Source organism: Fundulus heteroclitus, chromosome 1 (genome assembly GCF_011125445.2).
Source record: "Fundulus heteroclitus isolate FHET01 chromosome 1, MU-UCD_Fhet_4.1, whole genome shotgun sequence".
In the NCBI taxonomy this organism is placed as follows: domain Eukaryota; kingdom Metazoa; phylum Chordata; class Actinopteri; order Cyprinodontiformes; family Fundulidae; genus Fundulus; species Fundulus heteroclitus.
In genome coordinates this window covers 41994125-42065919 of record NC_046361.1, presented here as the reverse complement: position 1 = coordinate 42065919, position 71795 = coordinate 41994125, and the positions used below count along the sequence as shown (strand labels likewise).

The following is a 71795-nucleotide window of genomic DNA, read 5'->3' as shown; positions in this document are numbered from 1 at the left end:
ATGTTATTATTGTATGGGGGGATGGGGGGTTCAGGAGCATGACAGCTGTGGGAAAGAAGCTGTTCCGGTGCCTGGTGGTTCTGGTCCGCAAGCTTCTGTAACACCTCCCAGAGGGAGGGAGGGAGAAGGGTGTGTGTGCAGGGTGAGTGAAGTCCTTGGTGATTTTCCCGGCCCTTTTCAGACACCGCTTCCTATAGATATCCTTGATGGTAGGGAGCGGTGCCCTGGCGATGTGGTGGGCAGTTTTCACCACCCTCTAAAGCGCCTTCCGGTCGGCGACAGAACAGTTCCCGTACCAAACTGTAATACAGTTGGTGAGGATGCTCTCAATTGTGCAGTGGTAGAAGTTCGTGAGGATCTCTGAGGACAGATGATTCTTCCTCAGGGTCCTCATGAAGAACAGGCGCTGATGTGCCTTCTTGATGAGTTTGGAGCAGCTGGTTGTCCAGGTCAGGTCCTCGGAGATGTGGACTCCCAGGAACTTATAGCTGTCCACACGCTCCACCGCTGTCCCTTTGATGTGGATGGGTGGGTGTAGGTCAGCGTTCCTCCTGAAGTCCACAATGGGTTTTTTGGTCTTCTCTGTGTTCAGCTGCAGGTTGTTTTTGTCACACCACTCAGCCAGACGGTCCACCTCCTCCCTGTAGGCGGCCTCATCGTTGTCTCTGATAAGGCCAATCACGGTGGTATCGTCTGCAAACTTGATGATGGCGTTAGAGCCATGGACAGGTCAGTAGTCGTGGGTGAGGAGAGAGTAGAGGAAGGGACTCATCACACAGCCTTGTGGCACTCCGGCCAGCTTGATATTAAATTGAAACAGTCACTGCTTAACCTTCCTCTTCTTCATCAGTAACATGATATTACCTAAATGTGATATTACCTAAATGTGTTTTTTGGTTAATAATTTCATATATGCGGGATAAATGAGAGAAAAAGATCTGCAAAGTTTCAGAGATCTTGAAGTTTTTCCACATTCATGTGTCTCTGGTGGATGAAGCTGGGTTTCTGGTCTTGTGTTTTAAATATGGAAGTAAATACATAAATGTGAGGGTTCTACCAGTGACTCGTGTGGGACAATGACATTGGTTGGACAAAAAAACCTAAATCCTTCAGAATAAAATTGAAGGTTCTCAGGCTGGGCCACAGGTGGAAAATGAACAGAGAAAGGTGACAATAAGAAAAACGTAATTAATTCTCTGTTTCAACCCAGCAAGTGAAAAAAAACATTTTCTTTAAAGTAAAAACATTTTTACTTATTTTCTGCAATTTTTTTTTGGACATGTTAAACATTTCCTTGCATTTACCTTGGTTGCAGATAAATGGTTTCTCCACATCACAGTTGTCATCCTCCCAAATTCCAGAAGCTCCAAAATTTGCTGCCACACAGTTCTCCTTCACCCTGACGTTGTTGGGTTCCCCGGACTTCCAGTACCGGAACGAGGAGGTGCTTCCATCCACCCATTCCCAGGACTTCCTGTAGAGACCAATCCAAACCGCTGCGTTTACTGAAATCAGCTTTTTTACCTTCCGGTTGTCCGTCTCATTTCTGATGGTGACCAGATCTGTGTGATGTTCCCTGCAGTATCTCTGACTATTGGCCCAGGTCATGGAGACGTTGATGCCGACAAAAGTCACTTTCAATCCTTTAAATTGCACCAAATGGAAGTTATATTTCAGCCTATGAACTATACGCTTTGAAACGTTTCAGGCAGGAACCTGGAAACTGGATTCCTCACCGGTCCCATCAGAGCAGACTGGTCTTAAGAGCCATTCACAGGGTGCATCGATCCACTGACTATTCGGCATCATTGCCACACAGTTCTCTTCTGCCTGGTACGTAGTGGGTTGGTCAGACTGCCAGTTCCTGTACTCCCCATCAGAGCCGGACCACTTCCAGTTGTCATACAGTCCGATCCAGGCTCTCTGTAGAGAGTACAGTAAAGCAGCGTCAGCATCACAGATCAGACATTTCCACCTGCTATTTCTTTACGGGTGAATTATCGGGTCCTAAACACAAATCATTACATGATCAGGCCCAAAATCTGGGTGCAATGATTGATTCAGACCCGAACCTTTAAAGATACATAAAGACAGTTACAAAATCTGCTTTCTACCACCTGAAGAACATTTCCTTGATTAAAGGACTGATGTCCCAACAAGATCTAGAGAAACTCATCCTTGTGTTTATCTTTAGTTCTATTGACTACTGCAACACAGATTTGCCCTAAAAAATTTATCAGACAACTGCATCTGATCCAGAATGCTGCTGCTCGTGTTCCCACTAAAACCAGGAAGATAGAGAACATCAGTCCAGTTCTAATGTCCCTCAACCTTCCTGTCCCTGCCATATTGTCTCGTTAGAACTGTTTGTTTGCTGCTCCCACCATTTTTTTGCTCAGTTACTGCAACTAACTACCTGTGCTCTCTTTCATTCTCTAGACCTGAAAACTGAGTTTATTTTTTTAGCTGTTTCTCTGCTGGCGGAAGCCACTAAAAGAGCCAGTCAGCCATTTATTTTTTACTTTTCTCCCACATAGAAAGTTTACCTGGATCAATGCTTCTGTGCTTTCTGTGTCTCTGCTCTGTCTTCTCTAAGCCCCTGTGGGTCGCAGCAATTGATCGTTCACACTGAGCCTGGTTCTGCAGGAGGGTTTCCTCCCTGTTAAAGGAAAGTTTTCCTGACTTGGTAAGAGGAATTGTTGCCACTTCAACAACTCGACGCAACCAGTTGGGGTTCTTTAGATGGAGAGCTTTTTACCAACTGGAATAATAAACTAAGTCTAACTGCATCGTTTTAAAACTAGGATTTACTTACGGTGCATGTCAATGAATCTGTCTGCATGATGTGTTTAATCCCACTTTATTTCTGTAATAAACAGAGTCTGCTTGTCTAGAAAAGGGTCTTGAGACAACATTTGTTTTGACTTAACTTATAATTATTAAATTGAGTTTAGAAGGTGTATAATATTTAATAAGATAAATTCAAAGAAAAGTTGATTTTTTTTTTGGCAAATGTTTAGATGTTTCATTAACCTTCTGTGTACAGAACCTCCAGATGTTTTCAGGTCTTGTCCACCATTCAAAGCATCTCATATTTTGCTCTTCACTGTGTTACACATCTGATAACCTGTGGATGCAGTTAGAGCTGTTCTCAGTGGTTTACTTTTATACTGGGACAATTTTCAGGGGAGTTCGCCACCATAAATGTGTTTGTTTCTGTCTAGAAGTCTCATCCTTCAATTTTGGATATTTTAGTTCTTCAGAGTTTGTTTCCATCAAAACAAAATGCAAAGCAAAAGTAAATTTTTCCCAAGTGAAGGAGAAATACATGGAAGTTTGTGCAGCTGAACGTTTTTTGTGCCTCTCATTCTATTTTCTAGTGAAAGAAAAAATGTAACATACCATCTGCTGCGAGTCCGCCATCTCGTTTAGGATGTTCACGTCATCCATGTTGTGGATGGTTGCCAGGTCTGAGTAATGTTCCCTGCAGAAACTCTGAGCTTCATTCCAGGTCTTTGGTTCATAAACAAAATGGTATTTATGTGCAGGAAGTGAGGAGACGGCACACAGAGCTGCAGACAGAGATCAGCATGATTGAAACTATCAGTTACTTTAGATTGACCTTTAAGATTCACATCTGAATACATGTTGTAAAAGACGTACCAGACGCAGCAGCAAAAAACTGAAAAACGTTCTCCATCTGTCCTTTTCTGTCCTCTTTGCTGGTGAAGAACTGCAGAGAGGAGCAATGTTCACTGCTTACATACCGAATCCAAGCACTATTTGCATTTGATTTAACCGTCATGCCCTGAAGCATTTTCATGTGGAACAAATTCAAAAAATTGATTTACATAGTCAACGTCACTGATCTCAGGTTCTCAGTTTTTTTCTTCACAAATCAGTGACAAGGTCTCATTGCTGCTGAACCACAGAGCCTAATGATAACTTTACCCCATCCATCTCATTTGGCAATGTTTGCATTTTCTAAGATTTTCACAAATTATTTTTAATAACAGTTTTCAATGTAATGAATGACCAACAGCAGCAGAGAGTTAGAAGAACTGCTCAAAAACATCTTTAGACGTAAATACAGATGGCCAACATGTAGATCAGTTCTAAATGACTACTCAGAGTAGCTGGTAAAGAATGTAATTGAAGAAATTATCAAATTGAATAAATTATGGTTTGATGATGACCAATTATCCTTAAATCTAATCAAAAGTAAAAAAAAAAAAAAAATCATGGAATTTGGAAATTGTAGACCAAACATGGAGTTCAAAATACAGATAAACAGGGTTATATTGAGGCTGCTGCCAGCTTCACTACAGAAAATCTCAATGCTGAGACTCAGTATTTAAGGGAAATAGAGCAGAGTATGCTGTGGAGTGCTGTCATGTTTAGAGAAAATTGACTCTGAATCAGGGCAACCACTGAGACAGACAATATGTTAAGGGAGTTTATTGTCAAGGTGCAGTGTAAACAGAGGCAGTGCTGGCGGGCTGGATAGTCACTAGTTCTGCTGGGAATGATGAGGGCACTAGTGAACAACAGAATTGTGGAGGACGCTTAACTCACAGAGGTTGAGGCTTGACTTGACCCAGGGAGGTTGGTGCTAATCCAGTGGCTCTCTCTCTGGTGCAGATGGTATTGGAGGGTGGACAGACAGGTGAGCTCAGGCAGGAGGGCTAAAAGCAGACCGGAGATCAGAGGGTTTCTTAGATTCCTCAGAGGTCCAGGCTTGGAGGTTCTCAGGCTTGAGTCAAGGGTTCTGGGAAGTAAACAGAGACACGGAATTAGGAACTGGCTTGGAGGTTACTCGGAAGACAGTTTGGTCGGTCAAGTACCACGCTGAAAGCGAGAAACAACTGACGCCCTCCTCCTGGTTTCCACTCCTTAAGAAAGGCTCTAATTAGCGGTGATGGGGAGCACCTGAATTCGCTAACCCACGAATTTCAGGATCTAAGAAGACAGCTAAATGTGACTCGACCTACCTCTGCTTCTCCTCCAGCTGCCCAGCCTCCCGCTGGTCCTGTGCTGTCCTCAATACCCGGCATCGGGGTCTCCACCCTTACCCCCCAACCCTTCTTTGGTAAGCTGAGTAAGTCCAGGTTTTTTTATTACAATGCGCCTTAGTGTTCTGTCGTTCCCCTCGGTCCTTCCCAGATGATCCTGGGAAAATCTCTTACATTATCTGTCTCATTAGAGACAAAGCCCTGAGATGGGCAGAGTCCTTCGTTGACGAAACAAACATTCACAGTCTCAACTACACCAACTTCCTAGCTCAATTTAAAAGAACATTCTCCTCCTCCTTGAGCGAGGAGGAGGCGGCCAAAATATTGTGGTCCCTAAAACAGGTCGGTCGGTAGCCCACATAAATTGGAGAGAATCGCGTATAGAGACATTGAGCTCCAGTTGCCTGGCTTCTTGTCTTCAGTCAGCCCTTCCTCGCTCTTCGGTTGGTCCTGTCTCCGCTGGGGTCCCTCCCAACCTGTCTCTGGTTCCACCCGAGTACCATGATCTCCAGCGGGTGTTTAGCAAGGACTCTAAGCCTTCCACCTCATTGCCCCTACTGCTCCATAGATCTCCTCTAGGGCCCCCCCTGCCATCAGCCCGTCTTTGTCCCAGTCAGACAGGTGAAGACGGACCCAGGAGAAGTCAAAGCTGTGGAGGACTGGCCAACACCCAAGGCCCGGGAACAACTCCAATGCTTCCTGAGTTTGCCAATTTGTACCGTGTGTTTATCAAGAACTTTAGTGTCATTGCCTCACCGCTTTCAGGTCTCACCTCCACCAAGAAGACCTTCACCTGGGCACCTGCAGCCAATCGGGCTTTCCGACGCCTCAAGGCAAGGGTCTCACAGGCTTCTATCCTCATGTACCCTGACCCCTCGGTCCAGTTTACCCTGGAGGTCGACGCCTTGAACACAGGAGTTGGGGCTATCCTGTCCCAGTAGTCTCCCTCCGATGGGAAACTCATCCCTGCTTTTCCAGGTGCTGCTCACCCGCAGAGAGAAACTATGACGTGGGAGATTGCAAGCTGTTGGCCATAAAACTGCCTTTGGAGGAGTGGCGCCACTGGTTGGAGGGCACTGAGTTGCCAATCATCATCTGGACGGACCACAAGAACTTTCCACTTCACTATCACCTACCGCCCGGGCTCCAAGAACATCAAGCCAGATGCACTGTCCCGACAATTCTCTGCCACTGTAGACTCCACTGACCCTGAGACTATCATCTCCAAATCCTGATTCGTTGGAGCTATTACCTGGGAACTGGAGAGGCAGGTTCAACAAGCACAGGAGAACGAACCAGATCCTGGAGGCGGTCCTCCCTGAAAACCTAATGTCCCGTAAGCAGTCCGCTCCCAACTAATCTGCTGGGGGCTCTCATCCAGGTTCTCCCACCACCCTGGCTCCAGCTGTACCATCGCTCTTCTACGGCGGTATTTTTGGTGGCTGTCCTTAAACAAAGACGTGTCTGAGTTCGTTTCCAACTGCCCTTCCTGTGCCCGCATTAAATGTTCCAGCAGACCACCTACAGCTTTACTCTAACCCCTACCCTCACCCAGCTGTCCCTGGTCACACATAGCCCTAGATTTCGTCACTCATCTACCTCCATCCAATCACAAGACCGTCATCCTCTCAATCATAGATAGATTCTCCAAGGCATGCCATCTGGTTGCTTTGCCCAAACTCCCATCTGCACACCAGACCGCTCAGACTTTTGTTTTACCACGTGTAAAACAAAAGACACCTGCCCGTCACAAATGCAGAGAAGAGAGAGAGACCAGACCTGCACCCAGACCTGAGACTATGGCAAGTGCAGGGTCAAAGGTCGGCATTCTATCTGCTGTACAAGAGCTCAGAAATGCAGAGAGCATGAGGGAACCCCCACCCGTTGAGTCTGCAGATAGGGGAGGCTATCCATGTGGGGTAGTTGCAGGAGCCAGCTACAGCCTGATGCCACAAGGACATGGAAGCAAGATATTGCCAGGAACCAGAAGATCACAAATTGATGTTCTTATTTATGGTGTCACTTCCTCATTGCATTTTTAATTGGACAACATAGCTCCCCTGAAAAATAAGATGGTTATTAACAGGAAGTTGGCTCCCTGGTTTAATTTAGAACTGTGTTCTTTGAAGCACAATGTTAGAAAACTGGAGAAAATGGCACCCTTCACACCTTGAGGAATCTTACCAAATCTAGAAAAACAGTCTACTGTGGTAAAAAAAAGACCATTAACAGAGTTAGAGGAGCGTATTTCTCATCATTAATAGAGAATAAAAGTAATTTTAGGTTTCTCTTTCATACAGTTGCCAAACTTACCCAGAGTCATAGCTCCATTGATTTGTCCATTCCATCAGTTATCAGCACTAATTACTTTATGGGATTCTTCATGAATAAAATTGATTCCATTAAAAATAAAATATTTGGGATCCTCCCAAAACATGATTACCTCGTCCTCAGTAAGTGAGGCAGCATTGGAGGAATCTTTAGAACCTTTTTTGTGTTTGAACTGTTTAGAAGCAGTAGAGCTTTCTGAGCTATCTAAAATTTTAGCTTAATCTAAACCTTCTACTTGTATGTTCCCAACCAAGTTGTTTAAGGAAGTATTCCCTTCAATCAATGACCCTATTTTGAATGACTAATCTATCCTAGTGAATTAATATGTACCAAAGGCTTTTAAAATAGCTGTTATTAAAAATGTACTTAAGAAACCTTCTCTTGATCAAGATGACTTAATACATTACAGACCTATATCTAATCTTCTTTTCCTACGTTAAATTCTTGAGCGTAGTTGTTAATCAACTATGTGAACATTTACAAAGTAATGACCTACTTGAAGAGTTTAAGTCAGGCTTCAGAGCTCATCATAGCACTGAAACAGCTCTGGTGAAGGTCACTAATGATATTCTCATGGCCTCAGATAATGGACTTGTGTCTGTACTTGTCCTGTTAGATCTCAGTGCTACATTTGATACTGTTGATCACAATATTCTACTAGACTTATAATACTAATCAAGCATCTTTATTTCTTGTATCTCTTTGCCAATGCTTTTCTACACTGCAAATGGCAAATAAACCAAACTGAACTGAATTAGACCTTTTAAAGTTTCTTGAGATGACAAGAGTAGTGAATAAAAATTAATTGAATTGAAGTCCCCACAGATTAACTGGAGAAGGTATTTGACGAGACCAGGAGGTCTATCTCTACTAAAATGGTTTTCTTGCAATTCTTTCTTAATAGAACTCTAAAAGCTACATGAAGTGTAAAGTTATCAATGCTCAGAACAGATTAATAACACTATTTAAAAACATCAATATATGTAAATACAAGCATAGCAGTGGATCTGTGCCTACTGTGGTGTTTTCAGAGTGAGTCCTTCTAGCACTGTTGCCAAGTCTCCTTATTATAACCAACTTTGGGCTTGTTCTTTCCCAAAGAGGCTTTCAAATCTGGTCAGTCATAATTTGCTGACTTTTGAGCTTGTTTTTGAAAATGAGGTTGCTTATTTGGGCTTGGCTTGCTGTCTGAGTGAAACCCCTTAGTTATCTCCCAGTTGAGCTGGGCTCCCCACAAAAAAAGCAAAACACGAGTGGTAGGTCGCTCGTCCTTCCCATTCCCCCGTTTCACGGTTCCTGTGCCCTCCCGATGATAATCAGAATCGGTACAAAATGCACTCACACTGCATAGCATGCAAAACCCCAGCCTTCCTCCCTTAATGAAAGGCGAGACAGCAGGACGATGAGTTGCAGTAAGTGGAGAAAATATGGAAAAAATGTATTAAAGAGTGGGAGAAAGACTGCACACTTAAGGAATGGATCCACCCTCAGATGGGAGATGCTTCAAAGCCATTCTGCAGATTCTGTGAAATACATGCTCACCACACCAATTTAATTCAGCATGTACAAACAGACAAGCACAAAAAACTATTAACCTTTTTCTATGAGGCTAACAAACATGGGGTTCACTGCCTCAAAACATAATGAGTCAAAACAAAGAAAGGAGCTGAAAATAGGCACTTATAGAGTCTGCGACTCATCAGTCAATGCTGTGGACCATGTTGGTGAACTAATTTGATCCACTGACAGTGTGATCAAGCTACACCAAACAAAAGGCACTGCATTAATAAATCCTGTAACTTGTCCCTTTCATGTTTTAAAACCTCCTGAGTGATATTGGAGATGTCCAGTATTATCTTTTAATTGATGAGAGCTCAGGTAACACATCTGTTAAACAACTTGGTCATCCGCTATTCCAGTGCTAAACTAAATAAGACTGTGTCAAACTTTTTGAGAATGGCTAGCTTGGATTAGATATCACTAGATATCAAAAATGCATTGGATTTGGCACAGATGGCAGCGGTGTTATGATGGGGAAGAGAAATTTCTTGCACACACAGCTGCTCCAGCAAAACCCTGATCTTCAGTTTCTCAGGTGAGTATGCCATTAATTACAGCTGTGTGTAAGCAAGGCAGTCGAGACCCTCACTTGGAACCTTGCATACTTGGTTTCTCCTTCACACAACTGGTTTTCATACAGTGCCCATCTTCCCCATGAATATGCAAAGACTTAGTGCCTTATCAATCCTGGAGAAGTTCCTTTAACGCTTACTCAGATGTCAAGTACACAATGTCTTTCTATTCATGAATGCTGTTTATGCATACTTCACCAATGAACTGAAGTTTCACTTTCTGCAAAGCCAAGATCAGCAAAGATGTTATGATGCTGAAATCCAGTACCAGATGTACAATGATGCTGTTTCTGTCATTTCTGCAAGAATTTGACAGGATCAACAGGTTGTTTCAGCAGGATTGAGGTAATCCATTTAAAATGCTGAAACGTTTGCTTCTTTTCTTTTGCTCCCTCATCTCCAGAGTGGTGAGACCTGATAGAATCTCCACGTCAGATGAACGGCTGCTTGAACTTAATTGAACAGACAAATAGTTTTGTTACTTTTGGGTACGATTTGTTTTCACAATTGTGCAGGATGAGGCAAAAAGAGAGAGCAGAGCTGAAAGAAATATGAAAAGCAGGAGCCGAGACTTTTTGCTGGAAGCATGCAAACAGGTTCCAAAGAGACTTCCAGCTAACATCCAGATATGGAAATCTATGACAGCGTTCAGTTCATCTGTGTTCCTGTCACAGAAAACAACAGCTGGCATTGTTGTCACTTCTTTAATGGGCTGACCCATCAAATTTGATTATTAGAGTGTGACATTAATACTGAACTGAACCGAACTACACACACACACACACACACACACACACACACACACACACACACACACACACACACACACACACACACACACACACACACACACACACACACACACACACACACACACACACAGGTGTCAATGGTTGTTTGCTTTCATGTTCATTTGCCTACCTACTATGTTTTCTTCCAGGAAGAAGTTTTCTTCATAATCCTCTGCCTCCTTGTCCTCCAAAGCCATTTTAAGAACTTGCCTAAAGAATCCCTCCGCTCCTCTGATCACCCCTCCAGTCGCTCCTCCCTGGTTCCACTGCCTGGACCCCTCCACCTACCATCTTTCATTCACCTGACTGTCCACTCAAATAAGACTTTTGAAAAGACAACAGGGTATTGCTGTATTGACCTCTGGATATTCTGCCATGACTTTAATCCAGGACACCAATGGAGCTTTTAAGGATTGCATCAGTTGTATTCTCCAGCTATTTATGTTCTTCTTGTATAAACATGCTGAGTTATCCTGATTTGTTGACAGCTGGCATTGTCGTCAATTCTTTACTCTGGAAATCTTGTAGCTTATGCACACAGTATCAGGCTGTTACATACCGTCCAGGGAAAAAAAGGAGGACACTCAGGCTGAGGCCTTTTGGGTTGAAGTGCTCAGTTACAAAGACAGCAGTGGAGAGCAGACTTTCAGAGAACCTGCCCTATTTTCTCTGTCTTTGCTTGCAATGCCATTAAGTAATGCTGGTGTAGAATTAGTGTTCTCATAGATGAACCCAGTCTAGTCCAAACTGAGGAACAGAATGGGTCAGACCACACTCAGCAGCATTCTCCATATAAAATATGGACTGAGGAGGCAAGGTTTGTGCTGCAAAGATTTCATTCCATGCAAGCAGATGGAACAGACCTGGTGGGGAACTAAGGACAAGGAAAGAAGTTTTACCCAAGCCTGTTAGATTTTTTTATGTGACTTTTCTTTTAAACAGCAAGACAGTTTAACCTTTAAATAGTTTTTTTCCAACTGTGTTTATGGTTAGTTTGCTGCTACAAATGCAAAATGCAATTTTCTTTTGATCAGGTGCTAAAAATAGAAGGTATTTGAATATTTCAAGTTATTCAAAAGGTCTATGGTGATGCTAATGGTAATGCCATAACAAATGTATATATATACAGTGTACAAGTGGCACATTTTTCTATCACGAGTAGATCTCTGTACTTCAGAGTCAGAATATCGGGGGTTGCAAGTTGGTTGCAAGTTTTCATAGAGCGGGTTGCTTGTTTCTCTTGGCAAAACTGGCAACACTGCCTTCTAGGTGAACAAAGACATGTACACATGCAGAGTCATGGCAGGTTTGTGCTGACCCATCAAATTTGATTATTAGAGTGTGACATTAATACTGAACTGAACCGAACTACACACACACACACACACACACACACACACACACACACACACACACACACACACACACACACACACACACACACACACACACACACACACACACACACACACAGGTGTCTATGAGGTGTTGTTTGCTTTCATGTTCATTTGCCTACCTACTATGTTTTCTTCCAGGAAGAAGTTTTCTTCATAATCCTCTGCCTCCTTGTTCTCCAAAGCCATTTTAAGAACTTGCCTAAAGAATCCCTCCGCTCCTCTGATCACCCCTCCAGTCGCTCCTCCCTGGTTCCACTGCCTGGACCCCTCCACCTACCATCTTTCATTCACCTGGCTGTCCACTCAAATAAGACTTTGGAAAAGACAACAGGGTATTGCTGTATTGACCTCTGGATATTCTGCCATGACTTTAATCCACCAGTCGAGCTGAACAGACCTTTATGGCTGACATCAGTTGTTATCTCCAGCTTTTTATGTTCTTCTTGTATAAACATGCTGAGTTCTCCTGATTTGTTGACAAATGGGTCGTGGATCCATTCATTGCCTCATTACAGAGCCAGTCACCCATACTATGCAAAGCGGGCTTGTTGCATGAATCCATATAGTAGGACGCCTGGTAGTGTCTGTTAAATGCAGCTTTCTGCATTAAAACCGTAGACTCTCTTTTCTTCTCCTCACAGGGCCTTTTTGCCTCCATAAAGAAACTTTTCAAAGACATTTAGTTTTACCTCCTTTAGCTAGCTTGTGGGTTTAGGTTGTCACGTTACCAAGATGTGTGAAGAATGTCATTGATGGTTGTGATTGAGAGAATCCAGACATTTTCTAAAATTCAAACTCAGATAAAATAAAGATAAAAAGTGTAAATTATCTGTTCTTTCTGTGGGGCCCTGTACAAACTGACCCACAAACCGGTATTGTTCTGCAGTCCAGGGGGTTGGAGAGCACAACTTTATGTTAAAAGCTTTCCTCCTGGTCCAAGAATATTCCAGCTGTTGGATGTTTTTGACCTATTGAATTGGTAAATTCTTCTCCGGAGTCTATTAATGTGAGTACTGCTGATCTGTTTGTCAATAAGTTTATCCAGATTGTTATTACCGTACTTTCAGACCATAAGGCACACTTAAAATCCTTAGATTTTTCTCAAATGTATGGTATCCAGTGCGCCTTGTCTATGATCACCGTTGTGCTTACTGACTGATTTTATGTGGATCAATGTGCTAAAAAATCAGATCCGTCTGTCCGTCTTCTTCCGCTTATCCGGGGGTAGCAGCTTCACTAGGGAGGCCCAGACGTCCCTCTCCCCGGCCACTTGGGCCAGCTCCTCAGGAGGAATCCCAAGGCGTTCCCAGGCCAGCCGGGAGACATAGTCCCTCCAGCGTGTCCCGGGTCCCGGAGAAGGCACTCTACCCTTTTCCGGTTCAAGACCATGGTCTCGGATTTGGAGGCACTGATTTTCATCCCGGCCGCTTCGCAGTCGGCTGCGAACCGCTCCAGTGAGAGCTGTAGATCACGCCCTGATGAAGCCAATCGCACCACGTCATCCGCGAATAGCAGAGACGCGATCCAAAGGCCACCAAAACGGATCCCCTCAACACCTTGGCTGCGCCTAGAAATTCTGTCCATAAAAGTTATGAACAGAATCGGTGACAAAGGGCAACCTTGGTGGAGTCACACTCTCACCGGAAACGAGTCTGACTTCCTGCCGGCAATGCGGACCAGACTCTGACACCGGTCGTACAGAGACCTGACAGCCCTTATTAAAGGGTCCGGTACTCCATACTCCCGGAGTACCCCCCACAGGATCCCCCGGGGGACACGGTCGAATGCCTTCTCCAGATCCACAAAGCACATGTAGACTGGTTGGGCAAACTCCCATGCCCCCTCCAGAATCCTGCTGAGGGTATAGAGCTGGTCCAGTGTTCCACGGCCAGGACCAAAACCACACTGCTCTTCCTGAATCCGAGATTTGACTATCCGACGGACCCTCCTTTCCAGAACCCCTGAATAGACCTTACCAGGGAGGCTTAAGAGTGTGATTCCTCTGTAGTAGGAACACACCCTCCGGTCCCCCTTTTTAAATAGGGGGACCACTACCCCAGTCTGCCAATCCAGGGGAACTGCCCCCGATGTCCACGCAATGTTGCAGAGCCGCGTTAACCAACACAGCCCCAAACCATCCAGAGCCTTAAGGTACTTAGGGCGAATCTCATCCACCCCCGGGGCCTTGCCACCGAGGAGCTTTTTAACAACCTCGGCAACCTCAGCACCAGAGATGGGAGAACCCGACCCAGAGTCATCAGGCTCTGCTTCCGCAATGGGAGACGTGTTGGTGGGATTAACAAGGTCTTCAAAGTATTCAGCCCACCGAAACACGACGTCCCGAGTCAAGGTCAGCAGCACACCACCTCCACTATAAACAGTGTTGGTACCGCACTGCTTCCCCCTCCTGAGACGCCGGATAGTGGACCAGAATCGCTTCGAAGCCGTACGGAAGTCTTTCTCCATGGCCTCTCCGAACTCTTCCCACACCCGAGTTTTTGCCTCGGCGACCAGCCGAGCTGCCTGCCGCTTCGACTGCCGGTACACATCAGCTGCTTCCGGAGTCCCACAGGCCAATAAAGCCCGGTAGGACTTCTTCTTCAGCTTAACGGCTTCCCTCACCGCTGGTGTCCACCAGCGGGTTCGAGGGTTGCCACTGCGACATGCACCGACAACCTTGCGGCCACAGCTCCGACTAGCCGCCTCAACAATAGAGGCGCGGAACATGGTCCATTCAGACTTAATGTCCCCCGCCTCCCTCGGGACGTGTTTAAAGTTCTCCCAGGGTGGGAGTTAAAGCTCCATCTAGTGGGGGACTCTGCCAGACGTTCCCAGCAAACTCTCACAGTACGTTTGGGCCTGCCAGTTCTGACCGGCTTCCTCCCCCGCCATCGGAGCCAACTCACCACCAGGTAGTGGTCGGTGGAGAGCTCCGCCCCTCTCTTCACCCGAGTGTCCAAGACATATAGCCGCAGATCAGATGAAATGACAACAAAGTCAATCATTGAACTGCGACCTAGGGTGTCCTGGTGCCAAGAGCACATATGGACACCCTTATGCTTGAACATGGTGTTTGTGATGGACAATCCATGACGAGCACAGAAGTCCAACAACAAAACACCACACAAGTTCAGATCAGGTGGGCCATTCCTCCCAACCACGCCCCTCCAGGTCCCCATTGCCCACGTGAGCGTTGAAGTCCCCCAGCAGAACGAGGGAGTCCCCAGGAGGGGAACTCTCCAGTACCCCTTCCAAGGACTCCAAAAAGGGTGGGTAATCTGAACTGCTGTTTGGCGCATAAGCGCAAACAACAGTCAGAACCCGTCCCCCAACACGAATGCGGAGGGAGGCCACCCTCTCGTTCACCGGGGAAAACCCCAACGTGCAGGCACCGAGATGGGGGGCAACAAGTATGCCCACCCCAGCTCGGCGCCTCTCACCATTGGCAACTCCAGAGTGGTAGAATGTCCAGCCCCTCTCAAGGAGACAGGTTCCAGAGCCAGAGCGGTGCGTCGAGGTGAGTCCGACTATCTCTAGTCGGAACCTCTCAACCTCGCGCACAAGCTCAGGCTCCTTCCCCACCAGAGAGGTGACATTCCACGTCCCAAGAGCCAGCTTCTGCAGCCGAGGATCGGCTGATAAAAAAATCAGATGAAATGTGTAAATATGACTTTGGTTAGCAACAAAGCTGCTCAGCTCAATGGATATTGGGAGCATTACGGTACACTGTGTCACTACCTGATAGGACCCCTGAGCTGTCTACAAGACTGCCTGACTGTAATGTCTAAAATAGAAGTGATTTCATGTAAGGCAGCCTGGAGAACGCGCTAGCTACAATAAACCTAGTAAGTTAATTCAATATAATTTTTTTTTTTTCATTTTTGCCTTATGTTAGAAACAGGGCAGTGTAGTCCAACTACTCTGTCCTCCCCACAGAGACAAATAGAGAGAGCTGTGGATGTGCAGATGCGCACTGCAAAAAGGGAGCAAAAAGTATGTTGTTTTTTTTTAATTGAGTTAATTTTTTCTTGATTTGAGCAGCTAAATTAGAGTATTTGGCAATGGAATGAGTATTTCTACCCCTAAAATAAGATAATTAGATATCCTGCACATGAAATAATATGATGCTGATGAATTGTTCTTATTTTTAGTGCAAAAATGTTATAGAAAAATATTTAAGGAGCCTTATAATCCGGTGCGCCTTATGGTCCGAAAAATAAGATTAACAGTTTTTCTAGAATATGGGAAAACTGAGGGAGTAATTAAAATCAGCCTGTGGTTTGTGAAAATATGTTTGTTCCAACTTTTATAAAGAGGTAAATTTTGCATTTTCACTTTTTTAGAAAATGCAAAATTTGAAGTTATTTGCAGATTTGCATTAAAAGTGTAGAAATTCCAGGTATTACTCATTTAAAAACCAACATACCATAGAAATCAGTCTGTAGGCATGTTATCTGTACATATTCAAAACGTTTCTATTAATTCTCTCACTGACTTGCTGCGGATTTGAATAAACCTGGTGGAAGGTGAAAAACTTTGCATATCGTGCAGGTTTTTGATGCTAATTATTTACGCATAAAAACACTGAAAGAAATTAAACAAGCTTCATAGGGCAGATTTTGACTAAAGACATCAGAACAAATATCTAGTTCTTGACATGACAAAAGTTTGGTTTCTGGTTTTGCGTAAAATAAATATAGTAAGTTTTTCTTATTTACTGCTTCAACTCAACGTTCAGTCATTTTTGACAAAATGTAAATCATCTGATGATTTACATTTTTACTCTTTGTTGGTTTTTTGAAATGACCAAAACTGTAGTTGAAGCAAGATATCCTCAGCCAGCAGTGATCAGAGTGAAACTACCAAATTACAAGGATGAGGAACCATAAAAATGTTTAGCTTCTGAGTCTTTACATTTATCTCCAAATGTCTCTAGGAAGAATTATTTAATTATTTAACGATGGGACACGGCCCACAACTGAAACATTATTTCACTATGAATATTTTATAACTAATGATTACTGTTGTGAATGTTTTAAAATATGGAAGCTAAATATTTGATTAACTTCGAGGATTGTAGCGCTTGCTCCTGAGTTCAGTGCATTTGTGTAGCATTCTGCTATCTGAGTGGTGCTGCAAAGTCTGGTTGGCAGGTCTAGACATTTGTTTATTGTCAGCAATCAAGTGCTAGCAAGTGCCCTGCCAAGGGCTACAAGAAAGAAGAGTCTGTGGGTGCAAGAAACCCTGAGGTTCAGAGAGAAGCTTGAGGAGTTTGGGTTTGTTAATCCCTAAAGTATGTTCAAGTCTTTCTAGGAGAATATTGTGATCAATTGTATCAAATGCAGCACTGAGATCTAACAGGACAAGTACAGACACAAGTCCATTATATTAAGGCCATCAGAATATCATTAGTGACCTTCACCAGAGCTGTTTCAGTGCTATGATGAGCTCTGAAGCCTGACTGAAACTCCTTCAAATAGGTCATTACTTTGTAAATGTTCACATAGTTGATTAGCAACTACTTTCTCAAGAATTTTAGAAGATTAGATATAGGTCTGTAATTTATTAATAATAAAGTAATAATAGTAATATAGTAATATTATCTTTATTGTCATTGAAACATACATTGAAACATACATTACAACGAAATGTGTTCTCTTCTATTAACCCATCACCCTTGGGGAGCAGTGGGCTGCCATGTGCGGCACCCGGGGAGCAATCGGGGGTTAAGGGTCTTGCTCAGGGACCCAGAGTGCAGGCACTGGGGATCAAACCGGGTACTTGCATCCTTCTCTGAGTGCAAGAGACGGATGCGCTGCTCTAACCACTAGGCCGACACTCCCCGTTATTAAGTCATATTGATCAAGAAGGGGTTTCTTAAGTAATTATGCCGCTCTGGGTGGGAGCGTGTTCAAGTAGCTCCGTAACTTTTTTTGTACGATTTTTTTCTTTTTTCAAAATTTCACATGCTTTTCTTGGAAAATTTGCTTTTTTTGGACAAATGTTTCTTCTTGTATTGGATGCTGCATTGCTGGATTTTTCCTAATATGTTTCTATATTTAGCTCTTTTGTTATGATGCGTAACCATAAACGTCAGATATGTAGACGCCTCGTTGGGCGCGGGTTCATACATCAACATCACTGCCATATTGTATGTGGCAGAAAGAAGTTAAGTTCTGTCATAGTGAACGTCAGAGAAGATCGAGAAGATTTTTTTCAGGAGAATGAAGCCAAAGGAATACAAAAAAAACTCGTAATATTACAAAAATATAAATATTATGAATATAAAGTATATTCTAAGAATAGACTCGCTCTGATACTGTTTATGTTATGTTCCGGGATTCTGGCTGCATGGTGGGAGCTCCTGTGCGCCCTTACCACCGTTTACCACCAGAGGGCGACAGGTTCCGGTTGGAGTGCGGTGCATCATCATCCACAGCGGTTCGCGACCATCTTCATCAGCGGCTCAGATTTAAGGAGTTGGCCGCCAGCCCAGCGTCGCCTGAGTGTTAGCCAATCATGGTATCTCTGAGCCCCCTGAGCCTGTCTCTGTGTTTTCTAGTTGTCTTTGAACTTCCTAGTAATTATCTTTGTTTCTTCCGTTGCCTTTAGGCGATCCCTTGGTGAGATCCTAGTTGATTTCCTGGTTTTTGAACCACCCTCGTGACGCCGTGGAAAGTACCCACAGGTTGCCCGAGTTCTCAGACTCACCTCTCCGTTGTTTGCAATCATCTCCTGGACTCCACGGCTGGCGGCCGTACCACTCCTCCGTTTTTCCACTGCTCCCGAGCCTGCCTGTCCGCCTCCCGCCGCACTCCTCTGTTGTTTCTGGACCCACCAAGGACTAAGACGCCGGACATACATTGTTTCCCCTCCAAGACTCCGTTCCTCTACTTCAAAGTAAGATCAGCCTGTTTTCTCAGTGAAATATCCTTTCTTCCCACAACCCCTGAACTCGCCACTCTGCTCTTTCCTCATAGTGAACCATTGTTGCCGTCACTGTCGTTTCCCCAGGACCAGGCCATCCTGATTCTCACTGATAATTGTGTGATCATTATTAAATCATTTAACACTGATCCTACCTCTCCTGTTTTGTGTTCTGCATGTGGGCTTGCTAAAAGAAAACTGAACCCATCATGACAGAACACTCAGGCCCCCAACTCAGCCCAGCAGACGCAATCCGGAGATCCTTAGCCAAACAACAATCTATATTGCAAACCCATGAAAACGCTTTAAAAGAAGTAAGGAGAATCCAAACTGAAACTAACCAACAACTATCTGAATTAACCCGTTACCTTCGAGGTTCAGCCCCTCAAGCTTCGGCTCCAGCCTCCGACTCAGCTCTAGCTTCAAACCCAGCTCCGGAGATCCAATCCACGTTTTCTGATATCCGTCCACCTACGCCCGAAAGATTTTCAGGTGACCGGAGCAAATGTAATGGTTTTCTTCTTCAATGCTCGATAATGTTTAATCACTCCCCGAGAAGCTTCCCTTATGACAGCTCCAAGATCGCATACGTCCTGTCCTCGTTGTCGGGACAAGCTTTGTTATGGGCCGAAGCTCGTTTCCCAGATCCAGCACGCTATGGCTGTTCATTTGATGATTTTATAAAAGAGTTCAGACAGGTGTTTTGTCAAGATGCTGACCAGTCAGTTAATTCCAGAGAGTTCTGGAATATTAAACAAGGAAATAAAACTGTGGCGGAATTTTCCGTGGATTTCCGCATCAAGGCTGCAGCGACAGGCTGGGAACCAGCCGCACTTAAGAGCGCATATTACAACGCGTTAAATGACAATATTAAGGATGAGCTGGCTACTTTTGAAGAACCTAGGACCCTAGAGGAATTATTCAGTCAGACCATCCGATTGGATCACAGAATCCGGTCCCGAAGGAGAGATGGGGGTCGTAGGAGCCAACCATTCAGACACTTTGGTGGCTCCGCTTCTCCCTCGGCATTTTCTCCGCCCCCAGCCTCTCAGGATCCCGAGCCCATGCAGTTAGGTCGAACTCGCCTGACCCCTGAAGAGCGCCAGCGGCGCATGTCAGCCCGACTTTGCATTTATTGTGGTGCCCCGGGTCATTTTCTGGCCAATTGTCCGGTTCGTTTAAACCTTCCGGTCCGCCAGTAGCGGCGAGGAGGTTGGCGGACCATCCCAGCGAAAGAAACTCTCCTCGCTTACTGTTGCCCGCAACCATATTGATTCAGACCCAGTCATTTTCTTTATCCGCCCTAGTCGACTCTGGTTGCGAGCAAGATTTGATCGACGACTCCCTGGTTAAACAAATGAGAATAGAGACCGAACCACTACCTGTTCCACTGCGAGTTACTGCTTTAGATGGAAAAACGCTGCCACACATCACACATAAAACCAAACCACTCCACCTAATCATTTCTGGTAACCACAGTGAGTTTATTTCATTTTTTGTATTTTCATCAGCCAATTCCCCCATAATTTTAGGTTTCCACTGGTTACAACTTCACAACCCACAAATAAATTGGACTGAAAAACACCTGGAATCCTGGTCCACTTCATGTCACTCATCTTGTCTCTGCTCAGCTGTTCCCCCAGGTCCTCCACCGGCTGAGCCTCAGGAGGCGGACCCGGTCGATCTCTCCACAATCCCCTCTGATTACCACGACCTCGCTCCTGTGTTCAGTAAGTCCAAGGCTCTTTCTCTCCCTCCTCACCGTCCATATGATTGTTCCATAGATCTCCTGCCGGGTGCTCCGTTACCCACCAGTCGCTTATACAACATTTCTCGACCTGAAAGAGAGACTATGGAGAAATATATAAAAGAGTCCTTGGCAGCCGGTATAATCCGCACCTCATCTTCCCCTATGGGAGCTGGATTTTTTTTTTGTTGGGAAGAAAGATGGATCCCTGAGACCCTGCATCGACTATAGAGGGTTAAACAATATTACAGTTAAGAATAAGTATCCCCTGCCATTATTTTCATCGGCCTTCGAACCAGTACATGGTTCTACAATTTTTTCCAAGCTCGACCTGAGAAACGCCTACCATCTTCTGCGTATACGCAAGGGTGACGAGTGGAAGACCGCATTTAAGACCCCTATTGGCCATTTCGAGTACTGCGTGATGCCATTTGGCTTATCCAATGCGCCTGCATTTTTCCAAGCTCTAGTAAACGATGTTTTAAGAGACTTTCTGAACATCTTCGTTTTCGTATACCTGGATGACATTCTTATTTATTCACAGACGCTGGAGGAACATAAACGCCATGTTCGCATGGTTCTCCAAAGACTACTCGAAAACAAACTATTTGTCAAAGTTGAGAAGTGTGAGTTCCACAAGCCGTCCATTTCCTTCTTGGGTTTCATATTAGGGGGCGGACAGGTACGGCCAACGGAGGAAAAGATCCAGGCAGTACTGCAGTGGCCCACACCCGAAACCCGCAAGCAGCTCCAACGCTTCCTCGGATTTGCAAACTTTTACCGCCGTTTTATCAGAAACTACAGTCAGACAGCTTTACCACTAACGGCACTAACCTCTTCCAAGATCCCTTTTAGTTGGACTCCGGAGGCAGAAGCGGCGTTCTCACGCCTCAAGACCCTCTTTGCCAACGCACCCATCCTGATTCAGCCAGACCCGTCCCGACAGTTCATTGTTGAAGTCGACGCCTCAGACACCGGAGTTGGTGCAGTTTTATCCCAGATCTCTCCTCGCGACAATAAAACTCACCCATGTGCCTTTTTTTCCCGCAGACTATCACCTCCAGAGAGAAACTACGATGTGGGAGATCGAGAGCTATTAGCTATAAAATTAGCCCTGGAAGAATGGAGACATTGGCTGGAGGGAGCAGAGCATCCGGTGCTGGTCTGGACCGATCACAAGAACCTGTCCTACCTTCAGTCTGCCCGGAGGCTCAACCCACGTCAGTCACGCTGGTCACTGTTTTTCTCTCGATTCAATCTCTCCATCTCGTATCGCCCTGGTTCCCGTAACATCAAACCTGACGCACTTTCCCGCCTGTACTCACCTGATGATTCTGAGAAGGCTCCTGCCACCATTCTCCCTCCCAGTTTTACTGTCGCCACCGTTACCTGGGAGATCGAAGACATCATTAAACAAGCTCAGTTGACAGAACCTGCACCCAACACCTGTCCACCCAACAAGCTCTACGTTCCTGTCTCTGTCCGAGCCCGTTTTCTCCACTGGATCCATGCCTCCAAATTCTCTGCACACCCCGGAATCAGCCGTTCCATAGCACTTGTCAACCGCAAGTTTTGGTGGCCCTCTGTCCATAAAGATGTCAGTGAGTATGTCCAAGCCTGCACCACCTGTTCTAGAAATAAAACCTCTCACCAACCACCATCTGGCCTTCTGCAACCTCTCCCCGTTCCCAAACGGCCATGGTCTCATGTATCTATAGATTTTGTTACCGGCCTACCTCCTTCCAAGGGCATGACCACCATCCTCTCTATCGTCGATCGTTTCTCCAAGGCCTGCCACTTCGTTCCTCTCCGTAAGTTGCCCACAGCTTTTCAAACCGCTCAACTTCTGATAAAACACATTTTCCGACTCCATGGCATCCCACAGGACATCCTCTCTGACCGAGGTCCTCAGTTCATCTCCCAGGTTTGGAAAAGTTTCTGTTCGGCTCTCAATGCATCTGTCTCACTCTGTTCCGGCTTTCACCCCCAGACCAACGGTCAGACCGAACGGCTCAACCAGGACTTGGAGACCACCCTCCGCTGCTTTAACTCCACCAACCCCTCTGACTGGGCCCAATTCCTTCCTTGGGTGGAGTACGCTCACAACAGCCACGTCTCGGCAGCTACCGGTATGTCCCCGTTCGAGGCTTCCATTGGTTATCAACCCCCTCTTCTTTCATCAGAGGAAAAGAATATTTCAGTCACCTCCGTCCGTCATCACATCCGTCGTTGTCAGAAAGTCTGGAACACCATTATCCGTAACCTCAACCAAACTGCAGACAGAAATAAGCGCATGGCTGACCGTAAGAGGAGACCAGCACCCATATACATCCCAGGTCAACAGGTTTGGCTTTCTTCACGTGACATTCCGCTCAAATCCATTTCCAAGAAACTCTCTCCCCGATACATTGGTCCGTTCCCCATTGAAGCCATAATCAACCCGTCTGCTGTCCGTCTCCGTCTGCCCGCCTCCCTCCGCGTCCACCCCACCTTCCACGTGTCCCAGATTAAACCTGTCCAGACCAGCACGCTCTGCCCTCCAGCCGAACCCCCTCCACCCCCCCGTGACATTGATGGTCATCCTGCATACACCGTCCGTCGGATCGTGGACTCCCGTCGGCGAGGTCGCGGCTGGCAGTACCTCGTCGATTGGGAGGGTTACGGTCCGGAGGAACGATCCTGGATCTCGGGTTCTTCCATCTTAGACCCTTCCCTTATCTCTGACTATCGTTCCTCGTTGCCGTCCAGTTCGTCTAGGCCGCCAGGTGGCGACCGTTGAAGGGGGGGTACTGTTATGTTCCGGGATTCTGGCTGCATGGTGGGAGCTCCTGTGCGCCCTTACCACCGTTTACCACCAGAGGGCGACAGGTTCCGGTTGGAGTGCGGTGCATCATCATCCACAGCTGTTCGCGATCATCTTCATCAGCGGCTCAGATTTAAGGAGTTGGCCGCCAGCCCAGCGTCGCCTGAGTGTTAGCCAATCATGGTATCTCTGAGCCCCCTGAGCCTGTCTCTGTGTTTTCTAGTTGTCTTTGAACTTCCTAGTAATTATCTTTGTTTCTTCCGTTGCCTTTAGGCGATCCCTTGGTGAGATCCTAGTTGATTTCCTGGTTTTTGAACCACCCTCGTGACGCCGTGGAAAGTACCCACAGGTTGCCCGAGTTCTCAGACTCACCTCTCCGTTGTTTGCAATCATCTCCTGGACTCCACGGCTGGCGGCCGTACCACTCCTCCGTTTTTCCACTGCTCCCGAGCCTGCCTGTCCGCCTCCCGCCGCACTCCTCTGTTGTTTCTGGACCCACCAAGGACTAAGACGCCGGACATACATTGTTTCCCCTCCAAGACTCCGTTCCTCTACTTCAAAGTAAGATCAGCCTGTTTTCTCAGTGAAATTTCCTTTCTTCCCACAACCCCTGAACTCACCACTCTGCTCTTTCCTCATAGTGAACCATTGTTGCTGTCACTGTCGTTTCCCCAGGACCAGGCCATCCTGATTCTCACCGATAATTGTGTGATCATTATTAAATCATTTAACACTGAATAAAATAATTGGCATCCTCACAAACATGATTACCTCGTCCTCAGTAAGTGAGGCAGCATTGGAGGAATCTTTAGAATCTGCGCAGTGTTTGAACTGTTTAGAAGCAGTAGAGCTTTCTGAGCTATCTAAAATTTTAGCTTCATCTAAACCTTCTACCTGTATGTTAGACCCAATCCCAACCAAGTTGTTTAAGGACATATTCCCTTTGATCAGTGGCACTATTTTAGACATGATTAATCTATCCTTAGTAAATGGATATGTACCACAGGTTTTGAAAGTAGCTGTTATTAAACCTTTACTTAAGAAACCTTCTCTTGATCAAGATGAGTTAGTAAATTACAGACCTATATCTAATCTTCTTTTCTTATCTAAAATTCTTGAGAAAGTAGTTGCTAATCAACTTTGTGAACATTTACAAAGTAATGACCTACTTGAGGAGTTTCAGTCAGGCTTCAGAGCTCATCATAGCACTGAAACAGCTCTGGTGAAGGTCACTAATGATATTCTCATGGCCTCAGATAATGGACTTGTGTCTATACTTGTCCTGTTAGATCTCAGTGCTGCGTTTGATACAGTTGATCACAATATTCTCCTACAAAGACTTGAACATACTGTAGGGATTAAGGGGAAAGCATTAGGCTGGTTTAAATCTTATCTGTCAGACAGATTCCAATTTGTTCATGTTAATAATAAATCTTCCTCAAACTCTAGGGTCACCTGTGGAGTACCACAGGGTTCAGTCCTTGGACCAATTCTCTTTACTATATATATGCTTCTGATAGGCAAAATTATCAGACAGCATGGGATTAATGTTCACTGTTATGCTGATGATACTCAGCTATATTTATCCATAAATCCTGATGAATCCAATCAATTACTTCGACTGCAGACACGTCTTGATGACATCAAAAGCTGGATGACTTTAAATTTCCTGCATCTAAATTCTGACAAGACCGAAGTTTTAATCTTTGGGCCAGAGTCCTCAAAAAATAAACTTCTTAACCAATCACTTAATCTGGGTGGCATTAACCTGGCCTCTGGTAATAAAGTAAAAAATCTTGGTGTTATTTTTGACCAAGACATGTCATTTAAATCCCATATTAAACAGGTTTCCAGAGTTTCCTTTTTTCACCTCCGGAATATCGCCAAAATTAGAAACATTCTGTCCAGGAGTGATGCTGAAAAACTGGTCCATGCATTTGTTACTTCAAGGCTGGACTATTGTAATTCTTTACTATCAGGAAGTCCACAAAATGCAGTTCAAAGCCTTCAGCTGATCCAAAATGCTGCAGCAAGAGTTCTGATGAAAATCAACAAGAGGGATCATATTTCTCCAATTTTAGCTTCCCTTCATTGGCTTCCTGTTAAATCAAGAATAGAATTTAAAATTCTTCTTCTAACGTATAAAGCCCTTAATAATCAAGCTCCATCATATATCAGAGCTCTGATTACCCCGTATGTTCCTAACAGAGCACTTCGCTCTCAGACTGCAGGTCTGCTGGTGGTTCCTAGAGTCTCTAAAAGTAGACTGGGAGGCAGATCCTTTAGCTATCAGGCTCCTCTCCTGTGGAACCAACTCCCAGTTTTGGTCCGTGAGGCAGACACCCCGTCTACTTTTAAGACTAGGCTTAAAACTTTTCTTTTTGACAAAAATTATAACTAGTGACTCATGTTACTCTCAGCTACCTTTATAGTTTTACTGCTATAGGCTTAGGTTACTGGAGTATATCAGGATCTAATTTTCTCACTATATTGAGTTCTACTGTTCTTCAATTATGCATTATGTGTTGTCATTTCTGCTTTAACTTTCTGTTCTCTCTCTTTTCTCTTCATAGTAGGTACACCTGGTCTGGCGTTCTGTTAACTGTGACATCATCCAGAGAAGACGGCTCACCTGCTACTACCATCTAATGTAGAACAGATTACTAGATCAATGTGTGCTTCTGTGCTTTTTTGTTTCTCTTGTTGTGTCTCTGTTCTGTCTTCTGTAACCCCAGTCGGTCGAGGCAGATGACCGTTCATACTGAGCCCGGTTCTGCCGGAGGTTTTTTTTCCCGTTAATGGGTGGTTTTTCTTCCCACTGTCGCTTCATGCTTGCTCAGTATGAGGGATTGCAGCAAAGCCATGTACAATGCAGATGACTCTTCCTGTGGCTCTACGGTTCCCCAGGAGTGAATGCTGCTTGTCGGGACTTTGATGCAATCAACTGGTTTCCTTATATAGGAAATTTTTGACCAATCTGTATAATCTGACCCAATCTGTATAATATGATTGAACTTGACTTTGTAAAGTGCCTTGAGATGACATGTTTCATGATTTGGCGCTATATAAATAAAATTGAATTGAAAAATTGAATTGATCCTACCTCTCCTGTTTTGTGTTCTGCATGTGGGCTTGCTAAAAGAAAACTGAACCCATCATGACAGTTTAAGTGACTGAGTCTAACTGCAGATTTGCCACAATTAACAGTAATGGCGGACGCTCTGACACATCCGCAGCATAGGCAGAACCCGCCTAAAAGGCGTCTACGTATAACATGTCTATGTGCGTAACCAAAGCAACATGGTGGTTTACAACAGCAAGCAGCTGATTACAACAACCAAAGCCAGAAATCCCACAGGATTTATAAACTAACTAGTTTATAGAGGTGATAGCTGCAGAACACAACAGCGCCATCTACTGTTCAAAGGCACACAGCTTGGAAAGAAGTTTGATGGAGGATTTCTCTCTGCATGTCTGGTCTTAGTCTATTTTCACTTCCATCAGCAACAGCAAAAAAAGTTTAGCTAAAATGTTTTTATGTGAGCGGATGTCAAATAATTCAGACAGGAGACTGAAATATGCTCTAAAGATTACTTAAATTATTATAATTTTATTTAAGGATGAATAACAACAGCTAAGCATGGGACAGTTATATATATTTTTTATTTAAATAAAGGCTCCCCCCTCCCACCAAACACGCACACACCACCACCAACATTTTGCTCATCTGTGCATTAATTCAGTCCTCTTCACTCCTCAGAGGAGTTCCTTCAACTAAACAACATTTCAATATTTGCATCTTGTGAAATAACTGTTGCACCAGCTGGATGTTCAGCTTCTAAGATCCTCCTACATATCATCTTCTTTATGGAATATCTTTCCATCCGTCTGCTTCCTCCAGCTCAGTTTGACGTCTGGCTTCCCTCCCTGCTGCTGCAGCTTCAGTACCAGCTGAAACACAATAACATCACTGATGTTAATATTACACAGACACAGCTTATTTAAGGTCAATATTCTACTGAAGTTCCAGCATGTTGTGATCGTATCACAGGTGACTGCTTCAGACTTTTTTAGTTAATTTTCCTGACATTAGTACTGTTGGATTAAGCACACAACCATTTTAATTTAAACTAGTTTTGTTCACAAGAATTTGTCATAAGACTGGGAAACCTCAGAAGAGAAGAAAGTGTCATCAGGACAGGTTGATCCTTTTTCAGATGTTTATCTTGATCTTGTTTCCTCCAAAGAAAAGCTACTTTGTCTCTTTGCATCAGAACATCTTCACAGGCAGGAAGCTGCTGGAAGAAACAAGATATTTTGACCTGACAGGTTCAACCGCAGAGAAGAACTTTCAGGATGTCCTAGCAGGTCAAGCTAGAACCAGGCTGTGTCTCCTCATGAGGAGGATGAAACACAACCAGGTCTCCACCAGTGCAAAGGTTGCTCAGCAGCTTCACATAGCTGCATCTTCACTGTGGAGAAGACTTTATTACAAGCAGCTTCTGACCATGGAGGCCAGACCGAGGTTCTGCAGGAAGTACAAGTCCGGACAGCAGAGGACTGAGGCAACCCTTTCTTCTCTGATGAATCCTCCTTCTGGTTGTTTTGAAAACCAGGAGAAGAAACTCTGAGAGCCACCATGAGGCCCATTTGGTGGCAGCAGTGAAGGTTCCTGGTCCAATCTATGTGTGGCGTTGCTTCTCCACCAAGCCCGTGGGTTTCCTCCCAATCCTCCTCAGACCACTGCAATCAATGAAGGGTGGGATCCAAAGGTCCTCCTGGAGAACCTTCTTCCAACAATCCAGGAACCATTTGGTGGTGATCAGAGGATTTCCCTGAATGAAGGAGAAATGTTGGACCTAGTTGGACCTGCGGTGAGGAAAATGCCAGCTCTGAAGCATCATTCCATCCACCCCACAGCATGATGCTGCCACCACCAACCATCCCTCCGTAAGCAGCTGGAGAATCCAAAGCCAACAAACTGGGATCCATCAAAGACCCTGATGAGTCACCATCAGTCAGGATCTGGTCCAGAAGATGAAGTCACTGACTACAGTTAATAATCTGGTACCAAACGTGACTCCACCTCGGTACCAACCCTCAACATGTTCTGCTGATCTGCTTTGAGCTGCTCCTTTCTTCATGCAGTCATCACCTGAGAGCAGCTAGCAGCAGATAAATGAGTTTTCAGGCTGGAGTTGTCCCTGGTATCATATCTGCTCGTTCAGAACCAAACCAGAACCTTTTCACCTGCTCACCAACATGTTCGCTCCATTAAGACTGAAAATACAGTGAATGAAGAAAATAGATTTACTTTTACATTTGGTGAATATTTCTGGTTTTATTGTAATTTACCTGCTTCAGCAGGTTTTCCAGAACAGCAGGATCCTCCAGGTCCAGATGGGAGGTTGTGACCAGCTTCACTTTCAGAACCTTCTGTGAAACTGCAACTGTGATGGAGAAAATATTTAATCAGTTCTGGTTGGGACTTGAATGATATTCTGACCCAGTATTTGCTGGGATGCACTCTCCTGTTATTTCTAAAAGCTTCTTTTACTGCTGAGCCTCGCATAATATAACCCTGGATTATCTGAAGCTTCACCAGCAGAAACCCGTCAGACAGAAGGTCCAGCATGATTCTCAGCACAGCAGCTCAGTCTGACCCACATGATGTTCCTGAAACTTTGCAGCCACTAAATGAACAGTACCGAACCCCAAGATATTGGTTTAGTTCCAGGAGGAAAACAGAACTACTTCTTCACAACACACAGAAGAGAAGGGAGTTTTTTCTTAGAGACCTCGAGACATTAACCAGCTTGATATTAAATTTAAACAGTGCCTGCTTCATCAGTAACATGATAAAACCTAAAGGTCTCTAAAATCTTGAAATTTTTCCCACATTCATTTGTTTCTGGTGGAAGAAGCTGGGTTTGTGGTCTCGTGTTTTAAATATGGAAGTAAATACATAAATGTGAGCATACTACCAGTAATGTGTGTATAGGACAATGACATTGGTTGGACAAAAAAATCCTTCAGGAAATATTAGGAACCCATTCCTAGACCACACAGTGAGATCTGGCACATGCTCTTCTTTGAACTACAGTTGACTAAGGTCCAAATAATGCCATCCATCCATCCATCCATCCATCCATCTTCTTCCGCTTATCCGGGGTTGGGTGGCGGGGGTAGCAGCTTCAGTAGGGAGGCCCAGACGTCCCTCTCTCCAGCCACTTGGGCCAGCTCCTCAGGAGGAATCCCAAGGCGTTCCCAGCAGAGAGACATAGTCCCTCCAGCGTGTCCTGGGTCTTCCCCTGGGCCTCCTCCCGGTGGGACGTGCCCGGAACACCTCACCAGGGAGGCGTCCAGGAGGCATCCTGACCAGATGCCCGAGCCACCTCAACTGGCTCCTCTGGACGTGGAGGAGCAGCGGCTCTACTCTGAGTCCTCCCCGGATGACTGAGCTCCTCACCCTATCTCTAAGGGAGAGCCCAGACACACTACGGAGAAAACTCATTTCAGCCGCTTGTATCCGGGATCTCGTTCTTTCGGTCACGACCCAAAGCTCGTGACCATAGATGAGGGTAGGAACGTAGATCGACCGGTAAATCGAGAGCTTGGCCTTTTGGCTCAGCTCTCTCTTCACCACAACGGAAGAGAGAGCTTCCGTTGTGGTGCTCTCTCTTCCGTTGTGGTGAAGAGAGAGCTTGGCCTTTTGGCTCAGCTCTCTCTTCACCACAACGGATCGGTACAGCGCCCGCTTCACAGCAGACGCTGCACCAATCCGCCTGTCGATCTCCCGCTCCATCTTCCCCTCATTCGTGAACAAGACCCCAAGATACTTGAACTCCTCCACTAGGGGCAGCACATCCTCCCCAACCCGGAGGAGGCACTCTACCCTTTTCCGGTTCAAGACCATGGTCTCAGATTTGGAGGCACTGGTCTTCTTCTCTTTTCTTACTGATTTTTCTTCTTATCATTCACTATTAAGCTGAACAGAGTGATCATTGTTGACAATTGTAATATTCATGTGGGGGATGTTACTTGCAAAAATGCTTCTGAATTTGTAAACATGATTGAATTTTTAACTTCACTCGGCATATATCTTGCCCAACACACAGCAAGGGACATTCACTCGATCTTCACTATCTTCACTATATTCACTCTATCTTATGGTATTAACATTAATAATGTATGCTTCAAATATGTATTGGTTAGTGATGACAAATGCATCTTATTTGATCTCGCTTGTGATGATGATCCTGTTATCCCAGTGTAATGTGGCAAACTGAAACTCCCAGCATGCAACACAGTTGGGACTACAACTTATCTTCCCGCCCACACCTTACAATGGAGGTTGTGACTGCCCCAGATCAACTTACGCCCCGGGACAATAACCTGCAGCCTAGCAAAGCGCATGTTCTTCTTCCTTGCAGAAATGCTATGTTGAGAAGACCAGCAGCTGATTTTTTTGCGTGTGCCTAACATGTGGTAGGCCTGAGATTGGATTCTTGGCAGGGCCAAGTTTTGTTGCATCACTTTTCCTCCGTTCGTTATGTCGGAGAGGTCAAGACATTAATATTTCTAAATACAAAGTTAATTCTCTCAGTGAATCAACAAACCCATACATCCAATTGACTCAGCTTTGGTTACAATTTTAAATTTAAGTCTTCAGCTGGGCCAGGTCCCTAGCTTTTTTTAAGCATGCTGTTGTTCAGCCTATATTGAAAAAGAACAACCTTGATGTAGCTTCATTCAGAAACTATTGGCTCATTTCTAAATTATCTTTACTTTTGAAAATTCTAGAAAAGGTTGTTGCGAACCTGTTAAATAATGTTTTGGATTCCCATAATATTTTTTATCAATTTCAGTCTGGTTTTCAGAGCAGTGTATGATACTGTTGATCACTGCACTCTCATTGATACACTGGAAACAACTGTGGCTATTACTGGAGCAGCTCTGGACTGGTTTTCCTCCTATCTTTCAGGCAGGACTTTCTCTGTGTCCATAGAATAGAATAGAATTCAACCTTATTGTCATTGCACTGTCACGAGTACAAGCAACAAAATGTGGTTCGCATCTATCCAGAAGTGCTATACAGGATATAAATATTTATTCACAGGTGTATGTACAAGCAAAAAGTAATAGTAAGGGACTATAAAATGTTGTGTATAAATATAAATATAAATATAAATATAAATATAAATATAAATATAGGAGCTATATGCACAGATTATACAGATTATACAAAATATACCTGATGTTAGGAAAATAATCATATATGTATTTATTAGCGGGTAAACCTGTTGTTTGTTCCTGTTTATTCCATCAAAGGAACATTTTTAAGATTAAATCTATGCTTTCTAAAGAAGAGACAGAGAGGCTTGCTCATGCTTTTAATTCTACTCATCTGGATTATTGCAATGTACTGTGCACCTGTCTAAACAACTCCTCCCTGGACCGACTGCAAGTTTTACAGAATGCACCTGCAAGGCTTTTGTCTAAAACCAACAGGAGATATCCTGTACTTAAGGCTCTTCATTGGCTTCCGATTGGTTATAGAGTACATTTTAAAATTGTAACGATTATTTACAGAGCCCTACAAGGCCAAGCTCCATCTTACATCTAGGATTTGTTGTATGCACACATCACATCTGATCACTCTTCAGGTAAAGACCATTTAAGTGTTCCCAGAACAAGTTTTAAAAAGAGGTGATTGTGCTTTCTGCGTTGTGGCACCAAGGATTTTATTAGTGAATATTTTTAAAAACTGAGGATGAGTCAGGAACAGGTCTAGGAACGGAAATGCATAGGAACGATACTCGTCCAGAGCCTAGTAAGAAACAATGCGTTTATCAATGTGGTTTTAAAGTATAGCATCCACTGGCTAGTGTAAGGAGGAAAACACCTTTTCTTTTATAGAAATACTTAAGCTTAGCGCCAAAAGAGCAGAAAGCAGAGAGAGGGTAGAGGTCCAGGTACAGTTTGAAAGAGAGAGCGGCGCAGGAGAACCAGCTGAGGTGGGGAGCTGGGGGGGGGGGCAGCGTGTGTTTGAGGAGGAGACAGAGAGAGCCATCCCTAGCGATAACAGAGACAGTGCAGGTGGAGGGGCTTGCTGCCCGATCGGATAGTTTGAGCATAGTCGCTCAGAGATGGATCACACCGTTAATTTCAATGATCCCGCGTTATGGCCAACAAAAATTATTGAGTGAATGTTGTGCGTTTAATGACAAAAAGGAAGCCTTTCTCAGAGATTCAGAGGGCAGATAATTCCCAAAGTATCTAACATATTCTACCTCCTACAATGGAAGGGGAAAATTGTTAGGGGCTGGCTAATATACAGCAGGTCAAAAAAGGCCATATTTTGGCTGCAGTGCTGCTGTTCTCTGATGAAGAAAAGATCAACTAGTGCACTAAATTCAATAGATGGGTTGAAAATATCCAATATAAAATACAGAGATTTCCAGGGCATGAAGTGTACAGTTAAGTTGACTTGTGTGTGTGTGTGTGTGTGTGTGTGTGTGTGTGTGTGTGTGTGTGTGTGTGTGTGTGTGTGTGTGTGTGTGTGTGCGTGGTGGCAGCAGGTGTAGAGGAGAGGCCCAAAAGGACTGTGTTGTCCCGGGCCCTAGCAAAGCTGTCAACTGGCCTGCATAAGGTATATACAGTGTGTCCACACATATATTGTGTATCAAAAAATTAAAAATAAAAGTACAAGGAAAATAAAGTAGATATTTAGAATGATTTATGTACACTCAGGTGACTTATTGTCATGTTTTTAGATGAACCCGAACGTAACCACACACAGTACAGTTAAAAAGAGAGTTTATTGAAGATGATGAATTGTGGAGGAAGATGACCAGAGTTAAGACCAGGCTGGAGCTGTAAATGGCTGGAGCTGGCGGGCAGGACGGAGCCGGAGCATGGAGACAGCTGGACCAGCAGCACAGCAGCATGGAGACTTGAGAACCAGAACTTGATCAACAGCACAGCAGAATGGAGACTTGGGAACCAGGCTTGATCAGCAGCACAACTGGATGAATACTTGCACGACTGGAGTGAGAGCAGGACCAGAATCACAGCAGACAGGTGGAGAACTCAGGCTGGATGAGAACAAGATGAGGTGAGCAGCAAAGAGCAAAATCAACAAGAGTAAACAGAAACCAACAGAACGAACCGACAGGGGAGGACTGAATGCAGGGAGCTTAAATAGGGAGGCTGACAGGTGTGCTGAGTACTGGCTGATTAGTGACTGACAGGTGTAGATGATTACTGAGCATGGAATCAGGAGCTGTATGGAAGATGGAGAGTGCCATGAAATGTCCATGGTGCAGCAGGCAAGGCTGCACCATGACAATTATATACAAATGTACATTAAGTGGTACCAGGTAAAGAACAACAGTGAGGTAGTGAGATAACTATACAGCTAAAGTCGCTTATTAAACAGGATTATTTAACAGTGTTATTGCACAGGGTATTAAATAGAATTGCACATTAGTTATTACAATTATAGTGCAGCATTGTAAAGTCTGATGGCAGCAGGGATTAATGACCTGCGGTAGCGCTCCTTCTTACAGACAGGATGTCTAAGTCTGTCACTAAAGGAGCTGCTCAGCTCCTCTACAGTCTGGTGCAGGGGGTGGAAGGTGTTGTCCATGATGGATGTGAGCTTGGAGAGATACACCTTAAATTCCTGGAGGAAAACGGTGTGTCTTTCGACCTTGTCATTCCTGGACATTTGAAATTTTCACATTGGATTAGGGATACTGGGATCTCTACTTATTGGTTTTTGTGGATTTTTGAAGTATCGGCAAATACAGCGGATGTCGGAGCTATTTGGCCTTGATCAGGCTGCCGGCTGCATGACGCGCTCACAATGGCTGTGAACGGACAAACCTGGCAGGTGAATGGAGCGAAGCCGAAAGCTGCCTGTGTTGGAACGCAGACTGACTTTGGTGGTTGAACTCAAGGGGAGATGGGATAAAAATCTGGGAGTGAAGCGCGAAAAAGCCCAATAATTTGGAAAATTGGATTTACCATTTGGAGCCAGCAAAAGACTTAAAAGCTGACAGGAAAGGCAGTGCAGCTTGTCTCATAACAAATAACATATTTGGATTCCCTCCCTATCAACTCCTGGATTGTTATGGCGGAGAGTGCCCAGAAAAGCCCCCGGCTACCCCCCTCCCCCGCTGACACCTGAGGATGCTTCTCTGAACTGTGGGCCGGCTGATAACATCAAGGACAATGGCCTCTGGAGAGTGTTCACGGAGAAAAACACTTTCGCCCATACACACACGCATAACTGATACTCATAAAACTGATGAATTACACTCACGCGACAGGTCTCAAATGTTTACCTTCTGCATACATGTTGTCTTGTGTTTAATTGTGCTTTTGTGCTATGAGGGTTTTTTTGTGTCGGTTGTTTGTCTCTTTATAGGTGAGAGCATAAATAGGCAAACATCTGTCTCTTTTTTTCTCCCTCCCCTCTTTCCCCCATGTTGTTGCTCTTTCTTCGAGAGTTTCAAGGGCAGCGCTTGGGGACGCCGTGTAAAGCGGGGTCTGGGGCAGTTTGGGGAACACACCTAACGGCTGCACTTTTTAGCAGCGGCCGACTGGCTGTGTTCCTGGCAACGCAAGGCCTCAGTCAATCGTTCCCCCAAAATGTTTGTTAAGTGTATGTGATGGACGGTTGTACTGGAACTGAATTTTTGATTGTAATGCAAATTGCAGTTGACTAATAAAATTGATTGATTGATTGATTGATTGATTGGACAACACCCTCCTCTCAGCCACTTCCTCCACTGAGTCCAGAGTGCAGCCCAGGACAGAAGTGGCCTTCCTCACCAGCTTATTCAGCCTCTTTCTGTCCCGCTCTGCGCTGCCAGGAGCCCAGCAGACGACAGCGTAGAGGAGGGCTGAGGCCACCACAGAGTCATAGAATCAGAATCAAGTTTAATCGCCAAGTAGGTTTGCACATACAAGGAATTTGACTTGGTGATGATGGTGCAGACAAAAATAAGAATACAATAAAATAAAATTGAATAAAATCAACATATATAGAGACGTAATATACATAGACTATGCGTTAATGTAACGCAGAAGCTTGTAAGTCCTGAACGGGGGAGAGAGGCAGTGTCCAGTGTCACGAGTGGCTCTTGGTCTTGTTCATAAGGCCGGTAGCAGATGGCAAGAAACTGTTGTTGTGGCGTGAGGTTTTGGTCCTGATGGACCGCAGCCTCCTGCCACAGGGAAGTGTCTGAAATAGTCCATGACTGGGGTGGAGGGATCAGCCACAATCTTCCTGCACGCCTCAGAGTCCTGGAGGCGTACAGGTCCTGGAGAGATGGAAGATTGCAGCCAATCACCTTCTCTGCAGACCGGCTAACACGCTGCAGTCTGCCCTTGTCCTTAGCGGTGGCACCAGCGTACCAGATGGTGATGGAGGAGGTGAGGATGGACTCAATGATGGAAGAGTAGAACTGAACCATCATTGTCCTTGGCAGGTTGAATTTCTTCAGCTGCCTTCTTCAGGAAGTCCATCCTCTGCAGGGCTTTCTTGGTGAGGGAGTTGATGTTCAGCTCCCACTTTAGGTCCTGGGAGATGATAGTTCCCAGGAAGCAGAAAGACTCCACAGTGTCGATGGTGGAGTCACAGAGGGTGATGGGTAGAAGGTCTTAAGCAGAGGCCGGCTCACTCCAAAGGATCTCAGCCTCCTCAGGAGGTGGAGGCGGCTCTGGCCCTTCTCATACAGGGCGTCGGTGTTATGAGTCATGTCCAGTTTATTGTTGATGTGAACAACCAGGAATTTGAAACTCTCCACAGTTTCTATGTTGTGCCCCTGGATGTTCACAGGTGAGTGAGGTGGGGGTCCTCTCCTGAAGTCAATCACAATCTCTTTGGTCTTACTGGTGTTTAGACACAGATCGTTCTTCTCATACCACTCCACAAAGTCCATGATAACCGACCAGTACTCCAGCTCGTTCCCCTCAGACACACAGCCCACAATGGCCGAGTCATCAGAGAACTTCTGAAGGTGGCAGCTGTCCGTGTTGTGGGTGAAGTCCAAGGTGTAGAGGGTGAAAAGAAATGGAGACAGAATGGTGCCCTGGGGGGCCCAGTGCTGCAGAGTGCCACCTTTGACTGACAGCCATTCAGCCGCACGTACTGAGGGCGGTCAGTGAGGTAGTCCATGGTCAGTGAGGAAGTCCATGGTCCAGTCAGCCAGATGTTTGTCCACCCCAGCGTCCTCCAGCTTCTCCCTCAGCAGCACCGGTCTGATGGTGTTGAAAGCGCTGGAGAAGTCAAAGAACATGACTCTCACAGCGCTCCCAGTGGTCTCCAGGTGGGTGAGCGCCCGCTGCAGCAGGTAAATGATGGCGTCCTCTACTCCAATGTTGGGCCGGTAGGCAAACTGCAGCGGGTCCAGGGTGGGGCTCACCACGGTGCGCAGGTGAGCAAGGATGAGGTGCTCCATCGGTTTAGACAATATAGTTTAATATTTTAAGTGTTGTTGTTGTTACTTGTTTTATTTTTCCTATGTTTTACTATAAAGCACTTTGTGACACCTCTTAAATACATTTTACTTGTTTACCTACACACTTACCTACACATTTTAAACGTTCCTACTCTCTCACCTGTTTACCTTGGTTGCAGATAAATGGATTCTCCACATCACAGTTGTCATCCTCCCAGGTTCCAGGTTCTTTGAAATTTGCTGCTGCACAGTTCTTCTCCTTGATGTTGTTGGGTTCCCCGGACTTCCAGTACTGGAACGAGGAGTTGCTTCTGTCCACCCACTCCCAGGACTTCCTGTAGAGACCAATCCAAACAAGATTTCCTCCTGAAACCTCGTTTACCTTCTGGTTCTCCGACACATCTCTGATGGTGACCAGATCTGTGTGATGTTCCCTGCAGTACTTCTGAGCCTCAGTCCAGTTCACGATGAGGTCGATGCGGACAAGCGTCACGTCTGATCCTTTAAAAAACAACAAACAGAGATTGTTTCACCACATGAAACTTTAAACTTTCAAAGGTTTTAAGCAGGAAACTGGGTTCCTCACCACTTCCATCAGAGCAGATTGGTCTGTATTGCCAGTCACAGGGTGCATCGTACCACCAACCCTGTGCCTGCATTGCCACACAGTTCTCTTCTGGCTGGTACGTAGCAGGTTGTCCAGACGCCCAGTTCCTATACTCCCCATCAGACGTGGACCACTTCCAGTTGTCATACAGTCCGATCCAGAATCTCTGCAGAGAGTCGGGTAAAGCAGGGTCAGACTCACAGATGAGCACAAGCTGGTTCTACTCTCTGACCTTATTTCCACTCAGCTAGAAGGTAAGTGATAAATGGGACATACTTGTATAGACCTTTATCAAGTCCAACAACCCCAAAGTGCTTTACACTAGAATCAGTGATTCACCCATTCACACCCTGATGGTAGTGAGCTATGTTAGTAGCACTGCTGCCCTGGGCAGACTGGCTGAGGCTAAGGTGCCATACATCGGCCCTCTGACCTCTGGCAGCAGGCAATTTGGGCAAGTGTCTTGCCTAAAGGACACAATAATTAATGTGGTTGGAGCGGGGGATCGAACCTGCAACTCGCTAATTGCTGCGCCACTGTCACCCTACTTGGCTTTCTTGAACTTCTCTAAGGTTACTGAGGAGTGGGTTCAGTGGGTTTGTCAGAACCTGCTAGAGATATTGTGGCATAGAATCGATCAACTCAGAAACTGAAAATCCAGCTGCAGTGACTATTATTAAGTCATTGTTCTGTTTGGATCCAAAACTACTAGGAGCTTTGTTACCAGTAAGAACAAAACTGGCTGCAAGGATAAAGCAGATCACAGCTCCAGAACATCAGAAAGCCATCAGACCTGCAGATGTTTCACAGTTTATTCATTTGTTCTCGGTTTGACACAGAAAGATCCATCCATCCATCTTCTTCCGCTTATCTGGGGTCGGGTCGCAGAAGATTAGATACAGGTCTGTAACTTATTAAGTCACCGTGAACAAGGGATGGTTTTTTGAGAAAAGGTTTAATAACAGCTACATTAAAAGCCTGTTGTACATATCCATTTACTAAGGATAGATTGTCCATCCATCCATCTTCTTCCTCTTATCCGGAGTCGAGTCGCGGGGGTAGCAGCTTCAGTAGGGAGGCCCAAACGTCCCTCTCCCCAGCCACTTGGGCCAGCTCCTCAGGAGGAATCCCAAGGCGTTCCCAGCAGAGAGACATAGTCCCTTCAGCGTGTCCTGGGTCTTCCCCTGGGCCTCGTCCCGGTGGGACGTGCCCGGAACACCTCACCAGGGAGGCGTCCAGGAGGCATCCTGACCAGATGCCCGAGCCACCTCAACTGGCTCCTCTCGACGTGGAGGAGCAGCGGCTCTACTCTGAGTCCTCCCCGGATGACTGAGCTCCTCACCCTATCTCTAAGGGAGAGCCCAGACACACTACGGAGAAAACTCATTTCAGCCGCTTGTATCCGGGACTTTTCACCACAATGGACTGGTACAGCGCCCGCTTCACAGCAGATGCCGCACCAATCCGCCTGTCTATCTCCTGCTCCATTTTCCCCTCATTCGTGAACAAGACCCCAAGATACTTAAAGTCCTCCACTATTTTATTTAAATAGTGCCAAATCATGAAACATGTCATCTCAAGGCACTTTACAAAGTCAAGTTCAATCATATTATACAGATTGGGTCAGATTATACAGATTGGTCAAAAATGTCCTATATAAGGAAACCAGTTGATTGCATCAAAGTCCCGACAAGCAGCATTCACTCCTGGGGAAGCGTAGAGCCACAGGGAGAGTCGTCTGCATTGTCCATGGCTTTGCTGCAATCCCTCATACTGAGCAAGTATGAAGCGACAGTGGGAACAAAAACTCCCCATTAACGGGAAGGAAAACCTCCGGCAGAACCGGGCTCAGTATGAACGGTCATCTGCCTCGACCGACTGGGGGTTACAGAAGACAGAGCAGAGACACAACAAGAGAGACAAAAAAGCACAGAAGCACACATTGATCCAGTAATCTGTTCTACATTAGATGGTAGTAGCGGGTGAGCCGTCTTCTCTGGATGATGTCACAGTTAAAAGAACGCCAGACCAGGTGTACCTACTATGAAGATAAAAGAGAGAGAACAGAACGTTAAAGCAGAAATGACAACACATAATGCATAATTGAAGAACAGTAGAACTCTATAGAGTGAGAAAATTAGATCCTGATATCCTCCAGTAGCCTATAGCAGTAAAACTATAAAGGTAGCTCAGAGTAACATGAGCCACTATAGTTATAAGTCTGTCCGTCCGTCTTCTTCCGCTTATCCGGGGTCGGGTCGTGGGGGTAGCAGCTTCAGTAGGGAGGCCCAGACGTCCCTCTCCCCAGCCACTTGGGCCAGCTTCTCAGGAGGAATCCCAAGGCGTTCCCAGCAGAGAGACATAGTCCCTTCAGCGTGTCCTGGGTCTTCCCCTGGGCCTCCTCCCGGTGGGACGTGCCCGGAACACCTCACCAGGGAGGCGTCCAGGAGGCATCCTGACCAGATGCCCGAGCCACCTCAACCGGCTCCTCTCGACGTGGAGGAGCAGCGGCTCTACTCTGAGTCCTCCCCGGATGACTGAGCTCCACACCCTATCTCTAAGGGAGAGCCCAGACACACTACGGAGAAAACTCATTTCAGCCGCTTGTATCCGGGATCTCGTTCTTTCGGTCACGACCCAAAGCTCGTGACCATTGATGAGGGTAGGAACGTAGATCGACCGGTAAATCGAGAGCTTCTCCTTTTTGGCTCAGCTCTCTCTTCACCACAACGGATCGGTACAGCGCCCGCTTCACAGCAGACGCTGCACCAATCCGCCTGTCGATCTCCCGCTCCATCTTCACTCTAGTTATAAGTTTTGTCAAAAAGGAAAGTTTTAAGATTAGTCTTAAAAGTAGACGGGGTGTCTGCCTCACGGACCAAAACTGGGAGTTGGTTCCACAGGAGAGGAGCCTGATAGCTAAAGGATCTGCCTCCCATTCTACTTTTAGAGACTCTAGGAACCACCAGCAGACCTGCAGTCTGAGAGCGAAGTGCTCTGTTAGGAACATACGGGGTAATCAGAGCTCTGATATATGATGGAGCTTGATTATTAAGGGCTTTATACGTTAGAAGAAGAATTTTAAATTCTATTCTTGATTTAACAGGAAGCCAATGAAGGGAAGCTAAAATTGGAGAAATATGATCCCGCTTGTTGATTTTCATCAGAACTCTTGCTGCAGCATTTTGGATCAGCTGAAGGCTTTGAACTGCATTTTGTGGACTTCCTGATAGTAAAGAATTACAATAGTCCAGCCTTGAAGTAACAAATGCATGGACTAGTTTTTCAGCATCACTCCTGGACAGAATGTTTCTAATTTTGGCGATATTCCTGAGGTGAAAAAAGGAAACTCTGGAAACCTGTTTAATGTGGGATTTAAATGACATGTCTTGGTCAAAAATAACACCAAGATTTTTTACTTTATTACCGGAGGCCAAGTTAATGCCATCCAGATTAAGTGATTGATTAAGAAGTTTATTTTTTGAGGACTCTGGTCCAAAGATTACAATTTCTGTCTTGTCAGAATTTTAAGTGCAGGAAATTTAAAGTCATCCAGCTTTTGATGTCATCAAGACATGACTGCAGTCGAAGTAATTGATTGGATTCATCAGGATTTATGGATAAATATAGCTGAGTATCATCAGCATAACAGTGGAAATTAATCCGATGCTGTCTGATAATTTTGCCAATGGGAAGCATATATATAGTAAAGAGAATACTGAACCCTGTGGTACTCCACAGGTGACCCTAGAGTTTGAAGAAGATTTATTATTAACATGAACAAACTGGAATCTGTCCGACAGATAAGATTTAAACCAGCCTAATGATTTTCCCTTAATCCCTACAGTATGCTCAAGTCTTTGTAGGAGAATATTGTGATCAACTGTATCAAATGCAGCACTGAAATCTAACAGGACAAGTATAGACACAAGTCCATTATCTGAGGCCATGAGAATATCATTAGTGACCTTCACCAGAGCTGTTTCAGTGCTATGATGAGCTCTGAAGCCTGACTGAAACTCCTCAAGTAGGTCATTACTTAGTAAATGTTCACAAAGTTGATTAGCAACTACTTTCTCAAGAATTTTAGATAGGAAAATAAGATTATATATAGGTCTGTATTTTACTAAATCATCTTGATCAAGAGAAGGTTTCTTAAGTAAAGGTTTAATAACAGCTACTTTAAAAGCCTGTGGTACATATCTATTTACTAAGGATAGATTAATCATGTCTAAAATAGTGCCACTGATCAATGGGAATATGTCCTTAAACAACTTGGTTGGGATTGGGTCCAACATGCAGGTAGAAATTTTAGATGAAGCTAAAATTTTAGATAGCTCAGAAAGCTCTATTGCTTCTAAACAGTTCAAACACTGTGCAGGTTCTAAAGATTCCTCCAACGCTGCCTCACTTTCTGAGGACGAGGTAATCGTCTACTGCTAAGAGCTAAGGGAATGGATGGATAAATGGAGCTGTGGCTCTGGGTAAGATTAGCAATCGTACTAAAGAGAAATCTAGGATTATTTTTATTCTCTTCAATTAATGATGAAAAATATGCTGCTCTAACTCTGCAAAGGCTGTTTTTATACAACAATAGACTGTCCCTCCAGATTAAGTAGGATTCCTCTTGGTGTGTAAAGCACCATTTTCTCTCCAATTTCCGAACATTGTGCTTCAAGGAACGCAGCTCTGAATTAAACCAGGGAGCCAGCTTCCTGTGAATAATCACCTTCTTTTTCAAGGGAGCTACATTGTCTAATGCAGAACGCAATGAGGAAGTCACACCGTTAGCAAAGGTGTCAATTTGTGAATGGGAAGAAACAGCATTGCTGTCATCTACAGGCATTTCTGCAATACTGAGGATATTAAAAGGGGGATAGACTCTTTAGGTTTTGATACAGCATTATCCGATAAAGATCTACTATAAACAAAACAAAGCTCAACCAGTGCCAAAACAAATGATAAGCCCAGTACAGCCAACAAGCCAAGATAAAGATGACACAGAAAGAAGCTATGTCAGAACTACAGGAGGATTCATCCCAGATCTCAGCAGGACAAAGAGAGGACCAAGAACCTCCATCGTTACGAACACCGGTCCAGACTGCACCCGCCTCGCCTTCTTCTCCACAAAGCCCAGAAGTTCCTTTTCTGGAATTTTCTCACATGTACAAAGTATTTAAGATTGGCCTACAGCTGACTTCCTCTCCTCATAGCCACTCTGCTGTGACTAAACCAGTATTTTCCAAAGGCCGCAGAGCCCCAGATCCTCCTCCTCTATGTATCATGGAACATTCTGGTGCTGAGGACCTCCAGATAACTTCGCTGTGATACAGATCAAGCCTTGGCCGCACGTTTATCAGACATGACAGTTTACAGCATCAGCTTGGGCCTTTTGCCAGAGATTATGGAATATCTGTGATGATACGTGGCAGAAATAAGAAAAAAAAAGGATAAACAGGAACAAATACTTAAAAGTCATAAACTGTCAGATGCAACCTGTCACAGACATCATCAACCACTAAGTCATATAAACATCAACCACTAAGTCATATAAACTGGGTTTATTAAACATTAGATCTCTGTCAGGAAAATCCCCTTTAATTAATTACTTCATTATTGACAATAATCTTGATGTAATGTTTTTAACAGAAACATGGTTACATGAATCTAATGAAGTAGTTATTCTGTTGGAGACAACTCCTCCCAACTACAATTTTCTTTGTGAGAGCAGACAGCAAAGGAAAGATGGAGGAGTGGCAACACTATTTAATGATTCACTAAAGTGTAAAAAGGTGTTTTTGGAAAAATTCAACTCTTTTGAACATTTGGCGCTCCAGATAAAGAGCTCGGTACAAACTATGTTTCTGAATATTTAAAGGCCTCCTAAGCCCACATCAAACTTTTTTAATGATTTTAGTGACCTCCTATCTGTGATATGTGTTGATTGTGACTGTTTAATTATTGTGGGAGACTTCAACTTTCATGTTGACAACCCTGAATACAGATGTGCAAAAGAACTGTGTGACACACTTAGAAACTTTAATTTAACTCAACATATTAAACAGCCAACACACAAACAGGGACATATTTTAGACTTAATCATCACTAAATGTCTAAAGATTTCTAAGGTCAATGTAGCTGATGTTGCTCTATCTGATCATTTTTCTGTTACCTTTGAAAGCATAATTTCCAATGACTCATTTAGCCAAAGGGACATCATAAGAAAATGCACCTTTAAGGACAATGCCACAGAAACTTTTATTCAAGCTTACTCTGATACTTCAACCTTGGGCTGCAACTGAGTAGATGAGCTAGTAGATAACTTTCAGTCTAAAGTCTCAAGCATCATTGACTGCGTTGCTCCAGCCCATCTACAGGCCCATTTTCCAGTCTGGTTTCCTCACCACAGTACAGAGACCGCCCTTATCAACGTGTTTAATGACATCCATATAAATACAGACTGTGGAAGAACCACCGTGCTGGTTCTATTGGACCTCAGTGCAGCATTTGATACTGTTGATCACTCCATCCTGTTAGAACGCCTGGAGAACTGGGTGGGCCTCTCTGATACAGCTCTCCACTGGTTTAAATCCTACTTAAAGAACAGGAAATCTTTTGTATCAGTAGGTAACTTTACATCAGAGATGACAAAAATCGCATGTGGGATTCCCCAAGGGTCCAACCTGGGTCCCCTCCTCTCCAATATCTACATGCTTCCCTTAGCTCAGATCATAAAAAACAACATCAGCTACCATAACTATGCAGACAACACACAGTTTTACATCACCATGTCACCAGGTGACTATGAACCAGTTCAAGCACTGAGTAAATGCCTAGAAGAAATCAATAGAAATCAATGCCTTGATTGAATAAAAACAAAACAGAAGCAATAATCTTTGGACCAATAGAGGATAGATCAAAAATTAGCACACAGCTTCAGTCGCTTCAGCTAGAAACCACTGATCAGGCCCGAAACCTGGCTGTAGTGATGGACTCAGACCTGAACCTCCAAAAGCATCTAAAGACAGTTACAAGGTCGGCTTTCTATCACCTGAGGAACATTTCCAGGATTAAAGGACTGATGTCTCAGCAGGATCTGGAAAAACTAATCCATGCATTCATCTTTAGTCAAATTGATTACTGCAACGGTGTTTTCACAGGTCTGCCTAAAAAGTGGATGAGACAGCTGCAGCTGATCCAGAATGTTGCTGCTCGCGTCCTCACTAAGACTAAGAACGCAGAGAACATGGACCCGGTTCTGAACTCCTCACTAAGACCAAGAAAGTAGAGCACAACACCCTAGTTCTAAAGTCCTTACACTGGCTCCCTGGGTGTCAAAGAATAGACTTTAAAATCCTTCTGTTAGTTTATAAATCCCTAAATGGCTTAGCACCTAAGTACATCACAGACTTGTTATCAGTGTATCAACCATCCAGACCACTCAGGTCTTCTAGCTCCAGCCTGCTGTGCATACCTAGAACAAGCTCCCAGAAAACTGTAAAAGTGTCGAAAGCCTGAGTTCTTTCAAATCAAGATTAAAAACACATTTGTTTTGGATTGCCTTTGACTGTTCTAGTTAAACTGTTTTACTGTTTTTAATGTTCTATTTTCTATCTACATTTTATTCCTACTTGCTTTTATTTTGTTTTATTTTCCTATATTTTAATCATGTAAAGCACTTTGCATTGTCTCTGTACTGTATTGTGCTATATAAATAAATTTGCCTTGCCTTGCCTTATAATGGAACGCTCTTTTGGGGGTGGAGAACTCAGTTAGATTATACTCAAAGGTTATTAAAAAATGGTCAGATAGGACAGGGTTGTGAGGAAATATTGTTAATTCTTCACAATCAATGCCATATGTCAGCACAAGGTCTAAAGTATATAACCAAGAATGCGTTGGTTTATGCACATTTTGAGCAAAGCCAATTGAATCTAGGATAGTTTTAAAGGCTACACTAAGGCTATCACATTCAGTGTCAACATGGATGTTAAAATCACCTACTATAATAACCTTGTCAGAGTTTAACACCAAATCAGATAAGAAGTCTGACAGCTGATCCAAAAACTGAGTGTAAGGTCCTGGTGGACGATACAAAACAACAAACAGAAGAGGTTTTATTGCTTTGCAGTTTGAATGAGGGAAACTTAGGGTTAAATGTTCAAAAGAACTGTAGTTATTAATTGGCCTGGGACTAATTAATAAATCAGACTGAAAGATAGTTGCTACTCCTCCTCCTCTTCCCGTAGATCTGGGTATGTGGAAATTTAAATAATTGGAGGGAGTTGACTCATTTATTGTGTTTTGCATTAGACAATATAGCTCCCTTGAAAAAGAAGGTGATTATTCACAGGAAGCTGGCTTCCTGGTTTAATTTAGAGCTGTGCTCTTTCAAGCACAATGTTAGGAATTTGGAAAGAAAATGGTGCTCTAAACATCTAGAGCAATCCTACCTAATCTGGAAAAAAAGTCTACTGTTGTATAAAAAGATCCTTCGCCAAGTTAGAGCAGCATATTTTTCATCATTAATAAAAATAATCCTACTTTTCTCTTTAGTACAGTTGCCAAATCTATCCAGAGTCACAGCTCCGTTGGTCCATCCATTCCCTTAGCTGTTAGCAGTAATCACTTTATGGGATTCTTCATAAATAAAATTGATTTCATTAAAAATAAAATAATTGGCATCTCCCAAAAATGATTACCTTGTCCTCAGAAAGTGAGACAGCATTGGAGGAATCTTTAGAACCTGATCTGTGTTTGAACTGTTTAGAAGCAGTAGAGCTTTCTGAGTTATCTAAAATTTTAGCTTCACCTAAACCTTCTACTTGTATATTAGACCCAAACCCAACCAAGTTATTTAAGGAGGTATTCCCTTTGTGTAATTCCCCTAGTTTAGATCTGATTAAAGGCAGGCCAGATCCTTCCTCTCCCTGGGCTGCCACCTTATCATGGTGGAGGGGTTTGAGTGTCCCAATGACCCTAGGAGCTATGCTGTCAGGGGATTTATGCCCCTAGTAGGGTCACCCAAGGCAGCCAGGTCCTAGGTGAGGGACCAGACGGAGGGCGCAGTGTTCTCTCGCCCGGACGCGGGTCACCGGGACCCCACTTTGGAGCCAGGTCTGGAGGTGGGGCATGCTGGTGTTATGCCAGAAGCTGTTTGAATATGATTATTATTATTAATTATAATTTGATGTTATAATTTTAATAATAGGTCATTCAAACTCAAATAGTAGCTATAACAAAATATGGCACAAATGGTGGTGATGCCAGGGCACGTAGCTTGTAATGATTTATACCACTAATGCATTTATTAATTAGCTGTTATGGGCTAATTTATGCTGGGACAGGAGGTCTGATTGGTTTCTTAGCCGATGAGATTTATCCAGCAGCATTGATAACTCAAACTATAACTGCAATTAGAGTTTAAACCTTTACTCCTTTATCACCCATCCAATATTAATGTCTCTGTATTACTGTCAGATGTCAGAACTTGAAAAGAGATAGCTCTATATATTCTGATGACCATGCAGCTCTGAATTGGAATGAACACAAACAATTACTATTCCACAAGTTTTTGCTTTTCTTGAACCAAAGCAATTCCCTGTTAAAGTAATTATCTGATTCAACAACCGTGGAAACTTCTACTCACTACTAAACTAAACATGCAAAACATATGTGAAAATAAAAGGTCAAAGATGGATTAAAATAAGAGGTAGTGACTCTTCGTTCACTCAGTTGTTTAAACATCACATTCAAGAAGTCGGCAGTGACGTAGCAGCATTGAGAGACAAACAGCTTTGAGAATCCAACTGGAATCGTCAATGTTTTCCAATAAGCTAGTTCAGCTTAGCTAGCTACACCTTTCCAAGATGGCGACTATGACGACACGTGATCCTTACGCATCACCTTGCGTGATGCGTAAAGGTGAGGTCTTAATGACGTAACCAACGCTTACGCTGATGTGGGGTGGTAACTCGATCAGAGAGGCGGCCTGAATGAGAAATTCAAAGATAGGCCGCGAACTTAGGTTTAACAAAGAGATTGAACCCGCTGATAAGAGGACCGGAGAAAGCAAAAGGAGAAAGAGAAAAAGATGGAAAAATCGGCTCTCGGCGGAGCCACTTATGAATCACAAATCAACACAGCCAAAATCACTTACAAAAAGCATGCACATACAAAGAAAATATTCAACAGTTCAAACAACTTCGTCTTGGAGTAAACAAGCATTAAACTAAAATCCTACTTCTGCCCAGGCACTAAAATGATATCACCTTATAGGTGAAAAGAGAAATAAAAGGGGAAAATCCCGTTTACTTGTGTTGTCTTCGAGGAAGTCCTAGAGCGCTCCGAGTCCGCGGCGTCCTGAATACGCTTTAGCGGACGCAGGTGTCGGACAGCAGGGTACTGGAGGGGATCGCCTTTCTCGTTCTCTGGGCGTTCAGACGCTTTGTTCTGCCAAAATTAAAGCGTGGTCCCTTTACGATCTGCGGGAGATAAACGGCTCCCAGTCTTCGTTCGAAGTGGGTTTGAAAGTAGTCGACCTCCTGCATCAGCAGTGCAGGGATGGAGTTGCTTCGGTAAATCTCCGGTCCAGCAAAGAATTATCGAGCACGTGGCGTGTGGGGGTTGAAACCCACGGAGTGAAACAGCTGCGTGTCTTCCCGTACTGGCGGAGCGCCAAGAAAGAAGGCAGAACGCTTGTGCGGTCGGGTTAAATAGTTATCACCATAGCAACCATTTTGACCGTGTTGCATGATGGGAGTTGGTGGCCATTTTGACCACATTGCATCATGAGAAATGCAGTCTGTCACGTCCCTAACTGGCGTTACATAGGCGAGTGCCTGGTGGCTGGGCTTTTACCCATGGAGCCCGGCCGGGCACAGCCCGAAGAGGAAGCATGGGTCCCCCTTCCAATGGGCTCACCCCCTGTCAGAGGGGCCAAAGAGATCAGGTGCATTGTGTAATGGGTGGCAGTCGAGGGCGGGGACCTTGGCATTCTGATCCTCGACTGAAGAAGCTGGCTCGTGGGATGTGGAATGTCACCTCTTTGGTGGGGAAGGAGCCTGAGCTAGTGCAAGAGGTTGAGAGGTTCCGACTGGAGCTAGTCGGACATACCTTGACGCATGGCTCTAGCTTTAGAACAAGTCTCCTTGAGAGGGGGTGGACATTCTTCCACTTCGGAGCTGCCCCTGGTGAGAGGCGCCGAGCTGGGGTGGGCATACTTGTTGCACCTCATCTTGGTGCCAGTAAATTAGGATTTACCCCAGTGAACAAGAGGGTAGCCTCCCTCTGCATACGTGTAGGGGGATGGGTTCAGACATTTAAATCCCATATTAAACAGGTTTCCAGGGTTTCCTTTTTTCACCTCAGGAATATCGCCAAAATTAGAAACATTCTGTCCGGGAGTGATGCTGAAAAACTAGTCCATGCATTTGTTACGTCAAGGCTAGACTATTGTAATTCTTTACTATCAGGAAGTCCACAAAATGCAGTTTGAAGCCTTTAGCTGATCCAAAATGCTGCGGCAAGAGTTCTGATGAAAATCAACAAGAGGGATCATATTTCTCCTATTTTAGCTTCCCTTCATTGGCTTCCTGTTAAATCAAGAATAGAATTTAAAATTCTTCTAACATATAAAGCCCTTAATAATCAAGCTCCATCATATATCAGAGCTCTGATTACCCCGTATGTTCCTAACAGAGCACTTCGCTCTCAGACTGCAGGTCTGCTGGTGGTTGTTTCCTGATTAATCCAGGTGTGTCTGGCTGGTTACTGAGGTCAGACACACCTGGATTAATCAGTCTGTCCAGTAATGAAAGACAGGAAACAAAGGAGCTGCTGAGGTTCAGGAAGAAGTGGAGCTGTGCATAGAGCCTGTTTGGGATGAGAAAATGGGTTGTGGTGATGTGAGGTGAAACAAAGGCACAGACTTGGAAATCCTCCTGACATGAATGCAAGTGATTGTGTGTGTAGTGCAGCATGAGCATGTATAAACACACATAAAGTGTGTATAACTACATTATGTGTATGGTAGTAGTTGATGTGTGAGTATATTGTTTGCTCCTATAAGGTGAGTTAACTCCGGTCAGTGAGTCAGCTAACATAAGATCATCTCTGGTTTCTTCGAGGCCTTCTGTGTCTGAAGAGCCATCAGCCACTGTATCCAGAGGTCTGGATAAAATAAGACGAAAAGAGGATATATTATGTGCAGAACTGAAATTTTTAAAACACAAGAAAAAAATACAACTAAACTGCCTCTTCATTCTGCCACAGCTAGGGAAGTGCAGTGAAACTCATGTTCAGTGCAGAGACTCAGAAAGAGGTTATATCCTCAGACAATTGGGCTTCTCAACTCAAACCTGAGTACATCATGTCAGCACTTATTTTATCTAAGTGTCTTTTACTGATGTGAGCAGCAACTCGTGGTCTTGTCTTACTTTTTATTGATTATTTTTTTAACCTGGACAAAAACCAAACATTTCTCACAGGATCAGCCTGATCCAAATAAAATTAATCGATTAACACACTTACCATGACACAGCAGCTCCCCATCAGTTGCCACCGGTTGACAACGAATTTCCACTTCTTCTTCTTCTTCTGTTTTTTTTTTTTTTTTTTTTTTTCCCAGTGTCCTGTCTAGCAATATGGCAATAGGAATTGATGTCTCAATGCCAAATAGAGCTCGACAGATTTTGCTTTTACAAGTGGAGCGTACAGCTTTCGCCATAGTGCTCCACTTGATTTATGCTTGTAAATAGCTTTATTATGATTCCTGCAAGGAGAATTTCAAATTATATGGACATTACAATGGGAGAGTAAAGGAAGAACAAAAAGTGAAAGAAAAGAAAAAAAAAGAGTAGAGGTGAAAGAAAGAGGAGATAAAAGGGAGAGAATGATAAAACCTTCTCCGTCTGCTCCATCACCTGGAAAGAGACACAAAAAGAACAGCACAACCAACAGACATAAAGCAACAGATACAATCGAATAACACCTAGATGCCATTGCTAAATCATATATATTATTATGTAAGCTGACATGTGTAATGTGATAATTGAAAAAAGAAAGTGAAAAAACATAAATAAATAAATAAATAAATTATAAGATTACTGTATATAAGTGAACACTTAATACCTGGGACCCAGCACCTGTGGGAGATGTGAAAGTGCACTAGTTTAGGTGAAAATTATCCAGAAATAGCTTGATAGTGATTGTGGAGAACCGAAGACCCACCTTCCCCGAGCACAGAGGCAGGCGTCAGGGGACCCGTAACCCCGGACTCCCAAAGGGGTCCCTAAAGCAGGTCGCCCAGGAGGGGCCGACACAGGATATCTGCAACCCCCCCCCCCCCCCAAGGAAGGAGCAGAGACGACCCCGAGGAAATCCCCCAGCCACCGCAATGCCGACGCCCTCAAGAGCCGCGGGGACGAGCCCGCGGGCTCCGCCGGCAGCTAGCCCCGCTGAAGTGGTCCCGGCCATGGGCTCTGAGGGCCAGAGGCCCCAGGGGCGCCCCGCCCCCGCGACGGGGGCCCCGGCCGCCCCCCGGGGGGCCAGGCCCCGCGAAGAGGCCGCGGGAGTGGGCCGGCGCACGCCCGGGAACCCGCCCCAAACCCGAAGCCAACCAATGCGCCAGAGGGCCAAGGCGCCCGCCAACGAAGTGGAGAAGGGCAGGACGTGGGGGGATGGGCTCCACACCTAGCGGAGACTTGAGATGTTCTTGGGAGAGGGAGCGGACCACACCCATACCTGAGAGAAAAAAAAAAATCAAAATAAAAAAATGGAAAACTCATTCACACCATCTCTCCCTTGTGCCCCACTCACCACACACAGAGAAAAAAAAAAAGAAAAAGACGCTGTACACACATTCCCACATAACACTCACATCCAACACTGACCAGAGGGGGGGGGGGGGGTCACCCCAATTCGACTATATGACTGCTTGTGCCCGACCCCCGGCCCCGGACCAGACGCCCCTCGGACCGGGCCAACAAGAGGGCGGGCCAACACGACCCGCACGAGCCACCCGGCCGGAGCCCCCCCCCTCCCCCTAAATACCTAATAAACCCCCTCCCTCCCCCACCTTACCCTTGCCATCCCATGCCCCCTCCCCCAGGACCTACATGTGTGGCGGCGTGATGGAGCAGGCAGAGGGAGGAGTCCGGGGATGGGGAGCAAATGACTGGGAAGCCAACCCAGGGAGCTCCCCTACTGACTCCAATAGGCACCCTTCTGTTTTAAAAGTGGTGCACTCTTCTTCTTGTTCCTCCTCTTTGTGTTTTAATGGCATCTGACATTCAAAAGGATCATTACCACCATCTAGTGGTTCGCTCTGTTCCTCATCTTTATAATATCAGCAGTGCAACCAGCTACCGTAACACTTTTTCCCCATCGGTAAAATCGGGGACATTTCCGAGGACAGCTTTAGCCGGGGACAGGTGGTCCAAAACGGGGACAGTCCCTGGAAATTGGGGACGTCTGGTCACCCTATCTTTGACAAATTCCAAAAAAAGTAAAAAACAAAGCAACTGGACTTGTTTTCCGTAGTTGAAGTCCAGTTGCTTTGTTTTTTACTTTTTTTGGAATGACCATGACCTGGATGACTGAGAATCTTCACCAGCATATTTTTGACCAAGCTTATAGTTAGAGTGGGTCATGTTTCCCTGAGTTATCTCTGTAGTTATGCTGCTATAGGCTTAGGCTACTGGAGGACATCAGGGTTTATTTTTCTCATTCTGCTGAGTTCTCCTACTGCTCTCCATTGCTTGATTGTTATTTCTTCTTTTACCTATTTTTTTCTCTGTCATTTTTCTGTTCATAGAAGGTACACCTGGTCTGGCTTTCTGTTAGCTGTGACATCATCCAGGGAAGACAGATTACCTGCTTTTATCATCTAATGTAGAACAAGTTCCTGGATCAATGCGTGCTTCTGTGAATTTTTTTTGTCTTTCTTATTGTGTCCCTGCTCTGTCTTCTCTAACCACCAGTCGCTCTTTCAGGAGGAGTGAATGCTGCTTGTCAAGATTTGATGCAACCTGCAGGGTTTACTTAGATAGGAAACTTTTTGACCAATCTGTGTAATCTGATTTAATTTGACTTTGGAAAGTGCATTGAGATTACATGTATCATGAATTGGCACTATTTGTCAGGGTTCTCTGTGTTTGCCTGCTCTAACTCTGCTCCTCAGGTGTGTCTAGTTGGCTGTCGGGGCGTGGTCCACACCTGCAGCTCGTTGGAGGCGGCTTCCTCTGGCTTCTTAAGCAGAGCGCTGACAGATGGAAGACGCCAGAGCCTTAAACCAGTCGTGGTACGACGTGGCCTCTGACCAAGTTCCTGGGTTAGGTGCGCCCGGCTAATGGTAAGCAGAGCACATTCTGACAATTACTGGATTCTAGCCGTCGATCTAACAACTCCGTTCTCTTGCAGTCTCCTCCGCTTCGAAGTTCAGACCTCGCTGCTGCAGTCATTATTTCGTCCTTGTTATTTGCACATTTCCTTATAAACTGTTTAAAGCTATCTGCTGTCGCCTGTTCGTATCTGCATGTGGGCAAAACATCTGAAAACCATGACACTATATAAATAAAATTCAATTGAATCGAATATTGGTGAATGACACGTGCAGGCAGTGAGGCAGACGTTCTGGTATTGGGAACGTGACTGAAACAGGTGTATATAGGGAGGGTAACAGGTGATCTTGTCATGATCTTGGCACTAATGCTGGTCTGACACACATGTGCAGCTCTGCCCCGCTCTCTTCATCACTCATCAGATCCATCTGCTCTGCATGCTATATACCTCAGCCTTCAGACCAGACACTAGTGCCAGATTATTTCGAGCCACCTCCCATTTCTCTGAGCCTCATGACCTCTACCTGATCTGATTGTTTGCCTGACCTGACCTGCCTCCTGTTATTTGAGCCTGCCTGACCCCATTCTGATCATAAGCCTGCCTGTTACCAGACCTGGGCCTGTTCTTCCACTAAGCCTTTGATTTCCCCCTGGATTTTCTTTGGACCTCAGATCACCCGGCTCTGACACTGGGACAGAGCTGGGTGATCTGAGGTCACTCCACTCTGTAAATGAGTGGAGTGACCTCAGTGAAATGATCAGTTCAGAACAGTCCCAAAACAAAAACCAAAATCAAAATCATAACAGGAGGGGCAGATTGATTTAAGTTTCAACCAGCTTTATCACACTCTAACAAAAAATAAAGTAACCTAGCCTGGCTGAAATGCTATTTTTTTTTAACCTAACTACCACCTACAGGTGTAATCTGACTCTGGCCAGATAGATTTCAACCTGCAGAGCTCCAAATATCCATCTGGGATTGCTCCACTGGAGATGTATTTCAGCTTATCAAAAATCCTTGCATATGATTGGATAAACCACTTGTCCATCATCTTTACTGATGTGCTACTTCAACCACTCACATCCGAAACCAACCTGTGATGCTGAAGAGAGCGACTTGCCAAACCCAGTCAGGAAAAGGGCAAAAACATCGTTTCCACTATCAAAACCTTCAAAGCCATTACTCAAATTTACAAATCTGGCAACAAAAATTACACAAACAACTATAGGCCTATTAGTATACTACCTGTAGTTTCAAAAATTCTTGAGAAAGCCATTGTAGAGCAGTTAACCAAACACTTGAAAAACAATAATTTATTAAATCCAATTCCAATACGGTTTCTAAAACAATTAAATCGATGCAGCCTGGTGCTATCTGATTGAGAACGTAAAAGCCAGCCTGGACAAAGGGGGCAGGGTGGGTGCAGTGTTTCTGGAATCAAAAGCATATCAAAGGCAAAAGGCCTTTGATACTGTAGACTACCGTGTCCTCCTGTCTAGGTTTTCTCAATATAATTCCTCATTCAATACATTGCAATGGACGGAATCATAGACGGAATCAAATCGAAAACAATGCGTGAGGGCAAAACAGTGTGTGAGGGCAGTGGCAGTGGTAGCCTAGTGGTTAGAGGACTGCGCTTGCGCTCTGGGAAGGTTGCAAGTACCCAGTTCGACCCCCAGCGCCTGCACTCTGGGTCCCTGAGCAAGACCCTTAACCCCTGATTGCTCCCCAGGCGCCGCACATGGCAGCCCACTGCTCCCCAAGGTGATGGGTTAAGATGCAGAAGTGAATTTCTCCATTGTGAGATCAATAAAGTTCTATTATTATTATTATTAAATCATGTGTCCTCAATGAAGCCATGCACTACAGGGATAACAAAGGGGTCATTCTGATGATGGTTTTCAATTATCTTTATTTTGTCTTTATGTTTCTTTTGTGTGTGCATAATTCCTTAGCTTCTTTTTAACTTATTTTTATTCAAGGATCAGCCAGAACTTAGAAACATCACATTGAACTGACAGAGGACCAGGTTTCGACTGCCTGCCTTATCTAAATACTAACATAAATGTTTTTTCTTAGCTGTTTGTTTTCCAGTTACAGGATGGAGATCCTGAAATGCCACATTTCTTCCAACAGCAGATTCTGAGAAGTGAGTTTTTGCTGGAGGATGGTAAGAAGTCATAGTCAAATTTGGACATGCAGGGATATGTGGATATGACTAAACTATGCTAAGTTTTAACCAACTTACAGCAGGCAATATTGAGATCTTCCAGAGGACAAAGGTGGTGGCTTTAGAATTTTTGTTTGTTTACCTTTCTGCTGACCGTTATTAACATCCTGCTTTCTGCTCTTTTCTTTGCAAAGAAACCTCATCAAAATAATTGGAATGTGCCAACACTGAGATTCTAGTCTCTTTTTAGACATTCTCAGATGATGAGTGGAATACCAAACTGTGTAGCAATGACATGAGAGGTCAGAAACTTCATATTGGCAAAATGCTGGCAGAGTTCATTCTACTTTCAGGGACAAGACCTGGAGAATAGGGTTTCATGAACATTGCTCTTCTTGGAGGGATGTTGTGCGGCTGACCAGAATTTAGACATGGGGGCCATAAAAAGGACCCTGAAAATGGACGACTAATGGCAGGGGCTAAGACAGAGGCATTGGAGAACCTTCTACGGACCTGTCAGTAACAGAAACAAAGATGATTTCGGCAGACACACCTTCTGCATTTCACTTCAGATTTTCTTGTACACAATTAAAAACAAAACACACATTACATCAGGGCTCAGTTTCGCCTGCTTCACCCTGGACAGTTTCAGCACTTTACACCACTCATTCAGCCCAGCTCTCCATTCCAGCTTAGGTCACCGCCACCTGCCGCTGCTAATTAAAGGGAACTGATTCCACCTGCCACTCTGCCTACTTAAACACTCTCCAGTCAGCTCATCTTTGCTGGTTAGTCGTCATTGTTCTTTCGTCTGCTCTCAGCAACCTGTTGCCTCTCGTCTCCCAGTGTCCTCCATCCCGCACCGCCTTCCTCACCGTCTCTCCGCCTCATGCCTGCTGCACTCCCCTTCCTCGTGCCTGCCTCCAGCACCAAGAACTCTCACTGCTGCGCTCTGGCTCTCCCACGACTTCAGCGCTTTGCCGCCTACCCAGGAGGCTTCCTGGCTTTCACCTCCTGCCTGGCTCCGCAGCGCAGCACCCGTGGTCCTCTTCCACCTTCCCGCTTCAGCCATTATCAGCCACCTGCTCCAGACCGGTACTGCTCCCTGGTTTTCAACATCCATTATTTATTACTTCTCAATAAACTCTCTTAAAACGTGGCTCTGTGTGTGGCTGAATTCGGGTTCTCTAGATCAGTTCCTTAAACATTAGAAAAACACATTGATGAATGTGTTAAAGTGAAAACTTTTAAAGAGGCAATTTTAAAATATAATAAGCTTCATAAAACACAACGTGCATCAGAAGAAATATGGGACACCACTAAGAAAATTATTTTGCACCATAATGTTAATTTATGTGATGAAAGCATAGAACAACTCAATAAATAATGTGACCATAACCAGATTTGACAACGTATGAATATTGGTAATTGAAGCAAGAAAGTGTGATACATAGAGGGGCCGTTTAAGCTTTAAAATGTGTAGGAAAAATGTATGTGATTCAGACACTATGGGGAAAAATAAATACAAATGAATAAACCAGAAATAAGAATAAGACAAACTTATGGGTGGAGATATTAATCTTGTCCTCCAGATATATATAAGTGGGCATCACATCAACAGTTAATACGATAAATGGATTAATGAATTTTTCAAAATAAGCAGAATAAACTCTAAGTTTACACTACTTGCTGATGCGAAGGAGAATTTGCAAACACCACATTTACTGGAAGTAAATCTTGAAGTAAGTAGAGGCACAAATAAGAAGCAAATGATTAGGATGCCGCTAAAATCTGCCACTCCGGCGGTCATCAATAAAGCGCTACAAAGATAAAAGGCTAAAATGGATAAAACTGTAAAATTAGTATGACTCATTTTACTAACTAACAATGGTAAATTGAGGAATAAAGCAACAGTAAAAAAAATTGTTTTAGAATTACACAGTTACCTACAAGGTTCAGGGGGATATAATATTCCTCTTCTCGGACAAGAATAACAATAGTTCTCCTTTTAACCAGGTGTTAAAACATCCTGATAAACGAATACACATATTGAATTTAGCTAAATATTTGCCTTGGGGTCTTTTAGGCCGGGATAATTTAACAATTATAACATACATTAATGAAAAGAGAAAGCGCCAATTAGATAATTTGGACATTTTGGATCTGGTCAGGTGGATCTGGTCAGGATAGTAGAGCGACTCCTGGACACAAGGTAATAATGAAAGGATAACAGTTTGAAGATATCAATGAATGAAGGTTGACTCTAAGTAACATTGGAACTCCATCATGAACATCCTGAACAGGACCATGCATCACTGCTTTGCTTTACAGGTGATGTATTTCAGCTGCATCGTTTCATGACTGTAATGTGGACAGGTTGGCGTTCAGGAAACACACCTAGAACACACTCTTGGATTCTAGAGGAAAGAACATGGTGGTTCAGCAGTATGCATCTTGGGATAAATGGAGTCTAAAGCAGGACACTTAATAGGACATGAGGTGATATCATTGGCTTACAACAATGCTTCATTCAGCCAATGAGAAGGCGTCAATATAATTTCTCCAGAAGGATGATGTGGAGAGACATTATCCACACAGGGGGTGTGGAGACACCCAGGACAAGCTGCTGTGATTTGGAACTGTTGTGAACCTCTCACAGGTGGTGAAAGTGTTTCGACAGCTGAGGCACTTGGAACCAGGTTGGACAAAGGAGATGATGAGGTGGTCCCACAGAGATTACCCGAAACCTAACACTGACTGTGAACGTTTTTGAGATTTGCTGGGGTCGCCGATAGAAGCCTCGGAGAAAACATTCGCTGTCCTGACCAGGTCCACGCTCAAAGATCCAATTACAGAGGCTTAGACAAATATGAACACAGAGACACGTTCATCCAAGAACTTCTTTAATCCACAGATTAAAATGCAGCTACTAATGCTGAAGAACCTCGGGTGACTGCAGCAAGGTCAAGAGATAGTAACAATTGTGTAAATGGTGCTAATGTGGTGTTATCACTATGGTGAGAACGGAAACCTGACTGAAAAACATCAAAGATGTTGGTCATTGTAAGGAAACTATCCTTCCATCCATCCATTTTCCAACACTCTTATCCCTAATAGGGATAAGAGTGTTGGATAAGATTCTTGATCTTGATTGATACAAAGTAGTCCTGGATCAGAGCTTCTGTGCCTTTCTGTGTCTCTGCTCTGTCTTCTCTAGCCCCCAGTGGGTGGAGGCAGATGGCCGTTCACACTTAGCCAGGTTCTCCTCTGCGTGCATGCTTGGTGTGAGGAACTGGTAAGAGGAATTCCTGTAAAGCCAACAACTCTATGCAACCAGCTGGGGTTCCATTGACTTAAAATGGTAAATTGAGGAAAAATTTACCATTGGTAAATGGTAAATTGAGGTGGGAAAACTGGAACATCTGGACTTCAACACACCCCTTCACAATTGGCTGCTAGACTTCCTCACCAACAGACCTCAGTCAGTCTGGGTCATCAGAACACCTCTGATGTCATCACCCTCAGCACGGGCTCCCCTCAGGGCTGCGTCCTGAGCCCCCTGCTGTTCACTCTGATGACACACGACTGCGTCCCCAGGTTCACCACCAATCACATCATGAAGTTTGCAGACGACACAACGGTGGTGGGCATGATCAGAGACAACGACCAGGACTACAGAGAGGAGGTGGAGCAGCTGGTGGGCTGGTGCAGAGACAACAGCTTGATCCTGAACGTGGAGAAGACGAAGGAGATCATCGTCGACTTCAGGAAGAACCGGCCTCACCACGCTCCACTGCTCATGAACAGCTCAGCTGTGGAGGTGGTCAGCAGCACCAAGTTCCTGGGGGTGCACATCACTGATAACCTCAGCTGGTCTGTGAACACCACGTCACTGGTGAAGAGGGCACAGAAGCGACTGTACTTCCTGTGGAGGATGAGGAGAGCCCACCTGCCCCCGCCCATCCTCACGACCTTCTACAGAAGCACCATAGAGAGCATTCTGACCAGCTGTCTCTCTGTGTGGTGTGGAGGCTGCAGTGCCTCCGACCGGAAGAACGTGAGGAGAGTGGTGAGGACAGCAGAAGGGATCATCAGGGCTCCTCTTCCCTCCATTAAGGACATTTCTTCTGAAGGCTGCGTGGCCCGAGCTCATAACATCATCAGGGACCCCTCACACCCCCACCATGGACTGTTCTCCCTGCTGCCCTCTGGGAAGAGGTTCCGCAGCATCCGCTGCAGGTCCACCAGGTTCTGCAAAAGCTTTTTCCCTGCTGCCATCAGACTGTTGAACTGCTGCTGAACTGCTGAACTACAACCCATAAACTCTGCACAAAATTCGCATATTTTGTAATGTTCTGGCACTGAAGCTGATCTGATTACAATTCTTTACACCTGCTCCATTCCTCTCCCTCTGCAATTAGTCCTCACTGGTTCCACCTGTTTAACACTCATATATACTCAGTCCAGATCAGTCTCCAGTGCCAGAACGTCTTGTATTATCACCACCCGCAAGCTACTCGGTAAGAGCACTTGACCCTTGCTTGTTTTAGTTTAACCTGCCTGTCTGCTAGTTTTTGCTCGTACGTTTTCCTGCCCGCCTGTTTTTTGAGTCCGATTCTGCCCCAGCTTGTTTTTGTTCCTTGCCTGAAGTCTGCCTTTTTGCCTCCTGGATTTTGTTAATAAACCCCTTTTTTAAAGCTCAGCTCTGTGTTCAGCTTACTTTTGGGTTCTTCCTTCACAAAACATTACATATTTGCCCATTTTGCATCATTGCATCTCCATCTAGCATTACAGATGCTACCGAACTCTTAGTCTTTAAATGCAGTTTGCACAAACGCCCTTTGCACAATCAAATTATGTACATACAAATGGCTTTAAAAAAAAACTCACCCTGTATACTATGACTTTCTCCTGCATTGTTTACATTTCAATTGTTTTTACTTTAAAATCACTGCTGCAACTTATACTGTATTTTAAATCTACTATAAATTATAAGCTGTATTGTTGCACAAATGCCCTTCCACAATCAATTCTGAAAAAAATACTCACCTGTACACTGACTTCTCCTGCATTGTCTACATTTAAATTGTTTACTTTGAAATCACTGCTGCACCTAAAACTGTAATTTAACTTTTACTGCAGTCTACAAGGTGTATGCAATGAAATTCCGTTCTGTACGCACTCTGTGCCTAAAATTGTGCCAATTGGAATAATAAAATGAACCTAACTGCTGTGTTCTATAACTACGATGAATTATGATGCATGTTACGGAATCTGTCTGCACGGTGGGTTTAAACTGAATTTATCTCTGTTATGGCTAGAAAATGGTCATGAATTGACATTTATTTTGAATCAACTCTAAAAAATTTAACTGAGTTTAAAAGATGTCTAATGTTTAATTAGATCAGTTTAAAGAAATGTTTATATTTTTCATCTTTTCAGTAAACCTCTGTATACAGAACCTCCAGATGTTTTCAGGTCTTGTCCACCATTCAAAGCATCTCATATTTTGCTCTTCACTGTGTTACACATCTGATAACCTGTGGGTGCAGTTAGAGCTGTTCTCAATGGTTTACTTTTATACTGGGACAATGTTCAGGGAAGGTCACTGCCATAAATGTGTCTTTTTTCTAAAATAACCCATCCTTAAACTTTGGATATTTTTTGTTCTTCAGAATTTGTTCCTATCGGAATAAAATACAAAGTAAAAAGATTATTTTTTCCAAGTGAAATCTCACCAACAGAAGCAGAAGTAAAGGTAAGTTTGTGCATCCGAACGTTTTTTCCGCCTCTCATTCTGTTCTCTAATGAAGAAAGAACTGAACATACGTAGCTGTACGGAGAGTAGACCATCTGCTGCGAGTCCGCCATCTCGTTGAGGATGTTCACGTCGTCCATGTTGTCGATGGTTGCCAGGTCTGAGTAATGTTCCCTGCAGAAACTCTGAGCGTCATTCCAGGTCTTTGGTTCATAAACAAAATGGTATTTATGTGCAGGAAGTGAGGAGACGGCACACAGAGCTGCAGACAGAGATCAGCATGATTGAAACTATCAGTTACTTTAGATTGACCTTTAAGATTCAGACAATCTGAATATAAGTTGTTGTAAAAGACGTACCAGACGCAGCAGCAAAAAACAGAAAAACGTTCTCCATCTGTCCTTTTCTGTCCTCTTGTTCTTTTGTTTACTGATGAAGAACTGCAGAGAGGAGGGATGTTCACTGCCTATGTACTAAATCCAAGCACTATTTGCATTTGATCTAAATGTCATACCCTGAAGCATTTTCATGCGCAAAAAAAATTCAAAACACTTTTATTTACATAGGAAACGTCACTAAACCCAGGTTCTCTGATTTATTCAGTAGCAGAGGTCGTCTTCTTATTACTGCTAAGCTACAAAGCCTAACAAGAAACTTTACCTAATCCATCTCTTTAGGTGATGTTTCCATTTTCTAAGATTTCCACACATTATTTTTGAGAACAGTTTTTAAGGCAATGAATGACCAACAGCAGCAGAGAGTTAGAATAACTGCCCAAAAACACATTTAGACCTAAATACGGATGGCCAACATGCAGATCAGTTCTAAATGATTACTCAGAGTAGCTGGTGAAGAATGTAATTGAAGAAATTATTAGATTTAATAAATTATGGTTTGATGATAATAAATTATACTTAAATCTTAACAAAAGTTTAAAAAAAATGTTATTTGGAAATTATAGACTGAACATTGACTTCAAAATACAGATAAATGAGGTTAATATTGAACATTTAAACAAAAAATAATTTCTTGGTATTATCGATGACAAAATACAGTTGAAACGTGACATAAACGTGACTTCCTTGGCAACGCAAGGCCTCAGTCAATCGTTCCCCCCAAAATGTTTGTTTGTATGTGATGGACGGTTGTACTGGAACTGACTTTTCGATTGCAATGCAAATTGTAATTGACAAATAAAATTTGATTGATTGATTGATTGATTGATTGATAAAATCTGTTAAAAAATTAAATCTTTGAAAAAGTATCTGTGTTGCTGTTGTGAATCCCAAGTATGGAACTTTAAGAGGAAGCTGCTGCCAGCTTCTCTACAGCAAACCTTAATGTTGACACTGTATTTTAGGGAAATAGAGCAAAGTATGCTGTGGAGAGCAAGTGCAGGGTCAGAGGTTGGCGCTCTAGCTGCTGTGCAGGAGCTCAGAAATGCAAAGAAAGGAACCCCCACCAACTGAGTCTGCTTATAACAGAGGCTATTCATGTGGGGGAGATGCAGGAGCCAGCTACAGCCTGATGCTACAAGGACATGGAAGCAGGATGCTGCCAGGAAGCAGAAGATCCCAAATTGATGTTCTTATTGACGGTGTGTTACATGTTCCTATTTTGTCTGTCTCCTGATGGCTTGTCCGTTGTTTTTTTGTTGTTTTTTTGCACCTTTGACGGTTCACTGGTGGAGGGGGCGGGGCACTGGGGGCACACCAGTGGGGTGATTTTGTCTTGGTGACGAGCGAGACAGGTAGGAGGCTGCAGTTTTGTTGAAGAAAAATTAATTGAAAGGACGGTGTGGGAAGGCTCTGGAAAGGAAAAGAGTACCTTCACCTGGGGGTGAAGTTTGTTTTCGTGTTGTTTGATTTGTTTGTGAAACAGGCTGGACGCTAGCGAAGAAAAGCACCGGGGGAGTTACACGCCGGCTAACAATACCCACTGACGGAATTACGAGTGGTGTGTTTTAAGGAAAACAAGAAAAACTCTCTCTCTCTCTCTCTCTCTCTCTCTCTCTCTCTCTCTCTCTCTCTCTCTCTCTCTATATATATATATATATATATATATATATATATATATATATATATATATATATATATACACATATATATATATATATATATATATATATATATATATATATATATATATATACACATATATATATATATATATATACACAGGAAGCACAGGAAGATGCCACGCTTGAGTTGGATAGAGAACGGATGAGGTGGGAGTTTGAGAAAAAAACGAAAAACAGAAAAAGCAAAAACATTAACGAAGCACAATTACAAATTACAAAAACTCTACAGCATTAACAAAAGCATTACAACATTAATAATAATGTTGTAATGCTTTTTTTAATGTTGTAGAGCTTTTGTAATTTGTAATTGTGCTTTCAATTTGCTGAAGTGGTTTGAACCTCAGGGCCACCGTACAGAGCTCTTGAGGTTTATGCTGCACTTGATGCAGAGAAATTATCGTCTTATGAAGATTTATCGACAGCCTTCTATGACTCTGTGGTGGCCTCAGCCCTCCTCTACGCTGTCGTCTGCTGGGCTCCTGGCAGCACAGAGTGGGACAGAAAGAGGCTGAATAAGCTGGTGAGGAAGGCCACTTCTGTCCTGGGCTGCACTCTGGACTCTGTGGAGGAAGTGGCTGAGAGGAGGGTGTTGTCCAAGCTCACATCCATCATGGACAACACCTTCCACCCCCTGCACCAGACTGTAGAGGAGCTGAGCAGCTCCTTTAGTGACAGACTTAGACATCCTGTCTGTAAAAAGGAGCGCTACCACAGGTCATTCATTCCTGCTGCCACCAGATTATACAATGCTGCACTATAACTGTAATTATAACTGTAATAATGAATGTGGAATAATCTATTTAATACACTGTGCAATAACCCGTGCAATAATCCTGAAAGAAGTGACTTCTGCTGCTATCACCAAGTGAATATATGTCAATACATATATATATATATATATATATATATATATATATATATATATATATATATATATATATATATATATATATATATATATAAAACCGTGAATGTACATATGACATCATCTGCCTACTCTGATTTCTTTTGTATTTTTATTCTTATTTTTTCTCATTTTCTTTTTGATCCATTGTATATATGAAGATACACTGTATATAACTGATGCACCTTTTCCTACTTTTGGCACCTTCTTCTGACTATTGAGCCGATGTGACAAGTGAATTTCTCCAACGTGAGATCAATAAAGACTATCTTATCTTATTCTGCAAGATACTGGCACTGCTCAATCACTCTGGGTAGTGAAGGATGTGAACCTTCCTCCTAGCTCAATGAAAATGTATGCACTTATTCAAAGAGTGAATAATGATGTGTCTGAATTTAAGTCTATCCCTCTTCATGAAGTTTACTTACAGTCATCTTTAGTGAAAGGGGTGGTTAAAGTTGGGGCGGTCTCAATGTCCTGCTGCTGGAGAGTGGAGAGTGTATCATCTGATTCTTTCCAGGGAGCAGGGGTGTGCATGGTTCAATTCAATTTGATTTTATTTATATAGCACCAATTCAAAGCACACTCCATCCCAAGGCTCTTTACAAAGTCAAATTATATCAAATCAGACCGATTAGTCAAAATAATTTCCTCTCTAAGGAAACCCAGCAGGTTGCATCAAGTCTCTCCAAGCAGCATTCACTCCTCCTGAAAGAGCGTAGAGCCACAGTGGACAGTCGTCTGCATTGTTGATGGCTTTGCAGCAATCCCTCATACTGAGCATGCATGAAGCGACAGTGGAGAGGAAAACTCCCCTTTAACAGGGAGGAGAACCTCCAGCAGAACCAGAACCAGGCTCAGTGTGAACGCTCATCTGCCTCCACCCACTGGGGCTTAGAGAAGACAGAGCAGAGACACAGAAAGCTCAGAAGCTCACATTGACCCAGGAGTACTTTCTATGTTAGATGGTAATAGAAGATGATCTGCTTCCCTTGGATGATGTCACAGCTAACAGAACGCCAGACCAGGTGTACCTCCTATAAGGTAAGGCAAGGCAAATTTATTTGTATAGCACATTTCAGTACAGAGACAATGCAAAGTACTTTACATGATTAAAATATAGGGAAAAAATAAAAGCAAGTAGGAATAAAATGTAGAAACAAAATACAACATGGAAAAATAGAAACTAAAAGCAAATATTAAAAACAGTTGGACTACAAAGTTGATCTAATGATGTTTCAGTAAAACGGTTTAACTAGAACAGTCAGTCCTAAACAAATGTGTTTTTAATCTTGATTTAAAGGAACTCAGGCTTTCAGCACTTTTACAGTTTTCTGGGAGTTTGTTCCAGATCAGTGGAGCATAGGAACTAAATGCTGCTTCTCCATGTCTGGTTCTGGTTCTGCAGAGCAGGCTGGAGCCAGAAGACCTGAGTGGTCTGGAGGGTTGATGCCCTGATAACAAGTCTGTGATGGATTTAGGTGCTAATTCAGGGATTTATAGACTAACAGAAGGATTTTAAAGTCTATTCTCTGAGATCCAGGGAGCCATGAAAGGACTTCAGAACCAGGTCCATGTTCTCTACGTTCTTAGTCTTAGTGGAAGGACTTCAGAACCGGGTCCATGTTCTCTACGTTCTTAGTCTTAGTGGAAGGACTTCAGAACCGGGTCCATGTTCTCTACGTTCTTAGTCTTAGTGGAAGGACTTCAGAACCGGGTCCATGTTCTCTACGTTCTTAGTCTTAGTGAGGACTTCAGAACCGGGTCCATGTTCTCTACATTCTTAGTCTTAGTGAGGACTTCAGAACCGGTTCCATGTTCTCTACGTTCTTAGTCTTAGTGGAAGGACTTCAGAACCGGGTCCATGTTCTCTACTTTCTTAGTCTTAGTGGAAGGACTTCAGAACCGGGTCCATGTTCTCTATGTTCTTAGTCTTAGTGGAAGGACTTCAGAACCGGGTCCATGTTCTCTACGTTCTTAGTCTTAGTGAGGACTTCAGAACCGGGTCCATGTTCTCTACGTTCTTAGTCTTAGTGGAAGGACTTCAGAACCGGGTCCATGTTCTCTATGTTCTTAGTCTTAGTGGAAGGACTTCAGAACCGGGTCCATGTTCTCTACGTTCTTAGTCTTAGTGAGGACTTCAGAACCGGGTCCATGTTCTCTACTTTCTTAGTCTTAGTGAGGACGCGGGCAGCAGCGTTCTCGATCAGCTGCAGCGTTCTGATCCACTTTTTAGGCAGACCTGTGAAAACACTGTTGTAGTGATCAGTTCTACTAAAAATAAATGCATGGATTAGTTTTTCCAGATCCTTTTGAGACATCAGTCCTTTAATCTTAGAAATGTTCTTCAGGTGATAGAAAGCCGACCTTGTAATTGTCTTTAGATGCTTTTGGAGGTTCAGGTCTGAGTCCATCACTACTCCCAGATTTCGGGCCTGATTGGTGGTTTTTAGCTGAAGCAGCTGAAGCTGTGTGCTAACTTTTGATCTCTCCTCTATTGGTCCAAATATTATTACTTCAGTTTTGTTTTTATTCAATTGAAGAAAGGTTTGACACATTCAGGCATTGATTTCTTCTAGGAATTTACTCAGTGCCTGAACTGGTTCATAGTCACCTGGTGACATGGTGATGTAGAACTGTGTGTCGTCTGCATAGTTATGGTAGCTGTAATGAACGGGGTCCGAGCCCGAATTCAAACCACACACAGAGCCGGATATTTAGGAGCTTTATTGCCACAAAGAAGGTAGGATATCAGGACCGGGCTGAAGAAGACTGGAGATGGTGGAGATTTAGCAGGCAGACGGGTACGGTGGTCCTCAGAGCCACCGCAGACGGGACGCAGGAGCACCGACAGAACGAGCCTGATGAGCTCCGGAGCTGGGTCCAAAACGTGCTGACGAAGTGGGACAGGTGGTGCGTCGGTACAGGGACCAGGATGTGAAGGAGGACTGTGGCTGTGGTGCGTCAGGGTGAAAGCCAGGACGTGCTGGTGGATCGAGACAGGAGGGAAGACTGGAACACAAAGTAAAGAGGTGAGTGGGAGGCAAGATCCACTAACCTGGGATGGCGTGAGGTAGCAGGCTGGCTGGCGAGGAGTGCACAGGCTGGGGAGCAGAAGGGAAGCTGGACATCTGGTGATTGAGGGAGTGCAGAGTCTTGGAGATCAGACAAACCAGCAAAGACAAACTGAAAGAGGAGTGCTTATATAGGGATGGGCTGACAGGAGTAATTAGAGCAGGGAATTAGTTGCAGGTGATGGTGATCAGTGGGGAGGAGGTGATCAGGCAAAAACTGAGGTAGAATCATTACAGAACCCCCCCCCTCAAGGGCGGATTCCAGACGCCCAAAACCGGGCATAATAGGGGCAGACCTGACAAAGACCAAAAAACGAAAAACTACCCACCCAGGGTGGGCGGAGGGAGGCATAGGACGGAGGGCCAGGAACCAAAGAACAAAAGACAACCCCAACCGGGCGTACAAATATGTGGGGGCGTGCTGGGCTGCGCCAACTTGGTGAGGCGTGCCGGGCAGCGCTGGCTCGGAAGCGGCGCCCAGGGGCGAGTCCGTTGGGACCCGGCTCTGGGGAAAGGTTGGGTCTGCAGGGGGGCGCCTGGCTACAGGCGACAGACGGGGAAGCCTGGCTACAGGCGACAGACGGGGAAGCCTGGCTACAGGCGACAGACGGGGAAGCCTGGCTACAGGCGACAGACGGGGAAGCCTGGCTACAGGCGACAGACGGGGAAGCCTGGCTACAGGCGACTGGAGGGAAAGCCTGACTACAGGCGTCTGGAGGGAAAGCCTGACTACAGGCGTCTGGAGGGAAAGCCTGACTACAGGCGTCTGGAGGGAAAGCCTGACTACAGGCGTCTGGAGGGAAAGCCTGACTACAGGCGTCTGGAGGGAGAGCCTGACTACAGGCGTCTGGAGGGGGAGCCTGACTACAGGCGTCTGGAGGGGGAGCCTGACTACAGGCGTCTGGAGGGGGAGCCTGACTACAGGCGTCTGGAGGGGGAGCCTGACTACAGGCGTCTGGAGGGGGAGCCTGACTACAGGCGTCTGGAGGGGGAGCCTGACTACAGGCTGTCGTGGAGGACAAACCCTTGGCAACAAAAAGTCTCAAAACCAGCCTCTGGAGGATGTCAGACAGTGACAGCCAGTAAAGTCTCTCCCAGAGCAGGCTGTCTACCAGGGCGACCAAGGGCTGAGGCTTCAGAAGAACACCAAGGGGGGCAAAGCCTCCAGGAGATCTTGGGTGCTGAGCCCTCTCCCGAGGATCGGAGCGCTCGAAGGAGGAAGCGTCCACCTGGGTTCCCACCTCACAGGTCGGCGACGGACCCTCCTGGGTCTCACCTGGAGGCTTGGGCGCAGGCCGGTCCTCCAGGACCTCCACTTGAGGCTTGGGCGCAGGCCGGTCCTCCAGGACCTCCTCTTGAGGCTTGGGCGCAGGCCGGTCCTCCAGGACCTCCTCTTGAGGCTTGGGCGCAGGCCGGTCCTCCAGGACCTCCTCTTGAGGCTTGGGCGCAGGCCGGTCCTCCAGGACCTCCTCTTGAGGCTTGGGCGCAGGCCGGTCCTCCAGGACCTCCTCTTGAGGCTTGGGCGCAGGCCGGTCCTCCAGGACCTCCTCTTGAGGCTTGGGCACAGGCCGGTCCTCCTGCGATGGCAGAGCAGGGAGGCCTTCGGTGGCCGCAGTGTGCGCAGCCCCTCCATGGGCCGGAACAGCCCTTATCGAGAACAGGTCCTCCCTGTCCCCATAGAAGAAGTCCCAAAGGTGAGACTCCTCAACATGTGGTGCGGCCATGGTAACATCGTGCCAGACTGGGGCATGTGCACCTTCACAAACTTGCTCTGGGAACGAAGCGTCCGCTGGACCCTTAGTGACTGGAGCAGAACGGCTGTAGAATGCCCTGAGAGCTGATCTATAGTTGTCCTCCAACTCCTTTAATTTTCTCTTCAGCTCCTCAGAGTACTGAGAAAATAAAGTCTCCCTCAGACGCTTGATTGTAGGGGCAAAAGTTCTTATTTTGTCCTCCAATCTTCTGTACTCTGAGCTGGGGGCGTCACAAGGGGGAGCTGTGGAGAGCTTGGCTCCGTTGGTCTGCGGGCTCCGGACTGCAGAGCAAGGAACTGGGCAGGAAGTGGCAGCAGGAGCAATGGAGTCTACCGACTGGGACAGGGGCTCGGCAGCAGACGGCAGCCGGGTTGGCTCGGCTAATGGCTGCACGGAGGTGAGAGAGACCGGACAGGCAGGCTGACGTCTTCGTCTCCGGCGGCGAGCCGATCCATGCAGGACGGCCGAATCCAATTGACTGGACGGGACCGCTACAGCCTGCGGAGCCCTCCGCGGCTCCTCGTCATCCGCCATTACGCTCCGGTCCCCGAATCGGCTCTGTGTGGGTGACGGACTCTGTCGTGGCTGGTTTGTACTGTAATGAACGGGGTCCGAGCCCGAATTCAAACCACACACAGAGCCGGATATTTAGGAGCTTTATTGCCACAAAGAAGGTAGGATATCAGGACCGGGCTGAAGAAGACTGGAGATGGTGGAGATTTAGCAGGCAGACGGGTACGGTGGTCCTCAGAGCCACCGCAGACGGGACGCAGGAGCACCGACAGAACGAGCCTGATGAGCTCCGGAGCTGGGTCCAAAACGTGCTGACGAAGTGGGACAGGTGGTGCGTCGGTACAGGGACCAGGATGTGAAGGAGGACTGTGGCTGTGGTGCGTCAGGGTGAAAGCCAGGACGTGCTGGTGGATCGAGACAGGAGGGAAGACTGGAACACAAAGTAAAGAGGTGAGTGGGAGGCAAGATCCACTAACCTGGGATGGCGTGAGGTAGCAGGCTGGCTGGCGAGGAGTGCACAGGCTGGGGAGCAGAAGGGAAGCTGGACATCTGGTGATTGAGGGAGTGCAGAGTCTTGGAGATCAGACAAACCAGCAAAGACAAACTGAAAGAGGAGTGCTTATATAGGGATGGGCTGACAGGAGTAATTAGAGCAGGAAATTAGTTGCAGGTGACGGTGATCAGTGGGGAGGAGGTGGAGGTGCAAAAACTGAGGTAGAATCATTACAGTAGCTGATGATTTTGTTTTTTATTATCTGAGCAAGGGGGAGCATGTAGATATTGAAAAGGAGGGGACCCAGGTTGGACCCTTGGAGAACCCCACATGTGATTTTTGTCATCTCTGATGTAAAGTTACCTACTGATACAAAAAGGTCCCTGTGCTTTAAGTAGGATTTAAACCAGTTGAGAGCTGTACCAGAGAGGCCGACCCAGTTTTCCAGACGTTCTAACAGAATGGAGTGATCGACAGTATCAATGCTGCACTGAGGTCCAATAGAACCAGCACGGTGGTTCCTCCACAGTCTGTATTTATATGGATGTCATTAAACACCTTGATAAGGGCGGTCTCTGTACTGTGGTGAGGAAACCAGACTGGAAAACATCAAAGCGGCTGGTCGTTGTTAAGAAGGTGTTTAATTGTTGAAACTCAGCTTTTTCTATAATCTACTGATAAAGGAGGTTTGAGATGGGCCTGAAGTTCTGGAGGAGAAGTTTGTCTAAATTGTTCTTTTTCAGCAGTGGTTTGATAATTGCTGTTTTTAGGGACTGGGGAAAACACCTGACAGAAGGGACGTGTTTATTATCTGAGTCAAATCAGACGCTATGACAGGCAGAACGTTCTTAAAGAAAGCTGTGGGTAGAACATCAAGGCAGCTGGAGGAGGAACTTAGCTGCTGAATGATCTACTCTAAGCTTTTGGAGTTTATTTGGCTGAATTGGGACATTTTGTCAAGATAAGTTCCGGTCGGATACGGCTTTGGTTCTGGATGTACTGGATGTAGATGTGGATGTACAAACTGATCCTCTAATTTTTAGGATTTTCTCAGTAAAGAAGTTAGCAAATTCATTGCAGGCCCTGGTGGAGTGGAGTTCAGAAGCCACGGACACAGGAGGATTTGTTAACCTGTCAACTGTGGCAAATAAGACACGAGCATTATTAATGTTCTTCTTTATGACCTCAGAGAAGAAAGATTCTCTTGCATTTTTCAGTTGTAAGTTATATCTGTAAAGTCTCTCTTTATAGATGTCATAGTGAACCTGGAGTCTGTTCTTTCTCCACCTGCGTTCAGTGTCAAGATTTGGGTTTTGTTATGGTTTATGTTTCGTTGTTTAATTAGTTCACTCTCCTGTCTTAGTATTAGCTCTGGTTTTTATTATTTGCTTATGTTTTGTTTAGTCTTAGGTTTGGTCTTTATGGTGATTTTGGTTTTGGATTAGTTTAGTTTAAGTTCTGTTTTGGTTTAGTGATTCTTTTCATGTAATCGATTCTGTTTTAGGATTAGGTTCTGTATTAGTTTTGGTTAATGGAATAGTTTGGGTTTTAATGTGGTTTGATTTTGTACTTTGTTTTATGTTATCAGTTTCTTCTGGCCTGCTCTGATCACTTCTGTCACCAGCCTTTATTCAGTTCACCTGCCAGCATTCTTTCACCTTCCTGTCACGCCCCTTCACCACTCACCATCCAATCAGCTTCAGTTTTCTTCCAACCACTTTTTCCTCCTCCTGATCAGCTCCACCCATTCTGGTAATTAGTTTCACTCCGTTCACCTGCTCACTCCTCTACTTATACCTGCCTCTGTCTCCTGCACGCGGCCAGATCATTGTCTTAAATGAGCTGTTTGGTTAGTTTTGTCTAGTGATGGTGAGATGAAGCCTCATGAGGCATTGAACCACTTGAGCCAACTGGTTCGAGAAAGGGTTCATTTCTTGGAGCTTCATTTGCACACGAAACCACCTACTGGCCAGGTGTATAATCACAGCCAGCTGTATCTTAACACGTGTGATGCATTGATTTTTTCTCTGTTATGGCTCTTGGGAATGACTTCACAAAAGGTGTAGGACGAAAACATTTGTCTACATAAATTATGTATACACATGTGTATAATAAAATATTGTTTGAATGTATTCTCTGTGTGTAATTATTCCCAAAATAATAGTGTCATGTGATATGGCATGGTGTGTAATAATCAGACCTCTCAACTTTGATCAAAAGTTAAGAGTGAGATTATGCTAATTTTGGGGGGGGGGGAGGAATGGCCCACCTGATCTGAACTCGAGTGGTGTTCTGTTGTTGGACTTCTGTGCTCGTCATGGATTGTCCATCACGAACACCATGTTCAAACATAAGGGTGTCCATATGTGCTCTTGGCACCAGGACACCCTAGGCCGCAGTTCAAAGATCGACTTTGTTGTCGTTTCATCTGATCTGCGGCCGTATATCTTGGACACTCGGGTGAAGAGAGGGGCGGAGCTCTCCACCG

General features: G+C 44.8%; 3 protein-coding genes across 3 annotated transcripts in view; all 3 read right to left on the bottom strand.

Moving 5' to 3' along the window:
- LOC110367737 (C-type lectin-like) overlaps nucleotides 1-1468 on the bottom strand; it is a 74310-nt gene extending 72842 nt beyond the window's left edge. Inside the window, exon 1 of the transcript XR_004931963.1 lies at nucleotides 1305-1468. The gene's annotated coding sequence lies outside the window, so the exon portion shown is untranslated. The remainder of the gene's footprint in view (nucleotides 1-1304) is intronic.
- A 236-nt stretch (nucleotides 1469-1704) lies between these two features.
- On the bottom strand, nucleotides 1705-5976 carry LOC118560325 (P-selectin-like). The gene is made up of 5 exons (XM_036131480.1): nucleotides 5769-5976; nucleotides 4576-4685; nucleotides 3664-3733; nucleotides 3403-3572; nucleotides 1705-1923 (listed from the first exon to the last, which is right to left on the bottom strand). Exons 1-5 carry the CDS (start codon nucleotides 5974-5976, stop codon nucleotides 1705-1707), a joined length of 777 nt encoding a protein of 258 aa, XP_035987373.1.
- Nucleotides 5977-26942: 20966 nt separating this feature from the next.
- LOC118563577 (C-type mannose receptor 2-like) lies at nucleotides 26943-60877 on the bottom strand. Its single transcript, XM_036138683.1, has 6 exons — nucleotides 60849-60877; nucleotides 60561-60751; nucleotides 37199-37385; nucleotides 36781-37113; nucleotides 28496-28590; nucleotides 26943-27091 (listed from the first exon to the last, which is right to left on the bottom strand). Exons 2-6 carry the CDS (start codon nucleotides 60627-60629, stop codon nucleotides 26990-26992), a joined length of 786 nt encoding a protein of 261 aa, XP_035994576.1. The 5' UTR covers nucleotides 60630-60751; nucleotides 60849-60877; the 3' UTR covers nucleotides 26943-26989.
- Nucleotides 60878-71795: the final 10918 nt, after the last annotated feature.

What these genes read in the sequence shown, in the direction of transcription:
- LOC118560325 (XM_036131480.1), bottom strand. Translation starts at nt 5,976, where the DNA reads ATGAGTTTCCCATCGGAGGGAGACTACTGGGACAGGATAGCCCCAACT. An exon ending in GGAGGTGAGACCTGAAAGCG is followed by an intron (nt 4,686 to 5,768) that starts GTGAGGCAATGA and finishes GTCTGCTTTTAG; the next exon opens with CCCTCCTGCCTGAGCTCACC. An exon ending in CAAGTCAAGCCTCAACCTCT is followed by an intron (nt 3,734 to 4,575) that starts GTGAGTTAAGCG and finishes TCCTCTCTGCAG; the next exon opens with TTCTTCACCAGCAAAGAGGA.
- LOC118563577 (XM_036138683.1), bottom strand. Translation starts at nt 60,629, where the DNA reads ATGGACGACGTGAACATCCTCAACGAGATGGCGGACTCGCAGCAGATG. An exon ending in TCCATTTATCTGCAACCAAG is followed by an intron (nt 28,591 to 36,780) that starts GTAAACAGGTGA and finishes TCTCCATCACAG; the next exon opens with TTGCAGTTTCACAGAAGGTT. An exon ending in TGGAAAACCTGCTGAAGCAG is followed by an intron (nt 27,092 to 28,495) that starts GTAAATTACAAT and finishes ATTGTGTTTCAG; the next exon opens with CTGGTACTGAAGCTGCAGCA.